Source organism: Schistocerca americana, chromosome X (genome assembly GCF_021461395.2).
Source record: "Schistocerca americana isolate TAMUIC-IGC-003095 chromosome X, iqSchAmer2.1, whole genome shotgun sequence".
In the NCBI taxonomy this organism is placed as follows: domain Eukaryota; kingdom Metazoa; phylum Arthropoda; class Insecta; order Orthoptera; family Acrididae; genus Schistocerca; species Schistocerca americana.
In genome coordinates, this window is record NC_060130.1 from 550,609,458 (window position 1) to 550,681,546 (window position 72,089).

Sequence of the window (72,089 nt, forward strand, 5' to 3'; positions counted from 1 at the left end):
CCTAGGGACCGACGACCTCAGCAGTTAAGTCCCATCGTACATACCACAAATTTCCAATTTCCAAAGTCCGCAACGATAGAAAATAATTATTTACTGCGCTATCTAGTGAATAAAGTAGGCATATTTTGCTGATATACTTACAGAATTCCAGTGACCCAGTACCTAAGGAAACAAAAACTACAACACTATATAGAATAGCGTCCTTTCAGCTGTCAAGTTGTACAGCTATATCTGGTACGTGAGAAACTTACGCAAGAAATAGTTAACTGTATCAGCAGATTAAAAGAAACAACGCAAATATCAGTTTAGGGGTTAATACAAACGATTATTTTTAATGTACATTATTAAACTATGTTGTAAATTCTTAGTTGTAACTTAACCTGTTTGCTACTGATATCAAAACATCTTGTTGGAAACTGTGAACTATATGCTCGACTCCGATAATAGACCAAGAGCAGACGTTGTCTGAAATCTAATATCTTTTGCTGTTCTCCACAGATAATCTTTCTCCCCACTCTCTCCATCTTCTTCCAGCATTTATACAATTTTTTTATTTCTCTTGCAGGTTCATGATTTAATCAATTTGATTCTCATACTGTATATTTCTGTGTCCGATAGAATTATGACATGGTTCCTTTACGAACACTTTCTATCCATTTAGAGGTATTTTTATCCTGAACTGTACTTAAAAATTTTGTTGCCAACATGTTAAAGTGCATTTGCACTAAAGGTAAATGAAACTTCAGTCTCTACTTCCATCTGACCATATCGATTTTGGTAAGCTTTAAGAGGTTTGCGCCCTTTTTTCTCTGTGAAGAAACTGTTGTCAATATTTTTCTTTCCTTTTCCTCGAGTGGGTGCAGTTGTTCTTAGCGCTTCAGATTAATGTCTGATTTTGGTATTTTAAAAATCATATACCTATTCTGTTTCTAGAATTAGGGGTGCCCTGGATGAAACAGTTGCTGTAAACGGCCACGTAAGTATGAGAGTGGTGGAGGCGGTGCAGCACGGTGACCATCCCTGGGTAACAGCGGCTGTGGGCAGTGTACACAAAGAAGAGGGTGGACTGCTGCTGTCTAAAACAGCATCCCGTCATTTCCAGTCAATGATCCATGTAAACATAGCCCACACCATTATAAAGCCACAAAGAGCTTTCACAGTGCCTTGTTGATAGCTTAAGTCCATGGCTTCGTGGGGTCTGCACTATGCTTGCACCCTGCTGTCAGCTCTTTCCAACTGAAATCCAGACTCATCTGACCAAGCCACTGGTTTCTAGTCGTGTGGAGTCCACTCGATATGATCGCGAGCCCAGGAGAGGCACTACAGGTGATGACGTGTTGTTAGCAAAGGCATTCGCTTCGGTCTTCTGCTGCCATAGCTCATTAAACACCAGATGTCACCGCAATATCCTAACGGATACGTTCATCGTACGTCCCACATTGATTTCTGCGGTTATTTCGTGCAATGTTGCTTGTCTGTTAGCGCCGACAACTCTACGCAAACGGTGCTGCTCTTAATCGTTAAGTGAAGGCCGTCGGCCACTGCGTTGTCAATGTTGAGAGATAATCCGTGAAATTTGGGATTTTCAGCACAGTCTTAACCCTATGCATGACAGGATACTGAATTCCTTAACGATTTCCGAAATATTATGTTCCATGCATCTAGCTTCAACTACCATTTCGCATTCAAAGTCTCTTAATTCCCATCGTAATAGCATAATCATGTCGCAAATCTTTTCACATGTATCATCTGAGAACAAATGCAGCTCCACAAGTGCACTACCGTTTTATACCTTATGCACGCGATACTACTGCCAACTGTGTATGCGCATATCGCTATCCCACAACTTTTGTCACCGCAGTGTAAAGCAGCACAACAACTAATTAGAAATTAAACCAGCGAACTGCATAATTTATCGTGCACAGGTGCTAATTGCTATGCATTTCTCTGCTGTGACTAGTGCTGCAAACGAAATACAACTATTACGTTGACGGAAAGCTTTCGTCATCTCATGTGTGTACTATGACAACAGTTGCACGAAGAATAAACATGTATGCTCACTGGACGGATGATCAGATGTTATTTGGCAATTCTGTAAGATGCTAAAAGTAAAATAAACTTGTCTCTTCATTGCCATGATACTCTGATATTTTCGTATGCTGTTGTTGACAGCGAGGTATCTGGCGTTTCCCGATAAGCAGGAACTTCAAAAACCACTAGATGCTATCAATTTTCAGCCCTGTTCCCGCTGGCGTGTTTTGCGCAATACCACCCTTACACTAAATTCTAAAGAAGCATTAATGCTTCTAAAACTTCGCAGTCTTCTTCAAGATGTGGCACAATCCATCAATACCGATCTCAACTGCACAAGTATCATTATTTAGCAATATATAGCGAGCATGTGAGGGTCCCTGTAGAGTCCGGATTCGAGCAACAATTGAAAAGGAAATTGCAATGGTAAAAGATTCTTGTAAATTGTGTAAAAAACGTAGAATAGTTAAATCAGCTTATTTCAGCAGAATACCAAGGAGTTAAAAGAGAGGATAAATGAGTTTCTTAGTCGCTTGAAGGATGTACAGTCATGAATACTCTTATATATGAACACCATGTAGCCAAGAGGAGAAAGAAATATTAAGTTGAAATGGTTATACATTAATATCTTCCAGGAAAAAGGAAATTTATGTTACATTAAGAACAAGTAATGATCCTTCTGCTGTGGTCCACTCCAAAAATTGCTCATTATTGTAAAGAAGAGTCACGGTAAAGTCTATAAGTATGCACATTATGTTCGACATTTATGATTTGAATACAAGAATTAAATTAATAAAGAACAAAGTGAAACATGAAATAGAAAACTGCATCACAGATAATCAATATGAATTTGAATGGAAAGGTTATATTAATTCACAGGTAGCAGATATTCAAATAATAATTTCTTAAATGTAACAGAGACAATGGGGTAAACAGTACATCAGATGAGTTAAGGCAGTATGTTGAGAGAGAAAAGTCCATCAAATTAAGTAATGTGGTGCTTTTAACCCACTGCCACAAATGAAATTAATAAAGTAATCAACTGTTTCAAAAATTGAAGTTCAGAAAAATTTTATAATATTTCCTATAAAAAACCTAAAGAGCTGTTGTCATTAAGTCATTTTCGAGACAGGTTTAAAAGAGGAAACTATTGTATTACTTCATAAGAAACGTAATAACAAATATGTCTGTTATTATGAACCGGATTGAGATTTTCAGTCTGCAGCGGAGTGGTGCTAATTTGAAAATGCCTAGCAGATTAAAACTGTGTGCCCGCGAAATGCCAAGGTCCCAAATTCGAGTCCCGGTTCCGCAAACAGTTTTGATCTACTAGCAAGTTACCAATATCATCCTGTTTCAGTACTGACATTATTATCTACATTTTTTGTGAAAATAATGTACTGGAGAATAGTGCCACGTCTTAGTAATAATAACATACACAGAAAATAACAGTCTGAATTTTATTATTCTGCTCAACTAATAATGATATCTATCCATCCACTAATCAGATTTTGGAAGGATTGTACAACAAGCAAGCACAAGTTAATATTTTCTACGACCTATTGAAGACGCTTGAGTGTGTTACGAAAAGAGAAGTAGCACACCTAACGGATAGTTAACACCATACACAACCAAAGGAATGCAGAAAGTTGTAGTTCATAATTCATCGTTATTCGTAGACACAGGATATTTTTCTGACTTGGGGGATAACATTCGTAATGTTTGTAACGGAACACTTCCCAACTGATGGCAAAAGAATCTAATAAAATTACATGATACTCCATATCGACCACCAATTTCCGCCACTCAAAAGTTAGTCAATATTCTTACAACCAATTTAAAATAAACCAATCTTATTTGAAAATGTTCTTTTCTGAAAATATTCTCCTTCAGCACACACAATGAGACCCTATTAACCCGAATAATCATGAAATTTAAGTGCTATTTTTTTCAAACTCCAGCCCGCAGCTCGTGGTCGTGCGGTAGCGTTCTCGCTTCCCGCGCCCGGGTTCCCGGGTTCGATTCCCGGCGGGGTCAGGGATTTTCTCTGCCTCGTGATGGCTGGGTGTTGTGTGATGTCCTTAGGTTAGTTAGGTTTAAGTAGTTCTAAGTTCTAGGGGACTGACGACCATAGATGTTAAGTCCCATAGTGCTCAAAGCCATTTTTCAAACTCCGATCGGTCGAGAAATCAAAATAACTGTGAAAATCAAAAATGGTGTAATTGACATATTTAGGTACACCTTCCAGTTACTTTTCTTACCTAGTCGTCGCTCCGATTTAGACATTTATCGTGGTGTGATACCAGGTTCCTAATACCCCCATCATAGGAGTGTAACTACTGCGAATACACTAGGCTGATCTTCAGCGTGTTGTCTGTGCCACAATGCTTTCCTCATAGTCATCTGTTCATATGAACAAAGAGATGAAATTCAGTAGCTAAATCCCGGCTGTATGGAGGGTTGTCAAATCTTTCCCATAGAAAACGCAGCATGAGCATTTTCGTTGCATATGCAGTGTTCTGCCAAGAACTGTCGTGCAGAAGGAAACCCTTGACAATCACGTTTTTTGCAATACATGAAATCAGGCGAAACCCCTCAACAGGCACTTCACACTTGGTGGGAGACAGTATTATTGCATGCTTCTTTAGGTGCTCACTGTGCGTTCAGAACTGGAACGTGAGATGTGTCGCGAAGGATGAGCATCGTCGAGAAATCGTGCAACTCATCTGTGTAATGCTTCACCGGATTTTCACTATGGTTTTAACTCTGCGATTGAGCTGAGGTTGAAAAAAAATCCTTGTACAAAATTAAAATTCATGGATATAACAAACACAACACAGCGAAAAGCACTGATCGTTACCAAAACTATGCTTCTTTTGATGTTGATGAAACAATAATTAAGTTCTCTAGCTGCAGTGTTCTGTTGAATATTGTCTCAAATATGGTTATTATTGACTATACACTGATGTATTTAGAACTTTGCAGAAAGTTTTGAGAAAGATATTAGGAAAATTGGTCTTGTATAAGATGCTTTTACGTTTAAGTCAATCAATGCTGTATTTTAGAATTGTCCAGTTATAACACCAGAAATGGGAATAGTGATTTACAATTATCAACAATTAAATTGAGTCTTTTCAACCCTGTTATTATCCTATGTCCACGCATTTGATTACTACAGTCAACATTCACGTGTTAAATTGTGTTTCGATCTGTCCCCTTCAAAAAATAAAACCCAATGGCCATACATTATACTGAATTAAGAAAATTAACGTATCAGATTACTATCCACACTAACTCAAGTATCCTTAGTCACACACATCACTTCTGCTTCTCCATCGATAGTCCACCGCTGTTCCAAATTTCACCTTGACATTTCTAGCTACGAAGTTATGAGTGAATTAGGCGTCTCGATATTGTCTTCAGAGTATTAAATTCTGGTAAAATTTACTCAAAAATGAAGTGACTTAAAAATGAAATAGCCTAAATTACAGACACAACTATTAAAGTGACAGCTTTCCAGATACAGGAAAACTAAATATAGATGAAATACTCACAGGGTAAAAATTGTTCTTCTTCCTACATGAATGTTTAAATTGCTAGCTTCCTGGTACTTTTTTCTTTTATTCACAAACTCATACTACATGTTTCCTCTATTACTAGCTTAGATGTGTAAAACAAATCCTACAAACCACGCAAAATTAGTGAATCAAAATAACACCCGTATTCACTCAGTTAACTCCTATCCAACACATCTTCACTAGCCAACAGATACGTCTGTGGGCAGTGTAGTCAGTTACAACCTGTAGTAGTGACAATTATTTAGCGCTTAATGGTTACCATAGTATACCGGTCACATTTTAAATGTCATAAAAATTATGACACATCCTGCAACAGAAAAATTAGAATATTAGGAATTGAAGTCTGGGTGCACAAGAAATATGAAACAAATTAAGAAAGAAACCTCTCCTATGCACTTATCATTCTAAATTAATTTTTAACATCATATTTCCAGTTATAATGAATTCCTATTCTGTTTTATGCATAATCCCTTCAAGAAATCAAGTACTTGTGTATAATCAGCAAAAACTTTAGGTCAGAAAATATTTTTTGTAGTTAACCATCTCCTGTAATTTTCATTATTTCGCCAGTTTTTTACGATAACCATCAAACCAACAGCTAACACAGTACATACTTTCATCTTATTCTTTGACGTAAATACCTACCACTTCACACAATGAATGCGAACTACCACAATTCCACATGAAGAACCCTAAAACTAACATCATCTTCATTACTGTAATTCTAAATAATCAGATATATCGTAATTGTCCTCGTAATGCCTCAATACAACATATACTTCACATTGATCTTAAAGACAATATCATTATTTCTTATGAATACCCTTATCATTTGAGTATACAAATAAGACCTCAATGTCGCATCATAATTTCGAACATACCACCACATCATTGCTGAAAGACGTTCTGAACACAGAAAACTGTCACATAGAAACCAAAGTCAAGTCCAAACCCGAAGGCAGGGTGGTCAAAGAAGCAAAGCACTTACAACTAAAAGCACTAAAACTGACACCTACATACAGTCGGAACAAAACTGACCTCCTGCACAGTGAATGTAGATATTTATACAAACATTGAAAGTTCTAGAATGCTAGTAGTTATACAGTCATCGAATACTTCAGAATATACAAACACTCGAAGCATACGACATTTCAAGAACATCTCAGGAAGAGTAAAAGCTAAATAACAAATGATTACTGGTGGTCGTGTTTGAACTTGTGACCTGTAACATGTCACCCATCGACACTAACCATCACGGATCGAGCCATAATAAATACGCCATAGCTTGCCACAGTACTCACATTCCGTTCATAGCCACGTACTGCATATTCACCGAAAGAATTTTCAACAATTCCATAACAAAATTCGCATATATGACAAAGTTTTCAAATTTTTCTCATATTTTAATCTGATAAAATAACTGCTTCCTGTAGAAAACTTCGCTTTCAAAGTGTTTGTAGGATGAAAACTAAAGATCCAGCCTAATTTCGTGGTAATCCTTATATTTCTCCATAATAATCATAGGCCATTGCTGATTAAAATCAGTTAATGCCACAACAACAAATCATCAAGACTGACCTGCCTTACATTGATTAATTGAGATCATATCTACATTCTTTTAAATGGGGCATAATAATTTCCCATATATCGTAAAAATTTCTCAAGCACAAACTTCTATTGACTTAGGGCAGAACAACTGTCTTTCCGCTCAGAAATATTGCCAATGAGAAACAATAAACTTTATATCCTATTTGAAGCACCATAATATTTCCCAAATGGAGTGAAAATTCACGTGCATAGCTTTCTGTACACAAACAGAATAGTAACAGAAAACATCTTGTGTCAGCACTTACCCGAATATTTTCTATTAGCAACAATAAGATGAATATTCCATTTTTAGAAAGAAAAGAAACATTTTTCTTGTCAGCTATGGGATTACACTTAAAACCTTTTAGCATTTGCATACTTACTATGTAATGGAGACTAAGTATAATGACAAAAAGAAAATGACTGGGTGCACAAGTAGAAGAACTGCTGGAGTACAGAAGAATGAAAAACAAGGTAATAGTGATACATAGCTCAGATAGAAAGCAAAAGTAATTTGAACAGGTGTACGGAAAAGTGGAACAAATGCTGCAGTGTGGAAGACAGAAAAACTAGAAAACAATGCTGCATTGCTCGGAACCCTGTGATATCAAATCACACAACACGAAGAGAATTCATGACCCCTGCGAACACAAAACGAAACTAATGGTCACTTATACTTTCATTGACTTTTACGTCATCTGTGGAGGTGCTTCTTTATAAATGATTTATATGTTTCTCAATCAGCTCTGCACATATTCCATCACAGTGATGGTATGTGTGGTACTGAGGCATAATCATTTAGCATACTTATTATAAACAGAAAATGAACAGAGGCCAGCGGATAGAGCATATCTCCCACTTAAATCCCTGTTGTATCTTGGGCGCCAACAGAGTGAAGCCCATTGCACTCGAGTGTCTTCCTGGTGCCCAATTGAGAGTTGGGTAATCGTTATTGAATATAATTAAGTTGAACGCATCTGTTATGTCGAAAATAGATGATTCATATCAATTATTCATCTCCACACAACAAGAAGGAGCGTCAAGCCGACTAACCTGTGCGCGTCACTATTCATTTTTGATTTTGGTTAGATGTGAACATGGTGCGACTGTGGAAATGTCTGAAGTCCTTAAGCGATCTCACACCACCACTGCAGCTGGCCGTTGTGGCCGCGCGGTTCTAGCCGCTTCAGTCCGGAACCGCGCTGCTGCTGCGGTCGCAGGTTCGAATCCTTCCTCGGGCATGGATGTGTGTGGTGTCTTTAGTTAAGTTAGATTTAAGTAGTTCTAAGTCTAGGGGATTGATGACCTAAAGTGTTAAGTCCCATAGTGGTTAGATCCATTTGAACCATTTTGAACCACCACTTCTTGGAAACCTTTTACATGTGTGTGGTCGACGTACCTAGCTGAATTTGGAAGCAATGACCTAACAGACAGTGCTGCTCCACCTTGCCATAATTTATGTCTTACTGAGAAATGTGGAAGCTTGGTGGTGAGAACAATGAAATTTCCAGAATGCCAAAAAGTTTCAACACCCTAATTGATTTACATCAAGTACAAGATGTCTACAATGTGCACGTCTTGCGAATTTAGTTCTCTTTCCAGGGATACTCCTTCCTAAATGGCTGATGTAACGCTCCATTGTAGAATTTTAATACTCATTTTCTTTTGTCAAATATTCTAGTAACACCTGGCATACTGTTTTACAGTTACCTAGTTGTTATGGTTCCGTTTCGGTTCCATGAAAATCATCATGATTACATTTAAATATTTTTCTTGCAATTTTCCTGACCCCCGAGAAGCGGTCTTCCTATTTTGGCTCAGGAGCTGAACTTCCGTTACAATACATTGAAAGCTGTGCGCTATAGACAACTTTCATGCTATGTATTTGTAAGCGTCTCGATAAGTAGTTGAATCTCTCAAACAACTTACAGTCACTTTTCCTAGGGTAGCTTTATTTTTGGTTAGCAACCGGAAAGGCTTGAAGTTCAGCCATCCAATCGTTTTGCTTGTGCAGATAGTCCTTTAGCAGGGCCTGCGTGGCTTGTGGACATGGCGCCCCCTCTGCATACCTGCCTGCTGCTGTTTGGGCATGCCAATGCATTTAGAATAGTCGCTTTGTCTTGAGCAAAACGAAATGTGCACACTGATTTGACATCATTCTGCATTATGGTGAGATAGTTGTTTGCTTGCGCTGCCTTCGCGTAATTATGTGTTACGTGGAACATGAGATTTATTTCTGGTATGTACTTTTCGCTTGTATTTCATGTGGGCAATGCTAGTGCTTTATGCAGTTCAAATTTTCGATAGTAAACGTGGAAATCCATATCAAGTTTAAATCCAGTCATCAGCGTCTGCAAGCTGCAAGTTATCTTATTGCCGCTCATTAATCAATATTATAGGTATTAATATGTATAAGGTGTTCTACATCGCTGTCTTTTGTAAATGTATGAGTATGTAAAATCATGTGGTCTGCTGAAGGTCATTGTCTGTAAGAAAATGAGTTTATGTATACATTTTCCACATAGTATATACATATATACACATATACACTGATGAGACAAACATTATGACCAACTGCTTAATAGCTTGTTTGTCCGTATTTGGAACAAAATGTGTCACTGATTCTGCATATCAGGGACCCAACAGTTTCTTGTAGACGTATACGCACAGGTCGGGTAATTCGTGTAAATAACGAACCGCTGATTTGCGCACCCGGTGATGGCACGCGATAACGGCCAAGATGGGTTCCATAGGATTTACATCAGGTGAATGAGTTAACCATAATTCTCCTCGAACTACTAAAGCACGGTTCTGGCTCCGAGACACCGACAATTATACTGCTGAAAAATGACATTGGCATCGGAGAAGACATCAAATATGAAGGGCTGCAGGTGGTTCGCAGCTGTCAGCGTAATTCTCCTCGAACTACTAAAGCACGGTTCTGGCTCCGAGACACCGACAATTATACTGCTGAAAAATGACATTGGCATCGGAGAAGACATCAAATATGAAGGGCTGCAGGTGGTTCGCAGCTGTCAGCGTGTCTATGATTACTACCACAGGTCCCATACAATCGCGTGAGAATGTCTCCCATAGCATAATACCGCTCCCAGCAGACTGCGTCTGTGGCGCGCTGCCCGTTTCGAGCCGCCGTTAGTCTCGATAACAGCGATTGTGGAGGCGACTATCGACCTAGTGTAGCAAAAATGTGATTCACCCAAAGAGTTGAGACGTTTCCATTGATAGACGGTCTAATCCCGATGGTCCCGCGCCACTGCAATCGTAATTGACGATATCGTTATGTCAACTTGTCAACAAGTAGGGGTGGTCTGCTGAGAGGTTCCATGTTTAACTGCGTACGATGAACTGGGTGCTCCGAAACACTTGTGCATGCATCAGCATTACGCTGACTCGGTAGAGATGCCACAGATGTCTAGTTGTGTTTTCACTGTCCTACTTCTTTCAGTGTATGCTCACGGCAGTAGTAGGTGAACATTTCACCAGGTTCACTGTTTCCGAATACTCGTTCACAGGCTCAGAGTAATAGTAACCTGCCCTTCGGAAAAGTAACTTACCTCAATGGATTTCGCAATTTGCAGCCCATAACTTCGCTAGCGTGATCCTCCAGCCGTGTCTGCTCCGCGTTATGTGCTCACCTCGCCACCAGGCGGCATCCAACGTCACGTTGGATTGCTCTTTAAGTTTTGGCTTATCGGTGTACTTGTGTATATGTTGCCAAGGTTTTTCCGATTACGCTGCAGAAGTTTCGCTTTGAAGCCCTAATACATAGCTCCATACAGCCCCGATCCCTCCCCATGCGTTTCAGTATTTTTCGAGCCCTGAAGAAAGTAATTCGTGGCCGTCGATAACCTTCTGACGAAGAGGTGCATGCTTGGCTGCAATATTTATTCCGTAGGCAACCGCAAACATTCTTTCGCGAATGTATTGACCGCTTAGTCTTACAATAGGTTAAATGTATTACGTTATGTCCATTATTCTTGAAATGAACAGTTTCCTACCTTTTTGCATCTGTCTCGTTTTCCTTTGACTGTCTCTTGTACGTTCGGTACTCATATTTTTGGAGTTCTTACGAAGTTATTTTTCACTCCTTCGATCTTTATTCGAATCCTCACATGTGTTCACTTACGATTTTCGTACACGAGTAACGTGCATTCGTTTCGGCATATTTAAAGACGGGAGATAATAAACTTCCTTCAGTGGTGATGGGACTTTCTTATTTCTAAATGAAATTTTCATCTAGCAAGTTAGGTAAGTGTTGCAGTGAGGAAGACTCCAATGTTTTGCTATCAAACTAACTCATTTCAATTTATTAGCTGTTATAGCATACAGTGTGCCATTGCATTTACGTTGCACACGTCATCACATCTGTGAGTCACTCATTAACACAGAGTTGCTACCTGAAATCTGTTGCATGGAGTACGGTTTCAATCATCTTAGTTAAGCTTACGTCAAATCCCCCTTAATTATTCCATTACACATGGAGATAGTTTATGGTCACTACAGTATATAAGATAAAGATATTTTTTGTTCGCTTTTGGCTCAAATTTCATATAAAGTGGAATTTTTAAGGCATAAAAGTCGGGGTAATAGTTTTGTATGAACTCAAAGGTTACAATTTAAAGAAGTGACCGGCCTTCAAGCTGTTTTATTGTATGGAGGTGTGGTGTTGCGGCTGGTACAGACTGTAGAAAAATGTTTCAAATGGCAGGGTGACGAGGTGTAAAGTTGGCGGTGACTTCCGCTGGGGCGTGGGCACATTGTGCGAGACCTGGTATTGTTGTCTGGCTGTGATTCTGTGCGGTATAGCCGGCAGGGCTGGAGAGGCTCATTTATCGCGTAGGCCTGAAGAAGCGTGCGCTGGTACTCCGTGTCTTCCTGCCTCGCCTGTTGGAGACTTCCTTGCTATACCTCTGGTGCGGGTATTCCAGGTACGCCTTCTTCAGCGCATCATGACTGTCTGCGGTGTACGCATCGCTGCTGAGACGTGGGGCAGTCGGCGCGAGTATTATTCCTAGCGCAATTAGCGCATTTTAACGTAGAGCAGTACTGGTTACATATATGATCAAATATATGACAGTTAAAACATTTACGCGCCGATGGGATATATACCTCCACCGGGCAACGCACACAGCACACGGGAGTCAAACTGATGCACATACGTTCTGAATAGCAATATGGTATTAATTCTGTCCTTCTTCTGATTTCTCGTCTTCCGCCATATATGCGGAATGATTAAAGGTGCAGTAATACCGTTCAAGGGATCTTCTTTACATAAGCTGATATAGATTATCCGAATTACTCACCGGCGAGTCCTGTTACGTCTTACTGATAAGACATTTGTAACGTTACTCATGCTCCGTGAACATAAGCTTTCTGATTGTCAATGGATGAAACTTCCCACCTCTCCCCCATGTCCCTCCGTGTATATACTGAAGGGACCAACGTCATTATCCCTACATCAGTTGATTTGTGATGGACCCGATGGTCCACTATTGATTCTACCCCACTGCGATTGCTGCCTGTCTGTCACCATTACGTTCTTCCTCTTGTTGCACGCTCCAAATGAGAGGAGGTAGTCGTAGTTACTATAGTCACTCAGAACTTCCATGTCCTCCATGTCTGTCGAGTGTATTCGCTGTTGAACTGTTCTCGTTTGATGCCCGGCTACCGGGAAATGGGTGGAGTGGTCACATTCCACGTAGAGCCCACTTTCCATTGTAAGGAAAAGTTTGACTCCTGTTTCTTAGTACTGTATCCTGCTCTAGTAACCAGAAGATTTTAGTTTGTCCTTATATACACACCACAGACACAATTAAAGTAGTGATACTAGACACGGAAACAAAAATTTGACAGAGCCGCTACTAGAGGGATGTTAATGTCCCGTAGTCTCGATTTTGAATGTGACTGCTGTTCTTCCACATGCAGTTTGTCTGCTGGCTGACATTGATAGAAACCAGAAAGCAGCGAACAGCAGTTGAGGTCACCCGATTAGAGCGATTAGAGCCTATTATCTCCGCTACAGCCAGCACAAACGCACCAAATCTACTTTCCGGGGGCATACCATACATTCTTTCAGCCCTTTCATCGTTTACGTATTCATTATGAATCCAGTATATTCCCTGGTACACATCCTGTCTTCTCTGTTGTTTCATAAGAAACATTCAGATCTGTTTCTCAGTGTCTCTGTGATCCAGCAGTGTCAGTACATTAGTAATACGTTAGTAGCTCCTATGAAAACGTGTTGTTTTTGTAGCAATATAGCGGTGAAATTTATTTTTAACTTGGTCCCTTTATATTAGAAAATGTATTCAATACATTTAAATGCTACAGGTTAACTGGTAAGAACACACACGCTATATGACACACGTTTTTGTTGGCACTATGTAAATGAGACTTACCTCTAGAAGAGTGTTGCTCTTCTAGTCTGCAAGGAACTGGAAGGGTAGAGGTACTATGTTAATCTGTAAACTCTGAACGGCTGCCCGTAATTCATAGAGATTTCTGAAAGTAGACTGATGGCACGTGCATCTGTCTTTCCTTTGTCCCACAAGACTAGTAGCATTGTGAGCCCGGCTAGTGTTGCAGACAGTTCCTGGCAGTGAGACATTTCTCCAGCGGGTACAATAACAAGACAGGAGGTGTGCATTACTGCCAAAGTGACTTCATATCGCTCGCATCTGAGAGAGGACGGCAACGCACCAAGCGTCTCATTTCAGCCCATGTTAAGATTCCCAGTACGAGTATACCATAGTCGTTCTGAATTTTACTCTGATGGTAAGTCGAATCAGTCATCTTTTGTCAAATTCAACGCACCTGCAGCTCTGTGTGCTGTGTCTCATTAGTTGGGCTGCCTTTCTACATTCTCCGGGCGTGCAGTGACCGTACTCTGAGCTTGTGATAACCCCTGTCTACTGTGACGTGAGGATAGCATTCCTTTCACTTCTGTACGTATAAAGAGGAGGTACATTTCGATGGTACGATTGTTTCTGTATTGTTGACTTTACTCGGCACTGAACCGACGAACGATTCGCCACCATGTACGTCGTGTATTTGCTGTCAAAAACCGATTACTGCACATTCTCTCTTTTTTTTCTGTTTTCTACTGACGCCGGAAATTTTTCCATAGCGACTGAAATATACCTTTGTTAAATCCCTCTAACTAAAAGGTGATAAGGAAGATGTCAATAACTGCTGATATATTTCATTACCTACATCATTTTCCAATATTTTTGAGAAGGTAATGTACTCTAGAATAGTACTCCTCCAGAACAGATTTAATATCTTTAGTAAACTACAGTTTTAACTTCAGAAGAGTTGCTCTACAGAGAATACACAGGACTCGCTTTCGGGACAACGGATCGAACACGCGTCCGACAATCCAGACTTAGATTTTTCGCGGTTTCCATAAGTCACTCCAGGCAAAGTCCAGAATGGTTCGAGCCGGCCGCGGTGATCTCGCAGTTCTAGGCGCGCAGTCCGGAACCGGTTCGAATCCTGCCTGGGGCATGGATGTGTGTGATGTCCTTAGGTTGGTTAGGTTTAAGTAGTTCTAAGTTCTAGGGGACTGATGACCACAGCTGTAAATCCCATAGTGCTCAGAGCCAGCCAGAATAGTTCCTTTGAAAGGGCACGGCCCATTTCCTTCTTCATCCTTGACGCAGTCCGAACTTGTACTCCGTCTCTAATAACCTCGATGTCGACAGGAAATTAAACCCAATCTTCCTTCCTTCCTATATTGAGAATGCCATTTACGCTCATAATATTTTAAAAACATTTAATAACAAAAGAGCACCAATTTATATTTTCTGTTACCTATGCAAGGCATTTGAGTGTGTGAATCATAATATCCTCTATGATCAGTGATTCCCAAGCTGATGTTTATTATCCCCTGCGAGGTTTCCTGAGTGGTAAAGAAAAAAGGGTTCGATTTTCTTTCGGTAAAGAAACAAATTTATTTTTTAAATAACATTAGTGTTATCATTATTTCAAAAGACTGTAGTTCCGATGGCGTAAGTTACAAATAGTACCTTTTTGGTTTCAAATACCAACATTATCGCGTGACATAATGTGGTGGACACAGCTTGTGAAACGAATATATTCCTCACATAGTCCCCTTTCTACTCTGTAGAATGCGTCTATGACAGTAAAACTGAAACATAAACGTCACATATGCTAAGTGTTGTGGTTGGCAGGAGAGCCAATACCGTGTTACTAGAGGAAGCCGAAAGGCACGCGTTTTAGCTCACGCAGGCTGGAGTGAGGTCTGGAACAGGACAACGAAATTAGAGTTTAGAAAAAACGGACGTAGCTGGTGGAATACTTCACTTTAATCCATTAATGGTGAACGTCGCTCTTGACGTTACATGATTCACAGTATCAATAGTAACTGGTAATGGCGCCTTGATAGGTCGTAGCAAATGACGTAGCTGAAGGCTATGCTAACTATCGTCTCGGCAAATGAGAGCGTATTTTGTCAGTGAACCATCGCTAGCAAAGCCGGTTGTACAACTGGGGCGAGTGTTAGGAAGTCTCTCTAGACCTGCCGTGTGGCGGCGCTCGGTCTGCAATCACTGATAGTGGCGACACGCGGGTCCGACGTATGCTAACGGACCGCGGCCGATTTAAAGGCTACCACCTAGCAAGTGTGGTGTCTGGCGGTGACACCACACTAAGCACCTCATGATGAAAACAGCTTCTTAGGGATGTGCGTAGTTCCCACAGTGTACCAGAAATTGCATCATTCATTTTATTTATTTTGTTTACGCGTCTGGCTCCATAGGACCAAACTGAGGAGCAAATCTCCAAGGTCATGGAACGTGCCAGTACATGAAATTACAACATAAAAATAATAACAGATAAAATTAAATCGTCTTAACCAAAAAAAGTCAACCCATAAGTTAAAGTAAACGAAATCAACAATGTAACAAAAGAATCAGCTTAATTTTTCAACAAACATCTCAACAGATTAGAAGGATGGACCCATGAGGAATCCCTTCAGTTTCGATTTGAAAGCGCATGGTTGCTTATTGAAAATGGATGCAGTAGTGTACTGCACACCTTTCTGTACAAAAGTTAAGTAAGTACGATCCAACTGCAGATTGGGTTTCTACCGAGTATTAACTGAGTGAATGCTGCTAATTCTTGGTAATAAGCTTACACTGTTAACAAGAAACGACAGTAAAGAATATACCATATATACTGAGTGGCCAATGTCAGATTACCCAGACTAATTAACAGGGGTCGACAAGAGGTTCACGAACTTATTGGTTGAACTGCCCGTTTCTGAGCCACAAATATCCTTTTAGAATGGGAAGAGTTACCCCAAAACATAATACCATACGACATGAACGAATGAAAATAAGCAAAGTAGAGTAATTTTCGTGTCGAACGATCACTTACTTCAGATACCGTTCGAATAGTAAAAAGGGCAACATTAAGTCTTTGAACAAGATCTCGAACGTGGGATTTCCACGACAGTTTACTATCCATCTGAGCACCTAGGAATTTGAATTGCTCAGTCTCGTTAATCATATGCCAATTCTGTGAAATTAAAACGTCGGGTTTTGTTGAATTGTGTGTTAGAAACTGCAAAAACTGAGTCTTACTGTGATTTAACGTAACTTTATTTTCTACAAGCCATAAACTTACGTCATGAACTGCACTATCTGCAACAGAGCCAATGTTGCACACAACAAACTTTGATACCAAGGAAACATAAATATTTTAGAATTTCCCGTAATACTAGAGCGCTTATCATTTACATAAATAAGGAACAGGAGTGGCCCAACACTGATTCCTGGCACCATTTCACTGTACCACTCACAGACCCCACATCACAGCCATTCTCAACATTGTGAATAATAACCTTTTGCTTTCTGTCGTTACAGTAGGAGGTGAACCAATTGTGAAATACTCCCCGAATTCCATAATGGTCAGACTTTTGGAGCAATATTTTATGATCAACACAATGAAACGCCTTAGTTAAATCAAAAAATACGACTAGCATTCGAAACTATTTGTTTAATCCATGCAGTACCTCACAGAGAAAAGAGAATATCCCATTTTCAGTTGTTAAACGACTTCTACAGCCACACTGTACATTTCATAGCAAATTACGTGAAACAAAATGATTAATTAACCTTACGTACACCTCCTTTTCAATAACTTAAACACTGATGGCATAGAAATAGGTCTACAATTGTCTACATTTTCCCTTCCCCTCTTTTTATAAAGTGGCTTTAATAGTGAGTACTTTAATCGTTCAGGAAACTGATCACTCTTAAAGGAACAACTATAAATATGGCTAAGTACAGGGCAAACATGTAAAGCACACTACTTTAATCCATGGGAGTCCTTAGTCTTCAGTGATTTGATTATTGTCTTAATCTCCCCCTTGTCAGTATCACAGACGAGTATTTCAGACATCAATCTCGGAAAAGCATTTTCCAAGAGAGTTTTATGATTCCTTGTAGAAACTAAGTTTGTATTAAATTCACCAGCAATTCTCGGAAAATGATTGTTAAATACTGCACTTATATCTGACTTATCAACAACAGAAATATTTTTACTACGAACAAGGCCGGCCGAAGTGGCCGAGCGGTTCTAGGCGCTTCAGTCTGGAACCGCGCGACCGCTACGGTCGCAGGTTCGAATCCTGCCTCGGGCATGGATGTATGTGATGTCCTTAGGTTAGTTAGGTTTAAGTAGTTCTAAGTTCTAGGGGACTGATGACCTCAGCTGTTAAGTCCCATAGCGCTCAGAGCTATTTGAACCATTTATTTGCCATTAAGGTTTCACGAAGTCCGCCATCTTCGGCACTCCCGGCATAGAAATCTCCTTCATCGTCACCAAGAAATTCCCAGCCACGTCACGCCTGGACCCCGGCTAACGTTCGGCACCACGTGGTCCAGTTATTGTGCGGCATCACGCGGCTTTGACGTGCGTACTGTGCGGCCGCCCCAACTCCGAACATAGAATATTTCCAGGGCGCCACAAGTTGCCCGTTACCTCACAAAGGCGATTGCCTTATGTTACCTTACTGGAAGGTTCTGTATGCTCGGATGGCACTTCTCTACCAGTCGACGTCGGAGCCACCGTGTTGCTGCATCAGTAGCGCCCCAATCATCCAGGCAGTGCTTCCCGCGGAATGCATCCTTCATTGGGCCAAACAGATGAAAGTCGGGCGGTACGTGATCAGGGGTGTAGAGTGGATGATAAAGAACAATCCAAGGAAGTTTTGTGAACTCCTCCCAGGTGCGCAGACATCCAGTTGTGCAGCGAGGTGTTTGTCTGTGATTCGTTGACCATCTCAGATGAGAATGTTCGCACGTTCCAGCACTGCAGGAGCCACAGCTGTGTGCAATAGGCCGGTACGCGGGAAATCGGATGGGATTGCTCGACCTTGTTGCGATGATGACAGACACGTCCAACGACTCACCGTGCTTTTGATCACTCACTGGGCTCCGTAGACATTCTCTAAGCCCCTATGAATAGATTAGAGGCTCAGATTTACCGCCAAGAGAAAGTCAATGACAGTTCTCTGTTTCGAAAGCACGTTAATTAGAGACGCCACTTTCAAGGCTACGTGTAGCGCCGCAACATATCAAAACTTCAGAAAACTATGGGAGATGAAGCGAGAATTTTCCACTATGTCCCACAACTAATTTCGCATTTTCTCAACCGAAAATGGTCGAGCAAAAAAATTGTAGCATTACTTATTGGACGCCGCCCGTATTATTATTGTTATTATTATTATTATTAGTAGTAGTAGTAGTAGTAGAATTTGGGAATAAGCAATGTAGGAGTACGAAAAGTGCTTCCAGATGAGCATTTGCCTTTTTTTGCGCCCGTATGTCTTTTATTCTCTACCTGTGTGCTTTCTTTCTCAGTTCAGAGCATGTTGTTCCGGACTATTTCTTTGATTTCTCGCACGGCTCCCCCCGTCGGAGGTTCGAGTCCTCCCTCGAGCAATGGTGTGTGGGTCGTCCTTAGCGTAAGTTTAAGTTAGATTAAGTAGTGTGTAAACTTAGGGACCGATGACCTCAGCAGTTTGGTCCTTTTGGTCAACTTGCCATTTTCGGATTTAGAACCTGAAAATATCACGGATTTGGACATCTTCCGAACCAGTTCTTGCGAACTTCTGATCAGTTTTGATCCGAAAAATTCATTTCATCTTGTCCGTTTTGGCTTTGCTGCTATTGTCAAAAATATTTACTATTTGTTTTGTAAATATGCGCCTGCGTTCGCTCTGTTAATGTGTACATAGAAACTTTACTAGCGCTTTTTAATGTCAATACGGATATTTGTGGACTGCTTGATTTCCTGGTTGGGGTGGCCGAGCGGTTGTAGATGCTACAGTCTGGAGCCAAGCGACCGCTACGGTCGAAGGTTCGAATCCTGCCTCGGGCATGGATGTGTGTGATGTCTTTAGGATAGTTAGGTTTTAGTAGTTCTAAGTTTTGGGGGACTGATGACCTCAGAAGTTAAGTCCCATAGTGCTCAGAGCTATTTGAACCATTTCCTGATTACGTCTGAGTCGGTATTGTTCGTGAATCAGTTTTCGGCCTAAAATTTCTCTTACGATACAGCGTCCCTTCTTCTCAGTGTGTTCTACGTGTGTTCTGTGTTTAAAATAACTGTTTGTGACCATTGTAGGTTGTGCTGTGGTAGTGTCATGCAAACCCACAAGGGATGCGAACCCACTCCATGAAAAACACGACCACACCATAACACCACCGCCTCCGAATTTTACTGTTGGCACTAACACGCTGGCAGTTGCGTTCACCTGGCATTCGCCATACTCACACCATGTCATCGGAGCGCCACATTGTGTACCGTGATTTGTCACTCCACACAACATTTTTCCACTGTTTAATCGTACAAAGTTTACGCTCCTTACACCAAACGATGCGTCGTTTGGCATTTACTGGCGTTATGTGTGGCTTATGAGCAGCCGCTCGACCATAAGATCCAAGTTTTCTCACCTACCGCCTAACTGTCATAGTACTTGCAGTGGATGTTGATGCAGTTTGGAATTCCTGTCTGATGGTCTAGCTCGATGTCTGTCTATTACACATTACGTACCTCTTCAACTGTCGGCGGTCTCTGTCAGTCAACAGATGAGGTCAGCCCGTACGGTTTTGTGCTGTACGTGTCCCTTCACATTTCCGCTTCACTGTCACATCAGAAAGAGTGGACCCAAAGATGTTTAAGAGTGTAGAAATCTCGCGTACAGACGTATGACACAAGTGACACCGAATCACCTGACCACGTTCGAAGACCGTGAGTTCTGCGGAGCGCCCCATTCTGCCCTCTCACGATGTCTAATGACTGATGTCGCTGATATGGAGTACCTGGCCGTAGGTGGCAGCACAATTCACCTAATATGGAAAACGTATGTTTTTTTTTTTTGGGGGGGGGGGGGGGGTTTCGAATACGTTTGATGACAAAGTGTATTCGCGTCTGTTCTGTTTCCCTTCTTGTGTGACGAGTGAATTAACACATTATTCAAACCTCATGGAATTTTTTTCTGTTTGCCAATGTCTTGCAGGATTTTGGTCATTCATTTCAAGGTGTTGGATTTAAGAGTATCTGCTCTGATCCCATCTTCCCTCGATGCTTTATTGCTTTAGGAATCTTTGTTTTGATTCTGGGATGTTAAGTAGTTCTTTGAAATATCTAACGACCTCCTTGCAGTTTTCCTAACCGTTTAGAGCCTATTATCCATTTTCTTTCTTGACTCTGGGACTTTGTATTGATATCGATCTTAGTTTGGAGTTCTTGTGATATTTCGTGTGTTGTTTCTTTTGAAGTTTTTCTCAATATCAAGTAGAAGATGGTTATTGTATTCCTTTTGGTCTTTCTGAATAATTTGACTGAGTTTTTCCTCACTTTCAGAAACGCGTTCTGGTTTTATTTTGTCTTACCACTTTTCCAGTCATTGTATGAATCTTGTCGAGATTGAGTTGTATACTCACATTCCTGACTTCACCAAGGATGTTTTTTCTCCATTTCTACACAGGAATTAGTGTTTGTGCTGTTTCGATCAATTACCTATTCAGTTTTTGCCAATTGCTTGACTGCTTTTTTTCTGTACTTACTTTGTGAGAGATGGTTGGATCCTGCTAGTGTCTATTTTAGGGCTTTGTGTCTTCTTTTCTCCGAATCTCTGACGTTTTAGACGTAGTTTTATTCTTCCCAGGTAATGTTCAAAGTTTGCACTGTTTCTGACTTGGACGTTCATAATATCTTTGTGGCTAGAATCACACAATTATCAGCCAGGACATTATGACCACCTACCTAAAAGATCGTATGTCCACAAAAAATGGTTCAAATGGCTCTGAGAACTATGGGACTTAACATCTGAGGTCATCAGTCCCCTAGACCTTAGAACTACTTAAACCTAACTAACCTTAGGACATCACACACATCCACGCCCGAGGCAGGATTCGAACCTGCGACCTAGCGGTCGCGCGGTTCCAGACTGAAGCGCCTAGAACCGCTCGGCCACACAGGCCGGCGTATGTCCACATTTGGCACGGATATCAGGGACGATGCTTCGTGGCATGGGAGCAATGACGTCTTTGTAAGTCGCTTTAGGGAGCTGGCACCACATCTGAACGCACAAGTCACCTAATTTCCGTAAATTCCGGAAAGGAGAGCGATGAACTCTTAACACCACGTTCATTGACATCCCAGATGTCTTCGATCGGGTTGAGATCTGGCAAGTTAGGGGGGCAGCAGAGCAATTTAAACCCCCCACTGTGTTGCTCGAACCATTCTGTCACACTACTAGCCTTGTCACATGGCGCATTGTCTTGCTGAAAAATGCCACAGCCGTCGTTAAACATGATCGTCATGAAGGGGTGTACGTGGTCTGCAATCAGTGTACGATACTCCTTGACCGTCATGGTGCCTTGAACGAGATCCACTTGACCCATGGATGTCCAGGTGAATGTTCCCTCCGCCATTTTGATCTTTCCCGCAGTTCGGGTGTGAAGGACCTTTTCCCGTGGAAGACGACGGATTCGTGCCCTCCCATCGGTATGATGAATGTAACGGAATCCATTAGATGACACAGCACTGAGCCGCTGTACCAACGTCCAGTGCCGATGGTCACGTGCCCATTTCAGTCACAGTTGCCGATGTCGTGGTGTTAACATTGGTACATCCACGGGTCATCGGCTGCGGAGGCTCATCGTTATGAGTGTTTGGTGCACTCATCAAAAAAAAATGGTTCAAATGGCTCTGAGCACTATGGGACTTAACATCTATGGTCATCAGTCCCCTAGAACTTAGAACTACTTAAACCTAACTAACCTAAGGACATCACACAACACCCAGCCATCACGAGGCAGAGAAAATCCCTGACCCCGCCGGGAATCGAACCCGGGAACCCGGGCGTGGGAAGCGAGAACGCTACCGGGTGCACTCATCGTTCAGACTCACTAGTACTCTGCCCAGCTTTGACGTCTGATGTTAGTTCCGCCACAGTTCGCTAACTGTCCCATTTTAGCAGTGTGCCCAGCCGACGACGTCCGAGACCTGTAACGAGGGGCTGCCACCCAATGCCAGGACATCAGATAGTTGTTTAACCTTGGTTTCGCAACGTGTTGAGGACACTCACCACAGCACTCCTCAAACGCCCGACAAATAGTGCAGTTTCCGAAATGCTCGTGCCGAGCCTTCGTAAGATCACGGTCTGCCCCCGGTCAAACTCTGGTAGTTCGCGCGCCTTCCGCATTCTACATACGGACAGCGCGTTCACTGACACTCTTTCCTCGCCCGGTGACGCTGGTATCGCCTGAAACGGTTTATGTCGATAGAATGTCAGTGGTCATAATATTCTGACTGAGCAGTGTAGATTCCTGTACGATCAATCTGGAATTCGCCTATGAGTGAGTTCGGTGATATCCATGTCATCTGTTTTGCTGATTTCTTTTTGAAGTGTGATGATGTGATTTTACGATTGAATGTCTTGCACACTTAAACTAATCTTCGTTCATTCTGGTTGGTTCATTTATGTGCTGGGAATTTTCCAAGCATTTATCTGTACTTTATTTCTTTGCCTAACTGTGTACTGAAATCGCCTAGTACGATTCTGACATGGTCTTCTAATGTTCCCATGATTTCTTCGCATTTTCGCAGTTAGATTTGTTTTCAACATTGATTGGCATTTGTGCATTGATTAGTGCGTATGTTTTATTTGCACAGCTCAGATTGATTGTCATTAATCTGTTGTTTACAAGATTCACATTTGTTATGGATGTGAGTATGTCTGTCTTGACTGCAAAAGCGACTCCAAAAAGTGTGGAAAGTGTGGTTTTCCTCAGAATTCGTTTGTCCGTTTTAACCTGGAAAAGTGTAGTTCCCAAAATCCATTTCATTTTCACCAATCACTTTTGTTTCTTGTTGTGTCATTATTTGTATTTTTGGTTCATTTAGGGTATCCCTAATTAATTCATCTTTTCTTCTTATAACAGGTTCATTGAGCCGAAAAAGGTTTTGGGGTTCGGGCAAAGTTGGCTAGAGAACTCTGATTCCCTCTGTTCACGTGTGAGTCCAGGTTCCCGAAAATCCGATAGTCTCGTTGTACTGTTCTTAGCAGCAGTAAATTGATTACCTCCTGCAACGCCTCGTGGTAATTGATTGTCTCAAGTTTTATGCTGAAGCACAGTTTTTTTAGGATTGGATTCTTAATTCCGGGATAAATATTCCAGCTGTGCCTCTGGTGATAAGAAACTGACCACTTTGCTGCTTGCTACAAGTCAGACATAAAGTGGATTTCGCACGATAGCTCTCGCGCCTACTTTGTCTTCGTAGCTGCATTCATTTCTTTTGAACATCTCTCGTTGTAGGCTAGGTCGCTTCCAGCCTCATCTTTTAGGCAGCAAGCTAAGCTTCCCTCTCTTGCATGGATCTCTAGTTACTGAGTCACTACGCCACAACACGACCTAGTGCAGGGGGACTATATTACTGTTATTGTTAAAATTATTATTCATATTATTATTGCTATTGTTTTTGTTGTTGTTGTTGTTAGTGGCAGTGGTCAGACACAAAGCCTTGGAAGCCTGAGCTCTTCCAATATCTGTCAATTCAGAAGCAAAGAATCAAGCAATCAATTGATTTACAAACAATATGTGTGGTGCTTTGAGAGATGAAATTTTGAAATCAACAGCGGATCTAGCGGGTAAAGAGACGAGGGCTAGTAGAAATGCTTAGGTAGTAGAAGAGATATTGAATTTAATAGATGAAAGGAGAAAATATAAAAATGCAGTAAATGAAGCAGGCGAAAAGTAATACATACGTCTCAAAAATGAGATCGACAGGAAGTGCAAAATGGCTAAGCAAGGATGGCTAGAGGACAAAAGTAAGGATGTAGAGGTATATATCACTAGGGGTCAGATAGATATTGTCTACAGGAAAATTAAAGAAACCTTTGGAGAAAAGAGGACCACCTGTATGGATATCAAGAGCACAGATAGAAAACCAGTCCCAAGCAAACAAGGGAAACAGAAAGGAGGATGGAGTCTATGGAGGGTCTATACAAGGGCAATGCACTTGAGGGCAATATTAGTTAAAATGGAAGAGGACGTAGATGAAGGTGAAATGGGAGATATGATACTGCGTGAAGAATTTGATAGAATACTGAAAGACCAAAGTCGAAGAAATGCCCCAGGATTAGACAACATTGAATTAGAACTACTAATAGCCTTGCGAGAGCCAGCCACGACAAAACTCTACCACCTGGTGAGCAAGATGTATGCGACAGGCAAAATATTATCACATTTCAAGAATATAATAATTCCAATCCCAAAGAAGTTAGGTGTCGAGAGGTGTGAACATTACCGAACTATTAGTTTAATAAGTCATTGGTCGAAAATACTAACACGAATTCTTTACAGACGAATAGAAAAACTGTCAGAAGCCGACCTATGGGAAGATCAATTTAGATGGTGTAGAAATGTTGGAACACGCGAGGCAATACTGACCTTATGACTTATCTTAGAAGATAGATTAAGGAAAGGCAAACCTACATTTCTTGCATTAGTAGACTTAGAGAAAGCTTTTGACGACGTTGACTGGAATACTCTCTTTCAAATTCTGAAGGTGTAAGGGGTAAAATACAGAGAGCGAGAGGCTATTTACAATTTGTACAGAAACCAGATGGCAGTTATAACAGTCGATGGACATGAAAGGGAAGCAGTGGTTTGGAAGGGAGTGAGATAGGGTTGTAGCCTCTCCCCGATGTTATTCAATCTGTATATTGAGCAAGGAATATAGGAAACAAAAGAAAAATTCTGAATTGGAATTAAAATCCATGGAGAAGAAATAAATACTTTGAGGTTTGATGATGACATTGTAATTCTATCAGAGACAGCAAAGGACCTGCGAGAGCAGTTGAACGAAATGGACAGTATCTTGAGGAGAATATAAGATGAACATCAACAAAAGCAAAACGAGGATAATGGAAGGTGTGGTGTCACCGCCAGACACCAGACTTGCTAGGTGGTAGCTTTTATATCGGCCGCGGTCCGGTAGTATACGTCGGACCCGCGTGTCGCCACAATCAGTGATTGCAGACCGAGCGCCGTCACACGGCAGGTCTAGAGAGACTTCCTAGCACTCGCCCCAGTTGTACAGCCGACTTTGCTAGGAAAGATTCACTGACAAATACGCTCTCATTTGCCGAGACGATAGTTAGCATAGCCTTCACCCACGTCATTTGCTACGACCTAGCAAGGCGCCATTACCAGTTAATATTTAAATTATAAAACATCTGCCGTCAAGAGCGATGTACTCCAATTATGGATTAAAGTTAAGTATTCCAAGAACTACGTTCTTTTCTCTATAGGATAATTACTTTACCTTGTTCCAGACCTCGCGCCAGCCTGCGTGAGCTTAAGCGCGTGCCTTTCGACTTCCTCTCATAGTGACTTGGCTGTCTTGCCAAGTCACAACAGAATGTAGTCAGATTAAATCAGGCGATGCTGAGGGAATTAGATTAGGAAACGAGAAACTTAAAGTAGTAGATGGGTTTCGGTATGTGGGGAGCAAAGTTACTGCTGATAATAGAAGTAGAGAGGACATAAAATGTAGACTGGCTATGGCAAGGAGTGCGTTTCTGAAGAAGAGAAATTTGTTAACATCGAGTATAGATTTCAGTGTCAGGAAGTCTTTTCTGAAAGTATTTGTATGGAGTATAGCCATTTATGGAAATGAAATATGGACGATTAATAGTTTAAACAAGAAGAAAATAGAAGCTTTTGAAATGTGGTGCTACAGAAGAACGATGAAAATTAGGTGGGTAGGCAACGAAACAAATAAGGAGGTACTGAATAGAACTGAGGAGAAGAGGAATTTGTGTCACAAACCTGACTAAAAGAAGGGGTAGGTTCGTAGGACACGCTCTGAGGCATCGAGGGAAAGTTGAAAGGTAAAAATCGTAGAGGGAGACCAAAAGATGAATACACTAAGCAGATTCAGAAGAATGTAGGTTGCAGTAGTTACTCGGAGATGAAGAAGCTTGTACAGGAAAGCTGCATCAAACCAGTCTCTGGACTGAAGACCTCAACAACAACAAGTGTAGTGCATAAATTTTAACTTCGGCGATTTTAAATGAGAATTCAGGGACTGGGGGAAGCAGTTTTCGCTAGGGAGAGAAGTTGTGCGGAGAAAGCATGTTTTGCACCAAACATCTACCTTCAATGTGAACAGTTAGCTTCCCTTTCTGAGAAGTAGTTGTACGTAGTACATGCGATGCACTGAGAATTACTTCACCATTCTATAAAAAAATGTTAGTAGAAGTAAACAGTACCACTTGTGTCAGTGACTCATTACTTGGTGGTTTAGTGAAACAGGCGGAAAACTAAATTTCATTTAACATTCATTTTAAAAATAAAACTGTCTGTAGGAAATTATCTTTAATTCTAAAATTCAGTTAAGCGCCAATCTTCCATCTACCATACAGTAAGCAGAGTTAGATCTTTTTGCAGCTGACACTATTATTATAACTGAGCCAAACATATATACAACAGCAGAAGAAATGGTAAATAATGTTCTTGAAAACATTATTGTGCGATTTTGCGCAAATGGTGTGTCTCATTTCATGAAGGACACAACATATTCAGTTCTACACGTCTAGAGATACTACAAAGTGATAAATGTAACACAAGGTGAGGAAATAACTAGGGAATGAACTTCAAAATTATTAGATTATCCATACGCCCAGGTTCCCGTGTTCGATTGCCGGCGGGGTCAAGGATTTTCTCTGCCTCGTGATGACTGGGTGTTGTGTGATGTCCTTAGGTTAGTTAGGTTTAAGTAGTTCTAGGTTCTAGGGGACTGATGACCATAGATGTTAAGTCCCATAGTGCTCAGAGCCATTTGAATCATTTTTTTTAAAAGAAACAAAATTGGGCTCCTAAAACAACTCAGTTCAGCTAGATTTGTACTTCGAATCACTGCAAATCTTGGGGGAGACAAATCTGTGAGAAAACATATTTTACGTCTTATTATTCTATGACGTTGTATGGAATAATGCTCTGGGGAGGCTCAACATTGAGAAGGAAGATTTTCACTGCACAGAACAGTTTTTGGTGCTCTCAGACCATCATCTCGTCGACATCTTTTAACAGCCTTTCTTCAGACACAGCAGGACATATATCGTGTGAGCTGTTGTTTTACTACATTTTGACGGTGATCGTAGTTAGTCTGACTCGAAGTTCTATATTCTTCTCCAAAACACACCGTAATCAGAATACAAAAGAATGCGGGCTATAAATCGTTTGTTACATAACTCAGAAATCTTCAGACATACTTTTTAAATTAGTAAGCAAACTTTAATATTTAGCACAAAACTTCAATGATTAATTAATTGTTTTTATTTACTTTTTCACGAGAAAGCTACTGAATGAGTCTTTACCTGTAATATTTTGTTTGCACTCAACTGTGAGAACTAATTAACGAGAAAATCAATCCATCCAGTTAACGACTACTAAAATATTCCATATATGGTAGTTTTGAAAGAAGTATATCATCCACAGATGATGAAGAGATTGAAGAAGTGTATGACGAGACAAAAGAAATTATTCAGATGGTTAAGGGAGCCGAAAATTTAATGTTCATGGGAGACTGAAATTTCATAGCAGGAAATGGAAGAGAAGGAAAAATAATAGGTGAATATGGACTGGGAAGAAAGGAATGAAAGAGGGAGCCCCCTGCTAGAATTTTGCACAGAACGTAATTTAGTCACAGCTAACACTTGATTTAAGAATCAGAATACAAGGTTTTATACGTGGAAGAGACCTGGAGATAACGGAAGGTTTCAGACTGATTATGTAATGGTAAGACAGAGATTTTGGAACCAGATTTTAAATCTTAAGACATTTCCAGGGGCAGATGTGCATTCTGACCACAATTTATTGGTTATGAACCGCAGACTAAAACTGAAGGAATTTAAGGTGATGGGACCTGGATAAACTGAAAGAACCACAGGTTGTAGAGAGTTTCAGAGGGATCATTACGGAACGATTGACAGTTACAGGGGAGAGAAATACAGTAGGAGAAAGCTGGGTAGCTTTGAGAGATGAAATAGTGAAGGCAACAGAAGCTCAAGTAGGTAAAAACACGACGGATAGTAGAAATCCTTGGATAACGCAAGAGATACTGAATTTAATTAATGAGAGCAGAATATATAAAAATGCAGTAAATGAAGCAGCCGAAATTGGAAACAAACGTCAAAAATCCTATTCACAGAACGTGCAAAATTGCTTAGCAGGAATGGCTAGAGGACAAAGACAAGTATTCAGAAGCATATATCACTAGAGGAAAGATGTATGCCGCCTACAGGAAAATTAAAGAAACCTTTGGAGAAAAGAGAACCACCTGTATGATACAAAGAGCTCTGATGGAAAACCAGTCCTCGCCAAAGAAGCGAAACCAGAAAGGTGGAAGGACTAAAATGTTCAAATGTGTGTGAATTCCTAAGGGGCCTAACTGTTGAGGACATCGGTCCCTAGACTTACACACTACTTTAGCTTATGGTAAGAACAACACACACACCCATGCCCGAGGGAGGACTCGAACCTCCGGTGGGAGGGGCCGCGCAATCCCTGACATGGCGCCTCAAACAACGCGGCCAATGGGCGCGACTGAAAGGAGTATATAGACTATCTACACACCGTTAATGTGCTTGAGGGTAGTATTCTGGGAATGGAAGAGGACGTAGATGAATATGATATGGGAAATATGATACTGCGTGAACAATTTGATATAGCGCTGCAAATCTAAGACGAAATAAGGCTCCGGGTGAAGACAAAATTCCGTTAGAACTACTGATAGCCTTAGGAAAGACAGCCATGACAAAACTCTTCCATCTGGTAAGCAAGATGTATGAGACATGCGCAATACCCTCAGACTTCTAAATTTATGTAATAATTCCAATAGTAAAAAAACCGGTACTGATACGTGAGAAAGTTACCGAACTATCTGTTTAATAAGTCACGGCTGCAAAATACAAACACGAATTACTTACAGACGAATGGAAAACTGGTAGAAGCCGACCTCGGGGCAGATCAGTTTGGATTCCGGAGGAATGTAGGAACATTCGAGGCAATACTGACCCAATGACTTCTCGTTGAAGATTGGTTAAGGAAAGACAAACCGACATTTATAGCATTTGTGGATTTGAAGAAAACTTTTCACAATGTTGACTGGAATACTCTCTTTCACATTCAAACGGCAGCAGGGGTAAAATACAGAGAGTGAAAGACTATTTACAATTTGTAAAAAAAAAAAACAGATGGCAGAGAAAAATAAAAACTTCGATGTTTGCCGATTACATTGTTATTCTGTCAGAGACAACAATGGACTTGAAACGCCAGATGAACGGAATGGGCAATGTCTTGTAAGGAGAGTATAAGATGAACATCAACAATAGCAAATCGAAGATAATGGAATGTAGTCGATTTAATTGTGTGATGCTGACGGAATCAAATTAGGTAATGAGATACTTAAAGTAGTGAGTGAGTTTTGCTATTTGGGAAGCAAAATAATGAATGATGGTCGAAGTAGGAAGGATATAAAATGTAGACTGGCAACGGCAAGAAAAGAGTTTCTGAAAAAGAGAAATTGATTAACATCTAGTATTGACCTAAGTGTCAGGAAGTCTTTTCTGAAAGAATTTGTATGGAGTGTAGTCGTGTATGGAAGTGAAACGTGGACAATAAACAATTTAGAGATGAAGAGAATAGAAGCTTTTGAAACGTGGTGCTGCAGAAGAATGCTGAAGATTAGCTGGATAGATCGGTAATTAATGAGGAGGTACTGAACAGAATTGGGGAGAAAAGAATTTTGTGGCACAACCTGACTAGAAGAAGGGGTCGATTAGTAGGACAAATTCTGAGGCATCAAGGGACCGCCAATTTAGTATAGGATGGAAGCGTGGGTGTAAAAATCGTAGAGGGATACCAAGAGAGGAATACAGTAAGCAGATTGAGAATGATGTAGGTTGCAGTTGTTACTCAGAGATGAAGAGTCTGGCACAGGATAGAGTAGCACGGAGAGCTGCATAGAACTAGTTTTCTGACTAAAAACAACAATAGCAACAAAATCTAAAGTAGTTTTAAATAATAAAAAGTTGGTAATTAGTCTTTTATGGAATTCAAAATTTTGCGGCGTTTAGCAACACACTGTCTGTAAAACTTAACTGAAATAAGTCGATAAATTGTTTTTCAAGAAAAAATTTGGCCTTTGTTTACAAAAAACTATTTACTCTACTTAAGTATGACGCAAATCTATCACAGGTAGTATGAAATAGATCAACAACAGTCCATAAGTTTACATAAATTAAACTGTACTGAGAAAAGATACACAAATACTGTCCATGTGATTTACATTGCTAATGAAAACAATACATTGCCTGGAGGCCAGTGTGAGTATTAGCGCTGCGTGAGCGTCATCGAGTATTACATCGTTTAGCCTCAGCATTTCCACATTTTTGACTCGCTTTTGCCTCCTTATCACAGAGGGATTTCCTTCCAACTTTTTGTATCCTAAAGCTACAATTCTATCTATTCTATACAAGCACCAATAAACCATAATTTTGATAGATTACATTACATGTATGGATATGGTTCATATTTGATACAAAATCAGAAATAAACATTAATAGTGCCATAGCAAAAATAGATAAAATATTAGTAATGAAAGAATTAACATTATGAATGCAATAAAGTGTTTTAGCTACTGCTTCACAGTCTACATATCTTCCCTCTCGAAGTTTCTTGTAAATAACTCACAAAAATTCAAAATGCACAGCGATGTACTTAATGATAAAACTAGAAGAAAAACTTGCATTCACTGTTCCACATAATGTTTCACTTTAGCACGAAAAGAGGAACACAGTGCTTTCATTATATTTTTGATCACTGAACCATTGATACAAAATACCTAAGCGTCAGAAAGTTAAATTTTAAAAGAAACTCAGAATGTTTCTTCTCAAATTCTTTCTATTTGGTAGAAGAATTTCTACTTACGTAATATGTAAAAGGTTCTACGTAGAAAGTGCTACTTTATATTTGTTTTACAACGAAACAAGGAAACAAACTTATAAACTGTCGACATGTAACTATATCTACAGATGAACATATAATATGAATGTGAAACTACTTGTTCCGCATCACTAACAATAACCATAATAATGATGCATGGAACATGATACTAACTAACTACACTGCGCAAAGCAATTAAAGGGTTACTACGGGTTGGTAACTACGACCTTCCTTTGAATGGTAAAGAAGTATGACGTCTTCTGCGACGTCATCTTCGGGCTCGACGGTGCTTCAAGTAGCAAGGTACCTAAACATGCGGGAAAAATGCCAGCGATCTGAAGTTCATGTGGGCTGTTAGGTGGGTTAATATTGTCAAATTGGAACCAAATTTCACCAAATTCCTGCTCAACGCAACCGTGGACGTGTCACACGATTGGGAGGTCGTCATACCACCTGTCATCCACATTTCACGAGTTCCTTTAACGCCTCTGCACAGGATGTCACAATTGTGACGCCCACCTTTGAAATCATGGGTTTTTCCGATGGATGGCCGATGGCAACATTTCAGACACACCACCGCTTAGTGTCGACACATTACGCCTTAAGGGGTGTCATAAATGGCGTCAATGAAACCACCCCTTCCCCTGGGACGTTGATCCCCACAAATTTCGACGTAGAAAACGATAGTTGGCTGTGCGATGAGCTACAGGATAAGGGTCTTGATTACCTTTGACCCTGCGTACACTCCCCGGACGAGTCAACCATTTTATAATGACAAGATGGGCCTGTAGCCCCACTGAAAGTAACCGCAACTCTTTGGAGCCTAGCGCGACTGAATGTTTGCTCCGGTGTACTACTAGAGACCATTGAAAACCATTCGACGAAATTTGAAGGCTATCCGAAGCAGCAAAGTGTGTTTAGACTCTTGAAGTCCCCCTGTGGCGTGAGGGAGCGGATGCAATATTAACACATGCGTAAGTAAAACGGCGAAAGCTCCCTCAAAGACAACCGTCGATGCCACACGCGAACCTTCGTCGGGCACTTTTTTATAATTGGCTTTCAGGATTTGCTCATACAACTATCTCAACAGCGGAATGTCGTATGACAGTATGATAGTAAGAACAACACAACACCAAGCCCACGAATGGAGAAAATCTCTGACCTGGCCGGGAATCGAACCTGGGCTCTCTCGTTTGGCAATCCGCTGTCGGACACTTCAAAAATATCTCTGTACGTAGGTAGCACGTTATTGATTTCTAATCGCCAGCGTCACAGACATCCATTTCAACACCCCTTCGATTTCGTATGTGGTCAGGAAGCACTAGTTTAGCGACGTAGTGAAACTCAGCTTAGTTGTGTAGAAATGGTTGCCTGTCGAATCGGTGCCTACGAATCAGTGGCTGGTTGTCTCTGTACACGTACATTTTTAAAGTGCTCAAGAAACCTGCGTGGGTGCCACCAAGGGCGTTGCCGAAGTGGAGGGGGGTTGAGTCTTAGAGGGATCATTGCCTTTTTATTCAGATACGTGTCAATGTCCCCGCCCCCTTCCCCCTCGTAATCGCGCCACAGGAAAGCACGAAACAGAAGGGCAGAAAAATCACAAACACCCTTTGCTGCCTCGGATTACGTTCAAGTATCGTCGAATGGTTTTCACAGTCCCTAATGGTTGCATCTTATACACCAAAGCAAAAATTTGGTCGCGCTGGCCTCCAAAGAGCTATGAGATCATGTTAAAGGCGACTGCTGGCCCATGATGTCCTTAGCAAACAATTGACTCATGCAGGGGTGTCAGCGGCGTGAGATAGTAAAGAACGTCGTCTTTATGCTCATCACACTGCGAACTACAGTTTTCAACCGCGAAGTGTGTGGGAATCAACGTCCGAGGAGAATTGATAATTTTCACCCCTTATGCCACCATCTGAGGCCTAGTCGTATCTATACTGAGCGGAGTTATATCCGAAATTTTTTTTCGGGCACCCATAAAAATCAGTGTGATTGTAACACTAGTCTTTGAGGTTTTGAGCTCCATCGCAGAGGTGTCAAAAGGAGGGGTGAAATGTAGGTAAGAAGGGATGTGATGACCTTCCCATTGTGTAACACATCGCTGGTGACGTTGGACTGAATTTTGGTGAAATTGGGTCTCAATGTGACATCAGTGACCCACCCTACACCTTATAGTTATGAACCTCCGAACTCTGGCCGCTTTTTTTTTTTTTTTTTTTTTTTTTGTTCGACATGGCGTGGCGATTCCGAGGGTGACATCGCAGTGACTCACGTCTTATACTAGCACAATTACAGAGAAAGTTTGTAGGGACCATTGAGCCCAACTTCAAATTTTTACGTCGCAATGGAACATTTACGGGGCTCCAAAAAGTGACGTTTTTTGTTTCGCAGTGTTACATAAAACTGAACGTAACGTCTGTCTCTTTGAGCAGTGATCGAGGTTTCCACTTAACGCATTTGTCACAGTTCTGAGGAAACGCAGGTACCTGCATGACTTCAGAAGCTGAGTCCCTCATGCATATGGTCATAATACCGTGAGCGCAGTCAGATGACTCGTGCACGATTTTCTTTCAGGTGGCCATAAAAATATCGCAGTAATTTAGCTGTGACGTCAGTGGTCGTGGTAGTCGATCTACCGAGAATACAGATAGTTCCATATTTTGTTTTGGTTCTAAAATGTGTTTATTGTTTTCATTCACGTTTTGTTGTTGTCAAATATTTCCCTTGGTTCTACAGCTGGATATTTTTGAAATTCTAAAATTGTTATTGTCCACAATGAAAACATTTCCCTTTGCTTACTTTGTCTGAAACAACTGCTATGAAAGACAAGCGATCTGCAAACACGCAGTAACTGTTCGAAGGAGAGTGGAAATAAGTTACTGATCGATAAATGGCAGACGTAATCGAAACAGTTCCCAGGAATAAACGGGGAGCTATTGACTGCTTTCGGTTGCTCACTGGCTGTCTAAGGATGTGGACTTAATCATCTTATTATGTTTGACGCACACGTTTTGAAGTACGCCTATTTCACTGTTATGTGAGTGTATCCAGCAGTAATTCCAATTCCAACTCTTTTTATGAGTTGCACGTTACGAAAGGCGTTTTATTATACAGCGTTCCATGTTCCGTGAAGTCTGAATTCGATGTGAACTCCCTGACTGTATAATCCGGCTGGGCGGTAAGTCCGACCCAATAGCTCAATAACTAGTTTGGCTGTCGTCTAGGGGTAGCCACATTGGCCACACCTCCGTCGCATTGCTCGTTCGTTGCACTATTCAGATCCAGTTAATAAAGAGTAGAATCAGGATGAAAATGGCTTAAATTAATTTACTGTTACTATGATGAAATAACTTTTTCCTAAAATTGTTTAGTAACGAAGTTTCCATGTCTGTAGTATGTCGACAGATAACTTCCCTCATTGGCTGTAATCTGCCCAACATTAAAGTTAAAAGCTGCATGACAGCAAACATAAAACCATAGTCATAAACATACCTAATATTACACAAAATACTCTAAGCCCATCAGATAATTTAAGTGTTCAGAGTTTTACTTTGTAAAAGCCGTTGTAAAAATATTTCTAAGTTCGTTACACACTTGAAAAAATCACATTTCCAGTAGTGGCCCAGCCTAGGTTTCTTCGGTCTTTTCAAAACTGTAGTAACTATGCCGCTCGTTCATCTAAACTCATTTACGAACCAAACTTACTTACGAACTGTTAAAGAAGTAGACCACTCATCACCGTTCGTATCATTTGCCCTCGACTGAAAATGGTAACTTTTATTAATAGCCTGCTCTGTTGTTACTCTGAAGTGAGTTACTTTAGCAATAGAAAATTCGCTATATCTTCCTTAATATTTGTCTGATCTTCCTTCTAAATTCATCAATAAAAGCTCAGCAAAATACCATTTAACATCTAACAAGATAGCTTTTGTAGAATAATATTACCCGAGAAACATTAAAAGAAAATTTCGGCCAACGCAAATGTGGAGCACTCCTCTATTAAAAACTGTATTGAAATCTGTTTCCAATCTGTGTTTCCTATACGAATTTCCACTATTTTTCCGTCTGCTTTCAATGGTATACTTCTTTGTCTGAATCACTTAGATTGGAAATTATTAAAATGTTGCCGTGCATACTAAACAATATTAAAATAACGTTCATTATTCCAGTTGTACTTGATGTAGTTTGTATTTCTACACAAGCGTATTATTACTTTCTATTAAAATCTGCCATGATAGTGTTTTCCTAGTCACATGAATTTTAAATACATCTGTAATCAAAATATATTTCCATTTCTCACTTGAATAAGGATATCTGATAAGACTACAAAACGTAGAAGCATTCTGTCATAACACAAAAGTTATATAACATCACCAAAAACGAGAAACAGACTTCATAGATGACCAGATATTGAAAACGCCTTTACGATCAACACAGTCAGAAATAGAACAAGACTTTAAGAATAAAAATAAAACTTATGCAAAAACATTTAAACAAAAAGTGACAGGCTATTAGGCATGAAGTTTCTGTTCCAAACTTCGACATGGGGCTTTGACAATAAATAATAAATAAAATCGTAAACTTATAACAAATATCTTCAAAGACTTTTTAAACTACATATCACGCAAACGTAGGCCCGCTTGCAGAAAACCTGAACCAAACCCTAAAGCATAATCGGCGACATTCAGTGAATAATACTTGATCTAGAGCCGGCCGAAGTGGCCGTGCGGTTAAAGGCGCTGCGGTCTGGAACCGCAAGACCGCTACGGTCGCAGGTTCGAATCCTGCCTCGGGCATGGATGTTTGTGATGTCCTTAGGTTAGTTAGGTTTAACTAGTTCTAAGTTCTAGGGGACTAATGACCTCAGCAGTTGAGTCCCATAGTGCTCAGAGCCATTTGAACCATTTGAACTTGATCTTGAAAATAACAGGTCTAAAAGCGAAGACCGTATAGTTGCCAAAAAGTGGAAAGTATGTGCGAAAAACTTTCCTCGGGGGCTTCATGCGGTTCTCACAGATAATGACTGAAGAGGAAAGAAGCTGATTGGCAATGTCCTCCAATTTATCCTCTGCATACGAAAAGTTGTTAAACAGACATCAATAACTACAGATATATTTTCCTATTAACAGTTCTTACAAAATTCTGTCAAAGGTCGTACTTAGTAAACTTTAAGTACAAATAGACCACTTAATAGGTGTACATCAGGCAGCGTTCAGGAAAGAGAGGTCCTACAAGGAACAATTTCTCCATCTTAAAACCACCTTAAAAGTTCGCAAAGGCGGACAAGCAGTGATTACCCTTGCAGACTCCAAAAAAATATGCAGTCTTCATCATGTTATAAAATACGTAGATAGAAGAACAGCACGGCCGCGGTGGTCTAGCGGTTCTAGGCGCTCGGTCCGGAACCGGGGGACTGCTACGGTCGCAGGTTCGAATCCTGCCTCGGGCATGGATGTGAATGATGTCCTTAGGTTAGTTAGGTTCAAATAGTTCTAAGTTCTAGGGGACTGATGACCACAGATGTTAAGTCCCATAGTGCTCAGAGCCATTTGAACCATTTTTTAAAGAACAGCAGAAATGTCCAAACATAACACCACATCAAAATTTAAATTCTTAAGCGAAAAGTTTGAGTCTTTTGTAGGAAGAGGAGTCCAACAATGGTAGAGTATGTCCCCCTACTGTTGAATCGTCTACGGGAAGAACTAAATAGTACATGAGGGACAGAAGTTGAAGGAATAACTATTGACAAACCACTTGAAAATAAAATTCATTTGCAGGGTTCGGCCTTCGCAGATGTCCTTGCGGTTCTCTCAGACAAAGTACCGGTTCACCCGCTAGAAAACATGATAAAACTGAACTTAAAACTAAACTGCAAATTTCATCCGTAAAACAGTTCATGGAAAGAACTGTCCGGTAGATAAGCTGACATACTATACTAGCTTAGTTGGGAAAAAATTTTCAGGTACCGACACCTACATGCCGATATCTAATGGGAAAATCCAACCATGTGGATCAAAATTGTGAACCGTTGAAAGAATGCCTAAATTACAAAAGCTTACCGAAACATCTGTAACAGATCCAGCAGAAAACCAACGCAAAAGTAAGACAGTTCAACACATTAATTACTAGGCAAGCATTACATGCATAGGAAACCTTAATAATTGGAGGCAGATAATTATTTCATGACGTAAAAGAACAAGGAAGAAAAGTTATAAGCATAATGTTTGACCCAACCACCTTACGAGGAATTTGGGTAAAAGGGAAATATCTGGAATTAAAACAGCATACTGAGAAAATCGGACTTTTTCAGGAAGATACGATTAAAATTTTATGGTCACATTCTCAAAATGATTGATAGTGACAGACAGAAATTCTCCTCCTTGTCATCTCAATAAAAATTAAGTACGATTTTCTGCTTGAAATTGGAAGAGATCTGGAGGGAATTGGAGTCACAGATAACATGCTGCGGGATAGAGGTACTTCCTGAACGTTTTTCCGAAAGCTGCTGCCAACATAACGTGAACTTTAGAACAGAAGAGACACTTTAGTGAAAATACGAAGACATTTTGCGAGAAGGAGGAAGTAAACTCATCACCTACATAACTTCTATCACGCTCCTCAGTTGGGCGTAACGATGAGCAAGTAAATACAAAGAGATAGTTCCATAACGAGTTTTAGCTCTGCGGCGTGCGGGTTGATTTGTAACATCATGGGAGAGTAAAACAAGTTCGAGTCTGTCAGGCGCCCAGTTTTAATCTGCCAGGAAGTTTCACAAAGATGTACCCTAGCTGCCCAAATAGTTTCGACACCATATTAAAAAAAAAATAAGGAAATGTTAAGATGGCGGTTTTAATGACTCAGCTGTTCTGCATAACCCCCACCCCTTCCCCGTGCCACCAATAACACCATCACAACCAACATCACTACCACCAACACCACACCGCCGCCGCCTGGGTCCACACAACCATGCATAGCTGTTACAAAAGGAAAAAAGGTATTTCTTTGCAATGGTGTTCACATTGCGCATTACATTAGCCTGAATGTTGTTTACGTCGCCAAAGCGCTGAACCTACTTATGAATTCGTACACTTCGTCATTCTGTGGCAGGTTCGTATTGATTTGACCAGGTCAAGTTATATGTGACGATATTTTCAGAAAAGAATTGTCCGTGTTTTGAATTTCAATCAAGTCGTGGCAAACGTTCCCGCGACCTATTTTTCTGGCAATCAAGGTGTGCGACAAAAACTTTCTACATACTTTCTACTTCTTCAAAACATTCTGGAGAATGTCTACAACACTTCATTTAGAGATACTGCTCGATTGTGACTTGCGACACAACAACATTGACACGCTACGGAGACATAACTGGGACGCGCCCGTACATTCATCTCAACAGTCGTATGACAATTACGACAATACGAACGTAAGAAGAGTGCAGTATCCAGTCCCCGAGTGGAGAAAATCTTCGACGTGTCTCCCTTCGCTTAGCAATGCACCGCGGAGCTATCGAGGCTGACTGGAGGTAAGTAGGTAAGTGGATTTAGCGACGTCGATCACCAAGGAACTGCTAGCGCTCGCGGCTGAGGCAGCTGTGTCGGCCAATTCCGGCATTGCTTCCTCCGCCTGCGGCCCCATCGACCGCACCGGCTACGAAAACTTGCACGTGGAACATGAGACGTACAGAAATTCGGATTCGTCAAACAAGACCGGTGTCGTTCCTGTCCGCACCATTACTCCAAAATATTTAACGAGGCATGGAACGTATATCGGAAAGAATGGTTAGACGCCATCGGAAGGCAAGTGTTCTTTGCAGTCGACAAAAATATTGTCTCCGTAGAAGCTGAAATCGAGTCTGTTTAGTCATTTGGGTGCGAAAAACCGACCTAGGTGAACTCTAGTTACTCATCTGATGGTTTTGCCGGCCACACATTTCTGCCATAACAGCCGTAGAACCATTCGAAGAAAGTCAACACTCACCAGGGAACAGGGAAACTCTCCATCGCACCCCCCCACCCCCTCATATCTAGTGGTAAGAGGGCCCAGTGGGCAGCCCATCAAAAACTGAACATGGGTCAAGCATGAAAACATGGGTGAGGTGTACTGGACTGTGAAAGAAAGCAATATAGAAACAGTGAACGGTCCAAGAAGAAGAAGAAGAAGAAGAAGGGAAATATGGAGCATCCCTACAAATAAGTGGCGCCGTATTTCAGTGGTTGTAGTGTTGGACGGCCAAGCGAGCAGCCGAAAGGAAGTGACTTTCGAATGGGAACAGCAAACGTTTGATGACAAGGCGGAAAGTCAACCGAATCCTCCGCCAGCAACACGTCTGGTGTGTCACACACGGCATTAGTGACAGTGCGTGTGTCATATGATAAGCATCTTTTATCGAAGCACCTAATTTGTACGACTGCTAAAGTTTGTCACATAAGCTGCAACAAATGTATGCTACAATTCCATAATCACACAGTTTCTCTGTGTTCTGTCAGAACCTATCTTTTTATCGTTTTTGAAGTTGCGTTCCGTTGTGGAAGTCTTGACTCTTCAATTCCTTTGTTGTAATATAATTCACACCCGCTCATTTGTTGCTTTCATTTCTGTGAGACTTTTATGGGGCACCTCGCCTGCTCTCACTGTTCATCACGTTCATTTGCGACAATATCGTATTCTTACCACTTAATTCATAAAAAATGGTTCAAATGGCTCTGAGCACTATGGGACTTAACATCTGTGGTCATCAGTCCCCTAGAACTTAGAACTACTTAAACCTAACTAACCTAAAGACATCACACACATCCATGCCCGAGGCAGGATTCGAACCTGCGACCGTAGCAGTCGCGCGGTTCCGGACTGAGCGCCTGAACCGCTAGACCACCGCGGCCGGCCATAATTCATATTCTACAACCAATGCATAGTATAACAACTGCGAAGAATACAGAAAGAGGGCAAACATTTCAATAACAGAACGGGCAGTTCATAATGCTTTGAAAAAAAAAAAAAAAAAAAAAAAAAGAAGCACAAAGGAGTTTTGAACACGAACATCCCGCTTAGCAGTCCAACTCCAGTACCACTTCGTTTTTTTTGCATTTTGTTCGTTGTTGATCGTTGTGATTGATCGTTTGGTCGTTGACATCCGTTCAAGTTCGTTTCTTGATCCTTCCACTCAGTTTACAGAGGCCAACCAGCTCTATGACCGAAAACGCTGAGCTACCGTGCCGGCATTTGCCACGACGCAGTTGCTGCTTTAGGATGCTGTTTATTCCACTTCTTCGTCTTGGACCGTTCAATGTTTATACTTTGCTTTCTTTCACAGTTCAGTGCACCTTCTTCCTGGTTTCACTCTTGATCTGCTTTGAGTTTTTGATGGGCTATCGACTATGCTATCTTACCTCTGAATCCGAGGAGCGTGCTATGTGGAGCCCTCCTTGTCAGTAGCGCGGAAATACTCCTATTGTGCAGTTTTAGTTGAGGGAACTTCAAATCTACTAAGTATAGACTGGGACGCCTGTGGATTCATTGGAAGTAGTTCTGAACACATTTTCCGAAACTGTCTGTTGCAGTTAGTTCGAGAACCCACATTAAATGGAAATATTGTAGAGCTTGTAGCTAAAATCAGATCTTACATTATCGACGGTAATAAATCAATCAATAACGCTGGAGAGTATTGATTGGAGAAAGAGCAGATAATCAATTGGTAGCATTCCATTTAGACAATGAATGTACATAATTTAATCCCAGTACAGGAATTATGGGGGATGTTTGAACTTATTACAAACCGTTCTCTGGAGGAGTGTGTGCGCCGTAAGTGGAATTAAGGTGGAAAAGACTCAGCATGGTTTAATAACAAAATTCGGAAAACGCTAAAGAAGAAAAGGCTGTAGCACTCTCGGCTCAAAAGAGAACGCGCTAATGACGATCGACAAAATGTAGTAGAGATTGGTGCGTCTATAAAAAGATCGATGCACGAAGCATACAACTGCCACCGTCATACCTTAGCAAATGATCTAGCTGAGGACCCAAGAAAATTTTGGTCCTTCGTAAAATCGCGAAGCGGGTGGAAGACTTCTATCCATTCACTCGTTGACCCATCTGGTGTTGCAACAGGCGATTGCAAAAGGAAAGCTCAAGTTTTAAATTTTGAGGATAAGAAATCGTTCACTCTGGACAATCGCACAACCACACTGTCTCCAGAATGAGATTTTCATTCTGCAGCGGAGTGTGCGCTGATATGAAACTTCCTGGCAGATTAAAACTGTGTGCCCGACCGAGACTCGAACTCGCGATCTTTGCCTTTCGTGGGCAAGTGCTCCGCTGCAGAGTGAAAATCTCATTCTGGAAACATCCCTCAGGCTGTGGCTAAGCCATGTCTCCGCAATATCCTTTCTTTCAGGAGTGCTAGTTCAGCAAGGTTCGCAGGAGAGCTTCTGTAAAGTTTGGAAGGTAGGAGACGAGATACTGGCAGAAGTAGATCTGCGAGACCGGGCGTGAGTCGTGCTTCGGTAGCTCAGTCAGCCTTCGGCGGCGCAGCGGTTCGGACGGTGTTTACGTCCCTGCCGCACGTCTGCGCGAGAGGTGTTTACGTTACGTGTGTAGCGGTGTGTCGCGGTAATACATAGAACGAATCATGGCCTTGTCCTTCCGCAAATCGACACTGAAATTTAGTTTTGTTAACGAATATGCTCGACCGAAGGCTTACGAGATCGAACGTTATTTACGGGACGAGGTGAAAATCGAACCTGACGTTCTAGTTGGAATCCACTTATCTATAGTCAGCAGTGTGGTTTATGTCAAGCTTATAAATGAAGCGGCATGTGACGAACTACTACTTCGACACAGCCAAGGACTTCGTTTCTGTCATTCGGACGGGAATGTTGGAGCGGTAACAGTTGAACACGCCGGCATGGGACTCAGAACGATCCGCGTCTTTGAGCTTCCATTCGAAGTGCCAGAAGAATTGGTGACAGACGCCCTGCGTCCTTACGGAACGGTCCTATCCCACGTGGCTGAAAAATGGGCGAGCTTCAAGACGTATCCTGTCCTCAATGGCGTCAGACAAATACGGATTGAACTCCGAAAACACGTCCCGTCATACTTGTACATCGCCGGTTGTAGGGCGATTGTCATTTACGACGGACAACCAAGGACGTGCTCTGGATGTGGGAAGGAGGGACACATACGTTCTGAGTGTGCTCAACGAAGGTTATTACAGCTGCCACGGGATGATCCACCCCTCACGCCGCATCCGACTGTGCTCCTCATGCCTTACGTCGCCGCATTACGCGATGACGTGGGCCGCGAGACAGACGCGTACCAGAACACACAGACAGCGGTGGATCGTGGCGAGCCACAGAAAGACGACGTTGCGCTGGACCGCCTGCAGCAGTCACAGGACGCCCTCTCTTCGGTTCCGCTTGAGGCCCCTTCAGATAAGGCACTTGGAGACGTTGAAAATACGACGGCGCACGATTCTGACGTCCCCCACGAACAACTGGAGACCATGCTGACCTCTGATTCCGAGGCCCGGCAACGTAAACAGCGCTCACCAAAACGCCGGAAGAAGCGCCGCCTCACGGTGGAGAACGATCACTCTGATCTAGTAGATAATTCTGAGGAGTTTACGGGTACAGAACAGACGACCATGGATACAGAAGAACTACCTCGCGTGGGTGCAACGGTGGCCAGCGGGACGGCGGCACGACCTACTGCTGACGATGCTCCAGACACAGCGAAGGAGCTCGATAGACGGCAACAGGCTACTGAGGAGGCTACGGCGCCTGCATCGCACGACAACGATGGGACACTAGGGGACTGGTCAGAAGAGCCACCCCCTTGGGGAACAGATGATGCCGGAGGAACTGCTCCCACGCACTCTCCCGGTGTAAGACCGGCAGGGTGCACGGAATGATGGCAGACTACATGAGGGGACGGCGGGGGACGTTAGTCCGACAGCAGCCTATGTACGGCAAAATTAGCGACCGTACGGTACCCTATCTACGTTGACCGCCATGCACCAAGCTTATCGGATAGGGTCTGTTAACATCAATCGCATTGGGACGCCGGTGAAAATCAAGATGCTCAGTGACATGATAAAGGCTGCGGATTTAGACATCGCACTATTACAAGAAGTTCGGGTACTTCCCCCCTCGGACTTTTACGGTTACGACATTTACTGTTCCCCGTGTGACGAGAGAGGCGTTGGTACAGCTATACTATTAAAGGAAGGGATACGTGCAGACGAAGTAGAGTATTTGCCTTCTGCCCGTGGTACGGCCGTGACCATAGGAGGAATACGTTTGATCAACATATACGCACCGTCAGGTTCGGATAAGAGAAGGGACAGAGCAGATTTTTACGCCCATGAGGTTGCGCCGTTGTTCCAGGGACGATACGATGGTTGCATACTCGGCGGAGATTTTAATTGTGTGCTTGACAGAAAGGACCAACAACCTAACTATACTACTAGCCAAGAACTTAGGGAGCTGGTCAACGGGATGGAATTAGTCGATATATGGGACCTGAAGTATCGCAACCAACCAGGATATACATTTTTTACTAGCCACTCCGCGGGCCGTTTGGATCGAATCTACGTTTCAAGGGCGTTAGCAGTGTCGACGGTGGACGCAGAAATATGGCCGACAGCGTTTACAGACCACGAGGCATATATTTGTACAGTTAACCTTGATAGACAGCAGGTGTGGAGACGGAGGGGTATTTGGAAGATGAACGTCTCCCACCTGCGAGATGCAGAATGCCGACGCATGGTGGAGGACGCGTGGCATGGCTGCCTCCGTCGACGTAATTCTTTCGGTTCTATCCTGCAGTGGTGGATCGAGTGCGCGAAGCCAGCTTTACGGAGGACGTTAATAGGTTATGGGAAGGAGGTTTCTCAATGGCAGCGCACGACCACTGAGTTTTACTTTACGGCTCTCCGGGAACTGTTAGCTCAACCACCTACACCAGAACGCCAGACGGCCGTCCACCGAGTTAAGGCGAAGCTGGTACAACTTGCGACGCAGAGGATGGCAGGTACGATGATACGCGCGAGGTCGCAGGATTTCCTGCCCAACGAGGTTCCCTCGATGCATTACGTGATAAAGGAAAGACGAAGAAGACGCAGGAATTTAATACATGAGATCGATCTCGGCGATGGACGTCGTTATACAACACAAAGGGGCATAGCACAGGCGTTCACGGATCATTTTAGCAGATTCTATGCGAGCAACGGGGAGGGTCAGAGGGAGCTGCGGAACGTCCTGGAAGAGATCCCTGACGCGACGACTGGAACGGGGAAGCAGACGGGTTATCCGAAATTACGTGTGAAGAGCTGGAAGAAGCGATTACACGAGGTGCTTGCAACAAGTACCCAGGTCCAGATGGATTCCCGTTGGAATTTTACCGTGCCTTCGTGACCATTATGACACCGATGTGGCTATGTATGTTTAATGAGCTTCTGCGGCAAGAAGTACCGGTTCACATTCAGTTCACGGAAGGACTCATGATACCGATACCGAAGCCCCGTGGTGGCAAACGGCCTTGTGATTATCGCCCCTTGACCCTCCTTAATAGTGACTACAAGATCTTCATGCGCATCCTGGGAAGTCGTATCAAAAAGTCGCTGGAGCATCGAATACATGCCGATCAGACTCGTCTTGGCGGCATCAGTAATATCCACACAGCCTTGGGAGACTATCGTGACGTCGTCGCCCTCGCGGCTGCATGCCGCCTCCGGGGGGCGATGGTTGCTGTAGATTTCGATCATGCTTTTGATCGCGTGGATCATGTGTACCTCGCGGCGGTGATGAACAGGATGGGTGTCTCGCCATTACCGACCAATGCTGTGATGCGGCTGTTGCACGGCGCCAGATCAGCGATGGTGGTCAACGGAGGGAGAACTGAGTATTTTAAGATCTTAAGATCAGTGAGACAGGGTTGCCCCTCGTCGATCCTCCTTTATGCGATTGCCTTAGAACCGTGCCTCGCAGGCCTTCGCCGCCGTCTTACCGGGATCTCCCTACGGCATTTATCATTCAAATGCAGAGCATATGCGGATGATATTGTGTTCCTCGTACGGAATGAGAGGGAGACTCAAACAGCACTGGATTGGCTACAGACGTACGGGATGGCAGCTGGAAGTGTGGTCAACTACCGAAAATCACAATTCATGCATGTGGGGCGTGGCCTAGAACCAGGAACGGAAGGACCCTTACCTGCGGTGGAAACCCTTCGCTGTTTGGGTATCACCTTTCATAAAGAGACAGCGGGAACGGCTGCGGACAACTACCGAAGACTGTTACTCAGAGTCCGCACGGCAGTACGACTAAACGCCCTACGGTCGATGGATATGCTGCAGCGAGTGTTACTCGTCAACCTTTTTCTCGCGCCCATGATGTGCCACCTGACACACCTTCTCCCCTTGACGCGTACGATGGCTATGAGGATTCAGGCGGCTTTTGGGTACTATGTGTGCCTGGGACAACTCTTTAAGGTACAGTACAACACGCTTACCCTCCCAGCGCGAGAGGGGGGCGTTGGTTTAGTGAACGTGCACGAGAAGGCGCGTGCCATGTTTATTAATACTATGCTCAAACGGTGGCGCAACAGGACCCACTCGCTTACGGGGACGATCATCGAAGAACTCGTACCAACATCGCATCTTCCTCCAGTCAGTGTCGGCCATATATCGCCCCCTTTAACGTATGTGCGCACGTTCATCGTGGAACACAGTTACGTTCGAGAGCGTTTACCGACGACCCGACAGTCGACATCGAAGGACGTGTACCATCTGCTCCTTCGACAGATCGCCCGGAATAGGGTGGAACGCAAACATCCAGCTGTTAGTTGGCACGTGGTGTGGCGCACGGTCCACCACCCCCACCTACCTACATCAGTCAGATCAACATGGTACCTTGTCGTCAACCGAAAATACCCTACAAATGATAAAAAGTACGCAATACATTTGGCGGATTCGCCCTTGTGGCAGCAATGCGGCGTGCTGGATACGGACGACCATCGGCTGGTCTGCGGCGAGGCATTGGCTGTCTGGACTCTCGCAAGAAAGATAATAGCGTTCATGCGGCGCACTATCTATACAGCAGTTTCTTCTGACATAGTATTTTTTCCAGAGGAAACGTATTTTCCGCGTCATAAGACGAACGCGGTGGCGTGGATCACAGGTATGACGGTCCATTACATCTATAGAGACACACGTACGAACTTACTGAACGTCCTGGATTACTGGCAATACTTGCAAGAAGGACACACAAAACTATTACGGCTACAAAAGTACAAGGATTGGTATGCCAATTTCCTAGTAACGGTTTTTGCGGACCCACCATATACCTGGGGTGTGCCGGGTGCGCAAAGATGAGCGGCGGTGCTGTCTTGTGAAACCGACCAAGTTAAAGTGATCGACTAAGAACACTATGCGAGTATGCGACTTGCGTAAAACTCACGCTTGAAGAGTTATCAAATGGATGTATTTCAAATTTTGTTTTCATATCCAAAATACTTTTCTTTAGGGTGCCGGAGGTGGCCCCACTTCGATTTTGTTGTTATTTCATGCTGCATGGTAGGACGGCAGCAAGGATCCTTCCAGAACAGTTATCATGTGACAGGACGTACTATGTTTATTTTGTGAATAATAAAGGTTTCTGTTTCTCCTACCTTCCTTCATATAAATAAATAAAAAAAAACTCTCACTCAAAAAAAAAAAAAAAAAAAAAAAAAAAAAAAGGTGGCTGAGTGGTCAGCGCGACAAAGAAAAAAAAAAAAAAAAATGGGGGTCGAGCACTTGCCCCCGCGAAAGGAAAAAAAAAAAAAGGCGCTGCAGTCTGGAACCGCAAGACCGCTATAATTAAAAAAAAAAAAAAAAAAAAAAAAAAAAGATGGTAGAGCACTTGCCCGCGAAAGGCAAAGGTCCCGAGTTCGAGTCTCGGTCGGGCACACAGTTTTAATCTGCCAGGAATTTTCATATCAGCGCACAATCCACTGCAGAGTGAACATCTCATTCTGGAAACATCCCCCAGGCTGTGGCTAAGCCATGTCTCCGCAATATCCTTTCTTTCAGGAGTGCTAGTTCTACAAGGTTCGCAGGAGAGCTTCTGTAAGGTTTGGAAGGTAGGAGACGAGATACTGGCAGAAGTAGAGCTGTGAGACCGGGCGTGAGTCGTGCTTATGTAGCTCAGATGGTAGAGCACTTGCCCGCGAAAGGCAAAGGTCCCGAGTTCGAGTCTCGATCGGGCACACAGTTTTAATCTGCCAGGAAGTTTCAACCACACTGTCGTTTGACTATCAGAGAGAATCCCGTAAGGCGGATTTTGAAATAGGGATCTCTCCCGTTAAGAAGCAACTGGTAGAGTTCAAAGAAATAAGTCGCCATATCAGGATGGAATCGTAGTTCGGTTTATGAGAGTACTCTACAGGGTTGATCCCTTACTTAGCTTGCATTTACAGTGAATCTCTCGCCCAGAGAAAAGTCCCACGTGACATTAAAAAAAGTCAGGTGACTCATGTATATAAGAATGGTGACAGAACGGACCCACCAAACTACAAACCCAAGTCTTTATAATCGGCATCATCCACATGCTGCAGATTCTTGAACATATTCTGAGACTGAATATAGCAAATTTCTTTGAGGTACACAAGTTCAAGAACGGGCATGGATTTAGGAAGCATCACATGAGCGAAATTCAGCTTTTCCTCTTCTCACACGACAGACTACGGACTATGAATGAAGGGCAAAAGGTAAATTCCATACTCCTAGATTTCCGAAAACCTACTGACACGGTGCCCCACCACAAATTGTTAACGAAGGTACGAGCATACGGAACGGGTTCGCAGATATGTGAGTGGCTCGAAGAATTCTTAAGTAACGGAACTCAGTACGTTCTCCTCACTGGAGTGTGTTCATCCGAGACAAGGGTATGGCCAGGAGTGTCTCAGGGAATTTGATACGTTGGCTGGTTCGTGGGTTGGCTAATTTGTGGAGGAGACCAAACAGCAAATTCATTGGTTCCGTCGGATTAGGGAAGGATGGGGAAGGAAGTCGGCCGTATCCTTTCAAGTTAACCATTCTGCCATTTGCCTCAAGTGATTTCTGGAAATCACGGAAAATCTAAATCAGGATGGCCGGAAGCGGGTTTGAACCGTCGTTCTCCTGAATGCGGCCCCATAGTGCTAACCACTGCGCCACCTCACTCAGTAAGTTTTATAGGACCGATGTTATTTTCTATATATGAAGAAATGATCTGGCGGACAGGGTGAGGAGCTATCTGCGGCTCTTGGCTGATGATGCCGTCGTGTGTGGGAAAGTGTCGTCATTAAGTGACTCAAGGAGGATGCAAGATGACTTAGGCGAAATTTCTAGTTGGTTCAATGAATGGTAGCTAGCCCTCGGTGTAGAAATATGTAAGTTAATGCAGATGAGTAGGAAAAAGAAACCCGTAATGTTCGTATACAACATTAGCGGTGTGCTGCTCAACACAGTCAAGGCGGTTAAATATCGAAGTGTATCACTGCAAGATGATATGAAATCGAACGAGCACGTACTGTTTGTAGTAGGGAATGTAAATGGTCGACTTCAATTTATTAAGAGAATTTTTGGAACGTGAAATCATCTACAAAGGTGACCGCGTATAGAACACTACTGTGACTCATTCTTGAGTACTGATAAAGTGTTTAGGATCCCCACCAGGTCCGATAAAAGGAACATGTCGAAGAAATTCAGAACCGTGTTGCTACATTTGCTAGATACATCGGAAACTCAAATGAGAATCCCTAGATCGAAGAGGACGTTCTTTCTGCAAAACATTGTTGAGAAAGTTTACAGAATACGCATTTTCAGCTGACTGCAGAACGATTCTACTGTCACCAACGTACATTTCGCGTAATAACCCCAAGGACAAGATAACAGAAATTAAGCCCCGTACAGAGGCATTTAAGATGTTGTATTTCCTTCGCTCCGTTTGCGAGTGGAATAGCAAAGGAAATTACTAGTAGATTTTAGTACCCTCCGTCGCACACCATTTGGCGGTTTGCGGAGTATGTATGAAGACGTAGAACTTCATACAGCAGATGAAATAAGGTGCTCTCCTACGATCTCTACAAGGACGTCTAGCTTCATCTGCCTCTGAAATCTGAAGCCCCGTATGAAGAAGAAAGCAAAGGCAACACGTGTCGTACAAACCGCCGCTGTTTCTGCAAGGTCATTCAATATCGGGAAACGGAGCCAGCCAATGAAGCCACAGAAAAGCGACAGCAATAAAAACAGTGAATCCCGCCTACCATCATACAGCAGGAAAAAAACTACGGAAAATTGTACGACTGGCGGAAGCAAAATTGAGCTTGCCCGTTCATCGCAATGTACAATAGCAGGGACAAAATAAAGCTGGTCGTGACAGATGAAACTGATTGTGTAACATCGATGGACATGATAGGTGCGACCGAGACACCATGCTGCAGATTTGTTATTAAACCTGTTATCAGACATACAGGACAGGACGAGGAATGAATAAAATAAAGCAACATTCTATGAAATGAATTCTCGCGCCACCGTCGTTGATCGCATGAAGAAGGGACACAGAAATTAATTCCAATGAGGGTAGTCGTCCTTCGAGACACCGAAGAGCACCACTATAGTTTCGAAGATAGCAACGGTCGAAAAGCTTTTCAGTTACCGTGGTCTGACACAATGTTATATATGTCAAGGCTTCTTCCATCTCACAAGACGTTGTACGAAGCCTCTAAGAGGTGTAAAATATGGCAGGGAACATTACAGCGGAGACTGTGAAGATGCCTAAGAGATATCCGTAATGTGCTCTCACTGATCACAACAGCGCCCAGCGAACTACAGTGTCTGTCAATGTATAAAGTCTGCAAGCAGGGGATAGCATGATCATCCGCCACTGGAAGAGAAGGAGAAAACACAGAGGAATGCACCGATATCAGTCTACGCCTAGGCGCACCAGCAGCAGCCAACATCCGATCTGGGGAAGTAGCCACTCACGGAAAAACGCGCTACACGAATTAGATCTGATCTGTCAACATTGGATGGTACAGAATAGTGCGAGCTACACCACCAGTAGCAAATACATTCACTGAAGGAGTAAAGGAAACTGCTAAGAAGTCAGCCTAAGCCGCAAAAGTTATCACCAACCATGCATGGAGAAGACACTGTGGACTCTATGACTTCGCAAACTTCATGAAGTAAGTGGCAAACACACATGTAGAAGTGGACAAAACAGTTGCCAGCTTGGCTCAGATCATCACTGCTATCATTCAGTGAGGAAGAATAAGTACTGAGCACCAAGGCGACATCATTCTGGCCACTCATGAAAAGAATTAGAAGACTTATAGGAATCAGAAACGAGACGTGGGACGCCAATCGATTATCATGTGTTTCTTAAACCTCAGTAAAGCCTTTGGCACTGTCGACTTCGACATTTTACTTGCCCTACTTATCAGCCTAAATTTCTTGCCAAGTCCAGTGCAGTGGTTTTGCTCATACTTGACGTCTCGCCAGCAAAGTGTTATGGCTGGCACCACACAATCACAGTGGAGGAATGATCCTAAATGGTAGGTACATCAACTTCTCTCCCTCAGTAAAGAGTTTATGGGTAAAATAGATAAAATTCTAAATTTTACTGAGCAAGTAACTGCAGTGTGCAAGAAGACATCAGCATCTCTCCGTGCTCTACATAAAATATAACAAACTGTTACCTTTTGACATGAAAAAAACTTGTACAAACATTCATATTTCCAGTTATTGATCACAGCGATGTTATCCTGGAAGGTCTTTCTCAAGAAAACTCAATGGCGCCTGGAACTGGATAACAATGCCTGTATACATTATATCTGTGATGTTCGTATCTTTTTCATAATTCACCATCATACGCATAGCTACCCTGGAAAGAGCCTGCCTGATTGCTCTAATCAGATTAGGTTAAATAAATAAGTATATCCACACGACAACAGGCAAAAGTTAGTAGAAATTCGTACTGAGTCTGTAAAGATTCTATGCGTGAAGTATATATCAACTACCACCGCTGTACCTTAGCAACAAGACATGCCAACCACACCAGAAAGTTCTCGCCCTACGTAAAATGAATAATCGGGTTAAAGACATCTATCTAGTCACTCGTTGACAAGTTTCGTGTTGCCATAGAAGACAGCAGAAAGAAAGCTAAGGTTTTAAATTTCACGTTTAAGAAACGATTCAAGCGGGAGGATCGTCCAAAAATACCATCATCTGACCGTCGTACCCCTGTACGGAGGACTTAGGAATAGGCGTAGAGAAACAACTGAAACAGCTGAAAACAAATAAGTCGGCAGGGTCGGACGCAATCCCATCCCGTTTTTACAGCGAGTACTCTACTCCATTGGCCACTTAGCCACTTAGCTAGCATTTATTTCAAATCTCGAGCTCAACGAAAAGTCCCAAGTGACTGGAAAAATGCGCAGGCGACTAGTGTCTAAAAGAAAGGTAAAAGAATGGGTCCGCAGAGTCACAGATCAGTATTCTTAACATCAATCTGCTGCAGAATTCTTGAATATATCTCAATTCGAATATGATAAATTTCCTTTAGACTGAAAAGCTTTGTCCACGAATCACAGCGGTATTAGAAAGCATCACTCGTGTGGAACTCAGCTTGCCATTTGCTCACATGATATACTACGAACAATGGATGAAGGGCAACAGGTGGATTCCAATTCCTAGATTTTTGGAAAGCATTTGACACCGTGCCCCATTGCAGGCTGTTAACGAAGGTACGAACATAAGTAATGGCTTCCCAGACATGTGAGTGGCTCGAAGACCAAGTAAGTAACAAAATCTAGTACTTTGTCCTCGACGGCGAATATTCATCAGACACAAGGTCATAGTTAGGAGTGCCCCAGGGAAATGTGATAGGACCACGCTTATTCACTATACTAGCTGGGTACCTGGCGTTGCCTTGGTATTTAACTGTGGAATAACAAAACCTGCAAAAAAAGGACGACTGATTGTCGCGCTCTATAATTTATAAATCACATAACAGTTGCGGATTGCACCCACTTTCAGAATAGAAAGTAAACTGATGGAAATTCTTTAAGGTTCGAATATATCTGTAAAGTTTGTTGCACGCCACTAAACGCTCACACTCTCGATTATTTTGTCAATAAAGCCTGGATACTCTCGAGTCGTGGGCTACATGCCTTTTTCACTCCACCCCCTTGCCTTTCATAGGTATGTGATTGCTTCCAGACAGTAAGTGAGATGTGTACTAAGTCCTGCGGTATAGGTGGAGACGCGGAACATACATAAATACACTCCTGGAAATTGAAATAAGAACACCGTGAATTCATTGTCCCAGGAAGGGGAAACTTTATTGACACATTCCTGGGGTCAGATACATCACATGATCACACTGACAGAACCACAGGCACATAGGCACAGGCAACAGAGCATGCACAATGTCGGCACTAGTACAGTGCATATCCACCTTTCGCAGCAATGCAGGCTGCTATTCTCCCATGGAGACGATCGTAGAGATGCTGGATGTAGTCCTGTGGAACGGCTTGCCATGCCATTTCCACCTGGCGCCTCAGTTGGACCAGCGTTCGTGCTGGACGTGCAGACCGCGTGAGACGACGCTTCATCCAGTCCCAAACATGCTCAATGGAGGACAGATCCGGAGATCTTGCTGGCCAGGGTAGTTGACTTACACCTTCTAGAGCACGTTCGGTGGCACGGGATACATGCGGACGTGCATTGTCCTGTTGGAACAGCAAGTTCCCTTGCCGGTCTAGGAATGGTAGAACGATGGGTTCGATGACGGTTTGGATGTACCGTGCACTATTCAGTGTCCCCTCGACGATCACCAGTGGTGTACGGCCAGTGTAGGAGATCGCTCCCCACACCATGATGCCGGGTGTTGGCCCTGTGTGCCTCGGTCGTATGCAGTCCTGATTGTGGCGCTCACCTGCACGGCGCCAAACACGCATACGACCATCATTGGCACCAAGGCAGAAGCGACTCTCATCGCTGAAGACGACACGTCTCCATTCGTCCCTCCATTCACGCCTGTCGCGACACCACTGGAGGCGGGCTGCACGATGTTGGGGCGTGAGCGGAAGACGGCCTAACGGTGTGCGGGACCGTAGCCCAGCTTCATGGAGACGGTTGCGAATGGTCCTCGCCGATACCCCAGGAGCAACAGTGTCCCTAATTTGCTGGGAAGTGGCGGTGCGGTCCCCTACGGCACTGTGTAGGATCCTACGGTCTTGGCGTGCATCCGTGCGTCGCTGCGGTCCGGTCCCAGGTCGACGGGCACGTGCACCTTCCGCCGACCACTGGCGACAACATCGATGTACTGTGGAGACCTCACGCCCCACGTGTTGAGCAATTCGGCGGTACGTCCACCCGGCCTCCCGCATGCCCACTATACGCCCTCGCTCAAAGTCCGTCAACTGCACATACGGTTCACGTGCACGCTGTCGCGGCATGCTACCAGTGTTAAAGACTGCGATGGAGCTCCGTATGCCACGGCAAACTGGCTGACACTGACGGCGGCGGTGCACAAATGCTGCGCAGCTAGCGCCATTCGACGGCCAACACCGCGGTTCCTGGTGTGTCCGCTGTGCCGTGCGTGTGATCATTGCTTGTACAGCCCTCTCGCAGTGTCCGGAGCAAGTATGGTGGGTCTGACACACCGGTGTCAATGTGTTCTTTTTTCCATTTCCAGGAGTGTACATACAACGCAGATACATACATAAGTATATCCAATTTCATAATATGTATGGATATATAAATAACCTGGCGCACAGTGTAAGGGGCTGTTTACTGATGATGTTGTTGGGTGTGGAGTCAGGTAGAAGCTGTCCCCTGCTACAGAAATGCAGAGTAGCTAGTTACGAATTTAGCTTTTTCCGTGATTTCGTAGAAATGCTAGGATCGATAGAATGTGTGTGTGCTGTGTGCAGACGCAGGAGGAACTAGCAGCAGTTTGCGAACAGCTGATGGCGCTTTTGGTTACGGTCAGCCATCTTCAGGCTGCTGCCTCAGGGTGTAGCGGTAGCGATGCATGAATTGCGTCGCATCGGACACCTCAGCTGCAGTTTGTTACGCCCACGGGCTCTACTGTCGAGGGATCTTCCTGTGACCTTGACGCATGCGATACGCCCTCACAGCGGGATGAGTAGCGGCTGGTAAGTCGTTTGCGTCGCTCGAGACAGAGGGCCAATGTGGAGACTGTCCATCCCGCCTCGCCCATTCACCCTGTGAGTGGACAGGTGGCTAGCAGGGTGCAAGCAGGGACACGGGGGAGAGGTTTAATTGTTACCGGGAGCTCCAATACCAGGCACGCTATGGAGCCCTTTAGGGAAACAGCGTTCAGGGCCTGTAGGAAAGCCAATGTGTGCTCGGTATGTCTGCCGAGGGGCCCCATCCGAGATGTGGAGGCGGCGTTGCCGGCGGCTATCGACCATACTGGGTGCAGTCGTCTGCAAGTTATGGCTCACTTCGTCACCAGTGACGCCTGTCAGTTGAGTTCTGTTGGCATCCTCAGTTCACAGAAACGGCTAGCCGAAGTGGTGAATGCTGCTGGACTTGTATTCAGGGTGCAAGCATAACTCGCAATTTGCAGCATTGCTCCCAGCTTTGACTGGGATCCTTTGGTTTCGAGACAAGTGGAGGGTGACAGCCGAAGGCTTCGTCGACACTTTGACGGTCAGAATGCAGATTTATGGACCTGAATTTTCGGGTGGAGAGTTGCTGGGCTCTCCTTGATAGGGCAGGATTGCGCTATACAAAGGATGCAGCTACTAGGGTAGCAAAGTACTCGTGGTGTGCACATGGTTTTTTTAGATTATACGGTATTTTGAAGTACTCTGATGAACTCTTGCCAGTTGACGTGCAGATAACATCAGACCACGTTCTGAGTAAAGACACGTTTACCGAAAGCTGGCTGAAAGTAGAAGTAGAAAGCTATGAAATATTTAGCAAATCATGGAATATATATCAAAAAGTCAGATAAATTGCTATAGGCGAGAGAATGTTCATTCAAGTCGACAGAAATATTGCTTCTAATGAGGTCGGTTTTCAGTATTACTGTAAAGGTATCTGGAGGCGTGTAACAGGTCTAGGTGAAATCAAATTAATTATTGGGTGTTTTTTACCGGCCACCTCATTCTGCCGTGACAGATTTAAAGTTATTCACAGGAAGTCTACGCTCAGTAACGTTGAAGTACCCAAATCATCCAATATTAGTTGGAAGCGAATTTAACCTACCAAGTACAGTCAGGGACGTCTATGGATTCATTGCAGGTGTACGGACAGACAATATTATGAAGTACTTTTGAACACATATTCCGAAACTATCTTTCTTGAGCAGCTAGTTTCACAGCCCACACGCAATGGAAATAGTTGAGATCTTGTAGCTACGAACAAGTAATTATAGCGAGGATGACTAGCAAAATTAAAAAGTCAATCAAGAAGCCTGAGGCTGTATTTTTGCTAGAAAGAGAAGGCAAGCAGTTGCTAGCATCCCAATCAGATAATGAATGGACATCATTTAGTTGCACTATGATGCAAGCAGAATAATTATGGGCAAGTTTAAGCACATTGTAAATCGCGCCCTGGAGAAATATGTGCCGAGTAAGTGAATTAAGGACGGAGAAATCCCACCATGGTTTAATACCAAAATTCTAAAAATGCTGAAGAAGCAAGGACTGTGGCAGTCTCGGTTCTAAAGAGAACGCGTAAATGACGACAGGCAAAAGTTCGTAGAATTTGGTTCGTCTGTAACGAGATAGCATACAATTACCATCGTCATACCTTAGGAAAGAACATAGCAGACAACCCGACAAAATTCTTGTCCTTCGTAAAATCGCTAAGCGGGTCGAAGGTATCTATCCACTTACTCGTCAACCCATCTGGTGAAGCAACAAGAGACTGCAAAAGGGAAGCTAAAGTTTTAAGTTTCGCGTTTAAGAAATCGTTCACGCTGGTTGATCGCAATACCTCAGAGACATCCGTTGTGAAGCAGTAACCTGTTTCAGACCTGCATATTTTTCTCCTCAACCCATACTTGATTTGTATCAGTGATTCTTCTTACTTTCTTTACTTTCCGATTCGATTTTTTATCTCCTAAAATATCACTTGTAATGCGTGCTAATTACGCGAACGTTTGGCATAGCTTTTATCAATGTAAGATAACCCATCTCTCAGTACCTAATTTAATACTACATACACTCCTGGAAATGGAAAAAAGAACACATTGACACCGGTGTGTCAGACCCACCATACTTGCTCCGGACACTGCGAGAGGGCTGTACAAGCAATGATCACACGCACGGCACAGCGGACACACCAGGAACCGCGGTGTTGGCCGTCGAATGGCGCTAGCTGCGCAGCATTTGTGCACCGCCGCCGTCAGTGTCAGCCAGTTTGCCGTGGCATACGGAGCTCCATCGCAGTCTTTAACACTGGTAGCATGCCGCGACAGCGTGGACGTGAACCGTATGTGCAGCTGACGGACTTTGAGCGAGGGCGTATAGTGGGCATGCGGGAGGCCGGGTGGACGTACCGCCGAATTGCTCAACACGTGGGGCGTGAGGTCTCCACAGTACATCGATGTTGTCGCCAGTGGTCGGCGGAAGGTGCACGTGCCCGTCGACCTGGGACCGGACCGCAGCCACGCACGGATGCACGCCAAGACCGTAGGATCCTACGCAGTGCCGTAGGGGACCGCACCGCCACTTCCCAGCAAATTAGGGACACTGTTGCTCCTGGGGTATCGGCGAGGACCATTCGCAACCGTCTCCATGAAGCTGGGCTACGGTCCCGCACACCGTTAGGCCGTCTTCCGCTCACGCTCCAACATCGTGCAGCCCGCCTCCAGTGGTGTCGCGACAGGCGTGAATGGAGGCACGAATGGAGACGTGTCGTCTTCAGCGATGAGAGTCGCTTCTGCCTTGGTGCCAATGATGGTCGTATGCGTGTTTGGCGCCGTGCAGGTGAGCGCCACAATCAGGACTGCATACGACCGAGGCACACAGGGCCAACACCCGGCATCATGGTGTGGGGAGCGATCTCCCACACTGGCCGTACACCACTGGTGATCGTCGAGGGGACACTGAATAGTGCACGGTACATCCAAACCGTCATCGAACCCATCGTTCTACCATTCCTAGACCGGCAAGGGAACTTGCTGTTCCAACAGGACAATGCACGTCCGCATGTATCCCGTGCCACCCAACGTGCTCTAGAAGGTGTAAGTCAACTACCCTGGCCAGCAAGATCTCCGGATCTGTCCCCCATTGAGCGTGTTTGGGACTGGATGAAGCGTCGTCTCACGCGGTCTGCACGTCCAGCACGAACGCTGGTCCAACTGAGGCGCCAGGTGGAAATGGCATGGCAAGCCGTTCCACAGGACTACATCCAGCATCTCTACGATCGTCTCCATGGGAGAATAGCAGCCTGCATTGCTGCGAAAGGTGGATATACACTGTACTAGTGCCGACATTGTGCATGCTCTGTTGCCTGTGTCTATGTGCCTGTGGTTCTGTCAGTGTGATCATGTGATGTATCTGACCCCAGGAATGTGTCAATAAAGTTTCCCCTTCCTGGGACAATGAATTCACGGTGTTCTTATTTCAATTTCCAGGAGTGTATTTATAGTGGCTATTCTCCGCAATGTATCTGCCTTTGAGCCTACAGGAACTCTCTTCACTTCGGAAGATGTACAGGCGAAGCTTTCGCATGCTGTTGAGAATCCATCCGTCACTCAAAATACGGGTTTCGTTGTAGCAGACCACACAAACAGCAGACTCTGGACAATGGGACAGGGGGACGATCGCAAGGAGCGTTCAATGCTTACGACAGCAGAACGAGAGGCAGGTAATAGTAGGGGTGAGAATTCTAATTGTTAGTGAATTTTCTGTTAAGTCTTCGGCGGTCCATTTGCAGATATTCCGCAGTGTTTGGTCTTCAGACGCGGTTCCACAAGATATAACGTCGCATGTGCGTTAGTAATATTTCCTAACTCTGCCTTATTCCGTGGGAAGCTCAATTCCAAAGTTGCAGAATATCATACAAGCGAGTCCGGCCATGGATAGAGCGTTACACTATGTTCTTGTTTCTGGAAACAAGAAGCTTATCAAGCTTATCGGTGGATACATTATTAGCTTGTTGGTAGGAAGTAGTCAGCTGACTTCAACTTCTCTCACTGGAGGAACACGTACACCCTTTCTGGGATTGGCTGGAAATATTGTGCCGGGAACCCTTCCGAGGTCTGAAGGAAGGTGTCAAGAGTTAGAGGGTCGTTCCCGCTGGGAACTCTGGGTGTTGACGCAGCTCATGAGTCCGCGTCCATCCGCGTTTCCTTGACTTCGGCCTTCTACCGATTTTTTAAAATTTACTATTGAACTTAGAGATTTGTCCGAACCTACGATCGGTAATCATGAAGATGAGACGGTCCGTGGCTCGCAGTCACAGCATACCGCCCCACACCAGCCACATCTAGCAGCCACTGCAGTATGATGCATGGCGACCCGTCAGCAGACATCTCAATTGCAGCCACGGTTAAGATGGCAATTGCAGTGCGTTAACCAACTTCAGAAATTGCGACGGAGTGAGGGAAGAAAAGTTCATTTCCAACTTATGATCTTAGTTAGCTCTAAGCGTCTTACACACCTTTATGCATGTATTCTACAGGTTAATTTTTCTTTTGAAGGGGATATTTTGTGTTTTCCGGTAACCACTCACGTTTAGATTCGTTGTTAACTTGGTACACAGAAATTCGGGCGACTTGAGATATCCGTTATAATCCCTTCATTATTTGTTAATCTTTTGTGCGCTCTGTTCTGATTCATAATTCTGTTTTATAATTTTTCACTATTATGAATTTTTATATCATGTTTTGAAGCCACAATTAGTGTCTTCATGTGTTTGGGGACCACTTCAATGGTCCAGCATCATGCTGGTGGCGACCGTAATACGCATTCCTTTTTATTATTGTTTTATTCTCTTAAAATAAAGTCATTATGTAACCCTTGTTAAACTCACCTTGCAGTGAAATGCAGATCAGTAGGAAAACCAATAGCGTAATATTCGGATACAGCATTACTAGTGTGCTACTTGACACAGTTAGGTCGAAAAGCATTGAAGCGTAACGTGGCAAAGCGATAAGAAATGGAACGATCGGGTAAGGTTTGTAGTGAGGAAGGTGAATTCTTAACTTCGGTTTATTGGTAGAATTTGCCGTTCAAGTATAAAGGAAACCGCCTGTAGAACACTAGTGCGACCCATTCTTGTGTTTTCACTTTTAATAACTTTACTTATGTCTTGACCACTCTTTCATTTCTCGTCAACCTTACGAGTTTCGACTTCCCGTCGTTTTCAAAGGCTGCATTGTACAACACAAAACTGGTATCAGACGATATGAAAATATGATACATTTCACCATTGATAAGAGACATATTACAACGACTAGAATATGGCTTCCTAGCTTAGCAACGCTATATGAGTCATAAACGAACATTAGATACATTGTATCACGTCAACATTCTCGAGCACGGTACAACTGCGAACTGCTACCAAATGCAAATTTTGCAAGCCAAGTGGACTACACCGCTAGGCGGTACTGGATACGTACTACACGCTGCAGTTTGTTTCTGTTTACAACGATACTTCTCATCGTTACAATGTATTAAATGATTTCATCAGTGAACATGGAAATCACAGTGTTTCACAAAAGATATTACTTTCCAGAACAATGTGTAACAGATGTTTTTTATCTAATACATTGAAAGAACGCTCTGATTGGCGCTGGGCATAACTGTCTGTTAAGAAACAAATCTTTGGTTTTATTTACTACTTACAGCACGTAAATTACTACCATTCGTAAAAGTCAATAAATATTTAATAAAAGTTAAAATTATATAGATTACTAGAGGGTTTTAAGGGAATTGACTAAAGTTGGGTCACTTAAGATACCGTACGTAAGATCTTTTGTGAATAACAAACATTGTACATAACCATGACGTAGTTAGTTGTAATTTCAAGCCGGCCGAAGTGGCCGAGCGGTTCTACGCGCTACGGTCTGGAACCGCGCGGCCGCTACGGTCGCAGGTTCGAATCCTGCCTCGGGCATGGCTGTGTATGATGTCCTTAGGTTAGTTAGGTTTAAGTAGTTCCAAGTTTTAGGGGACTGATTACCTTAGCAGTTAAGTCCCATAGTGATCAGAGCCATTTTAACCATTTGTCATTTCAATTCCCCTCAGGGTCGGGCTGGCAGCAGCATTGGCGGCACTCTCCAGCCTAGAGATTTTACAATGAAACAGGAGGACATTTAAGACAATAAAAAGGAGAAACATGGTTGAACATAGATATACCCAAGAGGGAACATAATGGGAGAAAGTATGCAAAGAAAGCGTGACTATAAAATTGAGATAAAAAAGAGCTTTATTTTACTCGAAAACCACACATTGTGACAATTAAAAGACAGAGCCAGACAGAAGTCAAAGTATGGCAGGAACAGGAAAAGTCTCATAACGATTAAAACATCCTCGAGATGGGCGGCGCAGCACTGAAAAACCATTGGCATCAGAACTACGCATCAAAAATAGTTTTGTATCACCTCAGTTCCCAGAGTTCCGGAACCTGTACAGAAAATTGCAATAGAGATCAACATAAACATCATTTCGGCCCTTTTTATTGCTCATGAATACCACACATTACATGTTGTACCACCATACAGCGGAACCTTCAGAGGTAGTGGTCCAGATTGCTGTACATACCACACACAGCAGTACCTCTAGTACCCAGTGGCACGTCCTCTTGCATTGATGCATACCTGTATTTGTCGTGGCATAGTATCCTCAATTCATCAAGGCACTGTTGGTCCAGATTGTCTCACTCCTCAACGGCGATTCGGCGTAGATCCCTCAGAGTGGTTGGTGGGTCACATAGTTCACAAACAGCCCTTTTCAATCTATCCCAAACATGTTCGATAGGGTTCATGTCTGGAGAACATACTGGCCACTCTAGTCGAGCGATGTAGTTACCTTGAAGAAAGTAATTCACAACATGTGCACGATGGGTGCGAGAATTGTCGTCCATGAAGTCGAATTCCTCACCAATATGCTATCGATATAGTTGCACTATCGGCCGAAGGATGGCATTCACGCTTCGTACAGTCGTTACGGCGCCTTCCGTGACCACCAGCGGCATACGTCGGCTCCACATAATGCCACGCCGAAACAGCAGGGAACCACCACCTTGCTGCACTCGCTGGGCAGTGTGTCAAAGGTGTTCAGCCTGACCGGGTTGCCCCCGCAGACGTCTCCGACGATTGTCTGGATGAAGGCATATGCGACACTCATCGGTGAAGAGAACGTGATGCCAATCCTGAGCGGTCCATTCGGCATGTTGTTGGGCCCATCTGTACCGCGCTGCATGGTGTCGTGGTTGCAAAGATGGACGTCGCCATGGACGGTAGGAGTGAAGTTGCGCATCATGTGGATGCACGAAAAGCATTATTCAACATGGTGGCGTAGCTGTCATGGTTTCTCCGAGTCACAATCCGTAGATAGCGGTAATCCACTGCAGTAGCAGCCCTTGGGCGGCATGAGCGAGGCATGTCATCGACAGTTCCTGTCTCTCTGTATCTCCTCCATGTCCGAACAACATCGCTTTGGTTTACTCCGAGATACCTGGACACTTTCCTTGTTGAGAGCCCTTCCTGGCACAAAGTAACCGCAGTACTGACCGTCTAGGCATGGTTGAACTACAGACAACAGGAGCCGTGTACCTCCATCCTGGTGGAATGACTGGAACTGATCGACTGTTGGACCCCCTCTGTCTAATGGGCGCTGCTCATACATCGTTGTTTACATCGTTGAGCGGGTTTAGTGACATACCTGAATAGTCAAAGGGACTGTGTCTGCGATACAATATCCACAGTCAACGTCTATCTTCAGGAGTTCATGGAACTGGGGTGACACAAAAGCTTTTTTGATGTGCGTATATACAAGTCAAGCACACGATTAAAAATCACGCCACTTGAGGACACTTTAGAACTTCACAGAACAGAACCCTGATGCAGCAAACATGACGATGAATAAAATCTGGGAGGATCTACCAGAGGTGGGAATATGTGAAAGAAATGAATAGGGAGGGAGGGAAGGGGCGTTGCTAGAGGAGGGAGACAATGGGAATGGGGGATGGTGTGGGGTAGCAGAAGCAACAGAAGACTGACACAGTACACATGATGATGAATAAAGTCTTTGAGGATCTGCCAAGGGTGGTGATACAAGAAAGATGAGAATAGAGAGAGAGGGAAGGGGTGTTGCTAGAAGGGGGGGGGGGGAGAATGTGAATGGGGGATAGAGTGAGGGGTACATCAAAGGGGTCATGGAGGGAAAAGACGGAAGAGGAAAAAAAGCTGTCGATGGAGTGTAGAGACTCGGAGAGGGGAGGGAGGAGAGACCACTCAGAGGGAAGGAGGGGATGGGAAATGGGGTCTCCTGGGGAGGGAGGGGGACGAAACAAGACAGGGCTAGAGTTGGTATGAAGGGTAGACATCACGGGGAAGTACATCCCTGGGAAGGGGAGGTGCTGTAAATTGCCCTGATGAAGGATATGGAGGGTGTGGAGGTGGAGAGAGGGTGGGATACAGCTACAGAGGTGCAGCAACAGGGAGGAGATGGAGAGGAAGGGGGACACCAAGGGGTGGGGGATCAAGCCTGAGGACAGTGTAAAGTATACAGATATGTTGGAGGAAAAGGAGGAGGTGGGGGAAGGGGATGAGTTCATAGAGGATCTGTGTGGGGGATGGAAGGAGGATATGGAGGGCAAAGCAGAGCATATGTCATTCAAGAATTTGGATGTGTTTATAAAAAGTGGGAGGGGGCGGAGATCCAGGCAATTCTGGCATAACAAAGGATAGGCAGATTAGGGTTTTGTAGGTGTGCATGATGGTGGAAGGATGTAACCCCCATGTCCTATGGACAGGAGTTTCAGGAGGCTGAGGCGGGTAGAGCCTGTCTGCTGGATGGTCGGGAGACGAGAGGTCCAGGTGAGGTGATGGTCTAGGGTGAGGTGAAAGTATCTCCAGTTAGGGGTGAGCTGGATGAGATAACCATAAATGGTGAGGTTGAAGTCATTGAGGTGGAAGGAAGGGGTGGGGCGGCCTATGATGATTGTCTGGGTCTTGGAGAGGTTGATACGAAGGAACTACTGGTTGCTCCAAGTTTTGATCTAGTCAGTGTGGGTTTGAAGGGTTCGATGGGAACGTTTAAATGTAGGACAGAGAGCCAGGAAGGCAGTGACATCAGTATATTGGAGGAGGTGTACAGGTGGGTGTGGATTTGGCATGTCAGTGGTGTACATGACATAGAGGAGAGGGAAGAGGACAGAGCCTTAGGGTCCACTGGTGATGGAATAAAAGATATGGAAGTTGGTATTGTGGATGGTGACACAGGAAGGATGGCATGAGAGGAAGGAAGTGACGAGATGGAAAAAATTGAGAGGCAGGGAGTAAGTTTGGAGTTTAAAGAGGAGACCATGATGCCATACACAGTTGTAAAGCATTTAGGAGGCCCAGTGAAACAAAAATGGTGGAGCAGCGGGAGTTAAATTGAATAGAGAGAAGATGGATCCTCTCCTGTCTTCTGCGGAGAAGGAGGGTCAGAAGCCACACTGGGTTAGGGGGAGGATGTGGTGTTGGTTAAGGTGGTGATGTATATGACAGGAGAGGATGTATTCGAAGACCTTATGGAAGATGGAGGTGAGGCAGACAGGACAACAGGAAGAGGTGGCAGAAGGGGGTTTGTTGGGTTTGACGAACAAGACAACACGGGAAGTCTTCCACAGGTCGGGGAAAAAGATGATGGAGAGGATGAGTTGTATAAAGTGGCAAGCACAGTTAGAAAGGAGAAGGTGCATTCTTTGAGGTGGTGGTAGGTGACACAGTTGTGACCAGTGGCTGTGTTGCGTTTTCAGTGGAGGGTAAGTTTAATGTCTTGTGCTGTGATGGGAGTGTTGATGTTGGAGGGGGGTAACTGCCTCAAATATTGCAGACCGAGTATCAGTGCGTTCCATGATGGTGGGTAAAAGGGAATAAACAAAGTGCGAATCATCAGGGATGGAGAAGACCTTGGAAAGATGGGAAGCGAGGTGGTTTGCCTTACTGAGGTTTTCGAGAAAAGGATGCCCTTTATGGAGAAGGGGCAATGGGGAGCAGAATGTGAACCACTAAGGTGATGGAAGGCAGACCAGTACCTGAAGGATTTTATAGGGAGGGTGGCGTTGAGCAGTGGAGAGGACTGGCACCAATCCCAGCGTTTCTTCACTCTAATGAGGTTCCCAATGTGTCTCTGTAGTTGGCAGTGGCGGTGGAGTGTATCCCTGTCATGTGTGCCCAGGAAGAAGCGATAGAGGCGGCGGGATTCGCAGGGGAGGAGGACAGCCTGTGGGGGTGGATGGTTTTGGTAGGGACATGGGCCTCCACACCATCAGCAACAGTCTTCTGGAGGAAGGACGAGGCATGTGTGATGTCGTTGGGCATGGTGAGAGGCAAGAGCGTGGCTTTCGATCTGAGTAGGGATGGATTCCCAGTTGGCATCCCAGTTAGCACGATGGTAGTCATGGGCTGCCTTGGGATGGGGTGGAGGGTGGGGAGCCAGAGGTGGGCAGTGGGCAGACGTGATGGTGAGAAGGACAGGAAGGTGGTCATTACCTGTGGGGTCAAGGACGTCTATGGCGATATGCCCAAGGAGGTTGGCAGAGGCAATGAAAAAATCAGGAGTGGTGTTACTTTCAGAATGGGTGCACTGAGAAAGAGGAAAAAGGTCACCTTGGATAGTGGGGAGGAACTGATGCCAACGCCAAAGAGCAGAAGGGAAGTGGCTGTAGATGTTGATGTTGGTGGCAATCACATAAAAAAAAATGGTTCTTAGCACTATGGGACTTACTTCTGAGGTCATCAGTCCCCTAGAACTTAGAACTACTTAAACCTAAATAACCTAAGGACATCACACACATCCATGCCCGAGGCAGTATTCGAACCAGCAACCGTAGCAGTCGCGCAGTTCCAGACTGAAGCGCTTAGAACCGCTCGGCCACTCCGGCTGGCACATTCACATAGGTGGGGATGGTACCATCAATGTGGGAGTTGTAGTCATAAGGAATAGGAGTAGAACAACAGACATAGATGGTGGCACAGGTAAAAGTGAGGGAAGGGAAAGAGACTCTGAGGATGAGGTATTCGGTGAAGTCATTTAAAAGGGGTTGTGGCCAGACGGGGATGTGCTTAAGGTCGCTGATGGCGATTCCACCTTCCTCTTAGGGACTAGGATCCTTTGTGCAGTGTAGGATATAAAGAGAGGTAAGAACAGTATGGAGAGGCAGGAGAAAGGTTTCATTCAGGATGAAGCTGTCAACCTGGTGTTGGGAGAGGGTGCCGATGAGCAGGTATTTGTTGGTGCAGAAGGAGCGGATGTTTTGGAAGAGGATGCTACACTCATGCCTCGCCATGACTGGAAGGGAAGGGTGGGTTAACGAAGAGGAGAGGAGAGGAATAAACTAGGGTGTCTAGATGGGTGAATGTGAAGTGGGCTTCGCAGTGGGAGTAGGTGGCGAACATGTTGACTTGGAAGACAGAGCAAGCAGTGAGGGCGATCTGCTGTCTGTGGTGGCGTTGGAAGGGGTGGATGTTCTGGAGGACTATGGTAAAGAAACAGATGATGTCTTCAGCTGTGGGGGACAGACAGAGGGAATTGTTGGGGTGGACGGGGGGGGGGGGGAGGGTCAATGGGACAGATGGGGATGGTAAACTCTGGGGTGGCATGAGGGGTTTAGCATTACATTTGTAGGAGTTGGTGGGATGTAATACATTGCAGGTATTAAAGGAAGAAGGGGCGGCTAGGTTGGGACAGTTTATGAGGAAGTGGGAGGCCTTTCTGTGAGGATATGTGGGGGGGAGGGGGGTTACAGTTATGGGTCAGGTGGGCATTATATACTAAGCAGTGCAGGCAGTGGTAGGATTGTGGAGGAGATGTGGAGTATTTAACTGGGTGGTGTCAGTGAAAAATCAGGGTACCCTTGCTGTGGAGATGGGGCGGACTCTGAAAAGACCACATGAGGAAACTAGGACTTGTGGCATTGTGGAGTCAGTGCGCAGAGTGGATATCAAGGTCAGGGTGAAAGTTAGGCTCAGCCAGCACATCATCCTCCGTGATCACCGGGTTGAGCTTGGTGACCACGGAAGTGAAGGTTAGGGGTGACAGGCAGGCTGAGGAAGAGGAGGGGGAGCGTTCGATGGATGTGTGGGGGCCAAACGTGATACTTGGGAGATTATGGAGAAGTTCCATATGAATGGAAGGAGAGGGGATTTCATAAGGACTGAGGCCCTGCAGGGAATCAGTTGGCAGATGGGAGCGCCTGGGACATACTTTTGTATCTCCATGGTGCAGGTACGGGCATCTAGGAACTAGGGGTCGAAAGGACGAAGGTGTGTATGGTGGGGGCAGAGGTACGGGGGACAGGAGGAGGAGTGGTATCCATGGAGACGATGGAGGAAGGGGGAGGCTGCAGTAATTTTTTGTGGGATGTGGCAGGAGCAGAGTCGGCATTTGCGCGCTTCTGAGATTTCTTGGCGAGGTTAGACTGGCAGGAGGGGAGAGGGGTGGGGAGGAGAGGGAAGCGGCGGATGGCAGATCCTTCAGGCATTGCAGAGGTGTCGTGAGGTGCTGAGGGTTCTGAGGTGGCAATTGTAGCCTGGCATGATGTGATTCACGTGGGGGATGCAGAAGATGAGGTGACTGGGGGGGGGGGGGATGAGAAGGGGAAGCCTACTAGCTGCGTGGTGGCAGTGGAGGTAGCAGCAGATGTATACGTAAAGGCAGGGGCAGTACAAGGAGCTGTTGTTGATGTGGAAGTTGGGGAGGGGTGTACAGGTGTGGGTAGTCAGCTTTGGAGGAGAAGGGGAAATGGGTAAGTGGGCAGGGGGGGGGGGTGTAAGGAGGAAGGCCAGAGGAGGCACTCTAGGAAGTGTTAGTTGAAGTCGGGGAGGGGGAACTGTAGATTACAGTGGTGGTGGGAGGGCTCATGGCGAAGTGTGGGGCCTACTGGCGACAGGTATCGCCGAGGCGTGAAGATGAGAAGAAAATGGAGCCAAAGAACGATGACGACTGGACAAGGAAAGGGGACGACGACAGTAACAGCAGGTGGCGAACAGGCGGCGTCGGACGGACAGCAGGTGGCGATGGACGGACAGCAGGGAAACAGCTTTCGGCAACGGACAGACAGTGGGAAGATGGCAGGCGGCGACAGACGAACACCAGGAGGCGACGGACGAACAACAGGCGGCGACAGACAAAAAAGCTGGCGGCAGTCGGTGAAGGGGAGGATCTTCCAAATCGTTAAATCTGGTACACGGGGGTAGCCCTGGCAACTATATTCTTCCATAAATTTTTAAACAACATAGTTTTATGGAGATATACAGTGATTAATTTACTTATAACCAATTATTCAAAATGACAGTCACAATCGAATTATTTATATGCGATTGTGACTGTCATTTTGAATAATTGATTGTATTCTTCCAACCCTCGAGATGATGGGGTACACGATATTAATCTTAATATATCAAAAAATTCTGTATAACTGCTTATGATACTGTGACTACATATATATATGTAAAATGACAGCTTGAATAAAGTAGTGCGAAACAGCTATAGTAGCGCTGTCGCCAACAGTTTTCATCTTGTGCCACGCAGCGAGAAGAGCTGAGCAAATAGATTTCACCAAGAACTGATTTTTCAGTCTATTCACGGAGAACTTACAGATCTGCGGCCATCCTGGAGCTGCAGTATATGGCGAGGCACTACTGTTCGTCGCTACACAGTATTCTTTTTTTGATAAATGGCGTAACAACTTGTATCTTACTCCAAAGACTATGCAACTTTGTGTGGGGTATTTTGACATTGACCTCTCTATATATAATTAACTGTCGTTTCTTGTTAACAATATCGGCTTATTCCAAAGAATAAGCAGCTTTCACTCAGTTAATACTCGGCAGAAGTCCAACCTGCATTTGGATCGGACTTCCTTAACTCTTGTGGAGAAAGATGTGCAGTATACTGCTGCATCCATTTTCAGTAGGGTACCACAAGAATTCAAAATTCTTAGCAGTAATACACGCGCTTTCATATCGAAACTGAAGAGTTTCCTCATAGGTAACTCCTATTCTGTTGAGGAGTTCCTCGAAAAATTAAGCTGATTCTTATTTTATATTGTTGACTGCATTTGTTGAAACTTATGGCTCGTCTTTATTTGAGTTCATTAACATTCAATTTTTGTGTTGTAATTTCATGTTCTGACACGCTCCATGACCTTTTAGATTTGCTCCTCAGCTTGGTCCTACGGAACCTGACGTGTAAATAAATTTATAAATATTTTGTGTCATACTCGCGGATTGGTCATAGGCAGATAGAGTGTTCATAAGCGGTTGCTCAGCGCTCACTCTGCTCTGCCTCTAACCAAATAGCGACAGCAATTGGTCCTCACAGCTCTATAAATCAGTATGGTACCTCCATAGAATCCTAACCTACTGTTAACACCGTGCCTAACAAGGGATTTCAACCAGTTCATCGCAAGAAGACCTTGAGCCACAGTGCTACTCAGGCACTGGAACGAACTATGCAACCGGCCCTTGTCTCTACAAACAGAATCACGCTCCAGCTAGAGCGTCTGTGCAGGAGCCTAGGACCGCCGACCCGCCACTCCCACCTCCGTCGGTCCCAAAAGCGTCGAAGATAGCACCCATAGTGATTTACAACTGTGTCAACGATGTTAAGCTGTGCCGCGACCTAAAGGAACAGATTTCTGTTGGTTTACGAGATGCATACACGGAAGATGGTGTAAAATTCTACGTTGACATCCTCGCGGATTACCATGTGTTCGACTTTTGCAAGAATCAACAGTAACCATTTCACACATACCAGGATGTCACAGCAGGTGATGGTCAAAGATTTGCCACCTTCAGTTACTGCGGAGGATGTGCACAAAGACCTACAAGAGCAAGGCTTTAACATAAAGGATGTACACCAGTTCAAGCGTAAGAAGCAGGGAAAGCTCATCCACTGCTGGTGTACGCTGTGACACTACCAAGAGGGGATAAATCTGAAACCATCTAAGGAGTCCGCTATGTGCTGTCGACGAAAGTATGGGTGGAGGATTACCACCCCTGCAACGATTCATCCCACTGTAAACGTAATCTACGCTGGATACACACATCCAATTATTGCTGGCTAACAGTACGCTGTGTTGAATGTGGCGCCATGCAGCCCAGTACTGAATGCACAGCACCTCCAGGCTCACCTCCTAAAGGCGTGGGTTGACAAGGCCCGCATAAAGCTTCTTGGAAGGGCTATAGCGAATTCAGAAAGCTCTCAAGAATTTCTGCACAATAACCTCACGTCCTGCGCAACCAAAGAGGGAACGTCCGACTGTTCCCGCCGCTCTGAAACTTTTAATGACTGACACTGCTAGCCTGCAACTCAAAAAGCCCTCCCCCTCCACTCCCCACCCCGCTCCCCCACCACCATGGGGCCAGGTGTGGACTGCAACTACAACACAGGAGGGGTAAACGTTTTCTTCAGCAATGCAGCGTCTACAGCTTGACACTGGTCGTTGAACACCGAGGGGATCTCGGGACAGAGATGCGGATGCTGCACTTACGGATGTTACAACTGTCTCAAATCTCTTAGCAGCTATAACTTTCTACATAAACTCATCAGTGCTAGGAAAATTATGACTGTAGCTAAATACAATCTGTCTAAGGTAGTTACACTGGCGGAAACAGTGGCTCAGCTTGAGGAGTCAGACTAACGTCATGGCCACACATACAACGGATCTCCGCATTTTTCTATGGAAAGCTATTGGAGAACGCAATGAGAAAATGAACTACAATATTTCATTGGCTGTCACAAGATAGACATATTCCTCTTGTCAGATACTCACCTACGGCCAAATGAAACTTTCAAACTTGGAAATATGGTGGGTTACTGTACTTACAGACATGCACAAGGTGGTGGCATAGCAGTTTACCTTCGTCATACCATTACTCACCGGCATGTCGACCTACCCAATCTACAGGAGCTGGAGACGACGGTGGCTTCAGTCTGGGCAGATTTGGGAGAGGTCACTTTTGAGGTGGCATATCTTCGCCCAGCAGCGCAGCTCATAGTTCAAGACTTACATCATATCCTAGCACAAAACGGCAAGACGTTTATTGGCGGTGATTAGAATGTGAAGCATCCTACCTGGAATTCACGTACCACCAACCCTAGGGGATTAGTGCTGCCCCGCCTGGAAATCCGGTGACCTCTTGAGCCGACTCACACTCCCTCCCCCAGCCATTAACGTCTAAATGTCCTTAACAGCCGGCCGGAGTGGCCGAGCTGTTCTAGGCGCTACAGTCTGGAAGCGCGCGACCGCTACGGTCGCAGGTTCGAATCCTGCCTCTTGCATGGACGTGTGTGATGTCCTTAGGTTAGTTAGGATTACGTAGTTCTAAGTTCTAGGGGACTGATGACCACAGCAGTTAAGTCCCATAGTGCTCAGAGCCATTTGAACCATTGGATGTGTGTGATGTCCTTAGGTTAGTTAGGATTACGTAGTTCTAAGTTCTAGGGGACTGATGACCACAGCAGTTAAGTCCCATAGTGCTCAGAGCCATTTGAACCATTGGATGTGTGTGATGTCCTTAGGTTAGTTAGGTTTACGTAGTTCTAAGTTCTAGGGGACTGATGACCACAGCAGCTAAGTCCCATAGTGCTCAGAGCCATTTGAACCATTTTTTTTGTCCTTGACATTTTTATCACCCTAGGACTTGGGACTGACCCTCGTCTTGTTACTGTCAATGATTTATCGTCGAACCATGACCCTGTTCTGGCGTCACTACCACAGACGAGTAACCTATCGAACCAGTGAGTTCACCAAGAAAATAAATGGCCCAAGTTCAAGAGGTACTTAAATAACAATATCATGCCTACACTGCTGGTTCAGACGCCGGCCTAAATCGATTATGTAGTCGATTTCTTACCGCGGAATCTCCGGAAGACCCACACTGTCGTCCATAACGGTTCTTGAGGACTTCCCGATCCACAATCCATTGTCTCCCTTACTTTATGAACTATGGCTACAGAAGAACCGGCACCGGAAGTTATGGCAATGGTCTCACAACCCAGCTTACCGCCGATGGGTGCGTCGCCTGGGAAGGCAGCTTCGACGCTGATTACTTGAATGGTGAGTAGAAACGTGGGAGGATAAGATGTCCTCCTT